Genomic DNA, 72,089 nt, shown 5'->3' on the forward strand with positions numbered 1-72,089 from the left:
TAAAACAGAAAAGTATATCAACACATATTTCCTATGGAGTAAGTAAAAACATAGGAATCCAAGTATCAATTTCTTGTTTACATCCATTTTCATCAAAGAAAGATTGTAGGACTGTTAACTAAAGAAATAATCTTATATTCACGGTGGCTAGCTATATCTTCTTCAACGGAACATCGACACTGCTACTTGCTCGACACAAAATGAAATAATAAATAAAACCAAATTCGCTTGTCAACCTTAATGTATTTCATTTATTTGTAACTGTTTACATCAATAAGATATGTGATATGGTATAATCATAAACTCTTGAAGTAAAGCTATATTGAAAGGTGAAGCCATTAAATAGTCCATGTATGTTCAGTCGTAATGTGTATAATAGTTTACAAATAGCTCTTTACACTGTCCAGAAGATTTCAAATAAGCTTAGACAACAACGACCCAACAATTCAACATTCAATGATAATCAATAGCAAATATCTGATGGAAAGTAAGTTTACACAAAAGTAAACAATTAAAAGAAAAATCATGTAGCTGATACAATTCGTAAAACAGAAGCCATGGAATTCATTCCATGGCTATAAGAATGAGTTGACATTGCCGATGTTTAGAAGCAAATGTCTGAATTCATTAGTGTAGAACTCTAGCTGCTGGTCAAAAACAGGAACATGGACTCCACCCTACATAAGTTTGTCACGAACTCAACGACATGTGTTTTATCCTCCCATCCGTTTGACGTCCAGGTTAAACTGTAAAACACTTATAAACTACATGATGGTCACTTTCTTATTAATGTTATGACATTCGTATTTTTTAAACCTCACAACTCCTTATTTGCGCTGACCATTGATGGTTATGTGCTAGACACTGACAGCAGGAACCCGTGTCTTTATTTTCAACAATTTGCTGACCTCTTGACGACACAGCGTTATAATTTGAGAACACACTAATAATTCCTATTGTATATTTGTAAAAGATGGTGACTGCAAAAAGGTAATGTTCTCATTATCTTCTTTGTTCTAATCATCTGATCATGCTATTGTCTTGTGTACTCCTGTTACAAACAGTTTACTGTGATCCAGATTAACATTTCACATATTTTAAGTCTTCAAAAGTGTCATATTTGTGTAGATCTAAAGCACACCTATCTGGCAATTGTATCATAAACATTCCTTGCTTGTCCAACTTTTGACGCTTCTAATTCGTCGTAATTGTTGTCATTCAGCGAATCTACAAGTTAAAAAGAGAAAGAGGTTATTTTTCAATTTCTTAATCAAAACATGCATTATGAAATAGAAACTTTTCTTTGGGTGCAATTGATTTATTTTCTCAGTTATAACCAATATAAGTATATGAATTCATATCAAAGATACATATCAACATGTACATATTAAAAAAAAAGATTCCAGGGTTTAGAAGACCGGGTTCATTCTCCTGTACAGTAACTGTCCACAAACACAGGAGTGCTTTCATAATCCATTGTCTTTCATTAAGATTTTATGCAATCTTGAACATTATTAATTATATTTATTGTCCTCTTTAAATAATCTTTCATGAATACATCACTTTTTGACTGCGAACAGTTTATGTCCCTTACTTTGATATTTCATTTCGTTGTCAGACTGTTCAGACTTTAAATTCTTCCTTTTTGTTCTGAAAGAAATATTTCATAGGAATTAATGAAGACATAACACTTAGTCATTATTATGGAAATCAACTATATTTAATTTGTTAGCATTTTTTTTTTATTCCAACCTAATTTATTTATCCATAGATGTTGGAAAATGATCACTATTATATTTACCAGTACAAGACATAGCTCTCATGCCCATATAGATATATATTAATGTGAAGGTATTTGAATGCAACACCAATTGATATTATTAATTATGCTAATTAAAGTATCTCCTTTTTAACTCATCATCATTATCGAATCCTAAAGGGATTAAAAGCAGTAGAATGTACATTATTCGACATACATTGTTTGGTTTAGTTTGGTTTATTTTGTTTAACGTCCTCCCGTGCGTGCGACATGTATGCGTGTGGTGAGTGCGCATGCGCATGTGTATTTTGGCAGGCTGCGGTATGTTCGTGTTAAGTCTCCTTGTGATAGGCCGAAACTTTTGCCGATTTATAATGCTACCTCACTGAAGCATACTGCCGAAGACACCCATCAGGACACACCACCCGGTCACATTATACTGAAAACGGACGAACCAGTCGTCCCACTCCAAATATGCTGAACGCTAAGCAGGAGTAACAACTACCATTTTAAAAGACTCTGTTATGTCTCGGCTAGGGGACACAAGCCCACAGCGGCGAACGCTCAGCTAAAGGCCAAAAGTGAGGCATTGTCAAGGGAGACATTAGGAAGAAGAAAGATGTTAAGAAAGAAGAGAAAAGATATGATCCCAAATTTAGTTGCCTGCCTACGATCATACAATGGAGGCAGCAGGTACAATTCTTACGCCCTACCTGCAGGGCAGACATTCTTTTCATTTACTCTTCAAATATATATTGTGTATTTTGCACAACAATGTTCAACGTTTGATAATACTGTTCATACCTCATACGATCTATCATTTGTCCTATGTTGAAACAGATAGAAATAAACAGCAATGTCCCCAGCAATGCAAAGCCTATCGACTTCTGAAACGAAATTGATTATATGACATTTTGATGACATATGTGTGCATAAACATTTATTAAGAAAACTTTAACTTCCTAATATTAAGAAACGGCACAATTTTGTATAGATATATGTATTTAAAAATCATTTTCTGTTTATGTACATGTATATTATCACAACGTTGTTTAAAGATAAACGATTTAAATTTTTTTTATCTGTATATGTATATTATCACAATTTTGCCTACCTGTATGTACTAACCTCATCGGTAGAATGACTATCGTTACTGTTTATCTGAGTTGCTTCTAAAACAAATAACATTATTTTTTCAACATCAACGTTTAAAGACATTTTGTTTTAATAATGAAATTGTCAGACTTTCACAAACTGTTACTAGGACTCATGACCATATCTCAGCTTAAACATATATCAATACTAGTTAGCGTTGCTTTGTTGTCAGTATATTATGCAGACACATATCTTATTATTTGGATAATTCAAAAGTGTCTTGGCTTTGTTTTGTTATTTTCTTCTTCTAAATTGGATATTTGATCTCGTGATATACTGATGTTCATATTTATGGTGGCATATTTCTGCCATCGAGTTGCCGACTTACGACTTAAATATGTCCACATATTTCTGAGTTGATGTCGACATCATAAAAAAGTATGCCGTCATAAACCGAAAAATATGTCGACTTAATAGTTTAGTTACCGAGATAATATTGTCGTGATAATTATCTAGGAATTGGCTGGCAGAAATATGCCACCGTGCGATAAAAGGCCGAGTTTCCGACTTCCTACATAATTATCACGGCGTTATTATCTCGGCAATTAAGTAAATAAGTCGACATATTTTTCGGTTTATGTCGACATATTTCTTTATGATGTTGACATCTTCTCGGAAATATGTCGACATCTTTATGTCGTAAGTCGGCAACTCGATGGCAGAAATATGCCACCATACATATTTCTAAATGAATATCACTAAGTATTTATTCACTGTTGTGTTAGAGAGACACTGAAATAGGGCTCGCTAGACTCTTTCTCTATCGAAAAAAATATATAATCCGCAACCATACAGTGATGATGAATAGAAAACAACAAAACTTATCTAAATTAGATGTCATCTTTATTGATCAATAAATATTTCCACATAAATAATTGGCATACCTTTGTCACAAGCCGAGCCTTTCCAGCCAACTTTACATCCCTCTACGATGCATTCCCCGGTGAATCTGTTACATCCGGGTACGGCACAATGACAGGTGTGATAGCAGTTATTGCCAAATGAGCTGATATTACAAGCTGATATAAAACGGAAAATATGAGAATATATATTAGCAAATACGTTCCCATTTAATGGATATCAAACTCGAGAAATTTAAAAAAAAACTTAAATCCCACGCTAATATTTGTTCTTTGTATTACATACACAATCGAACATTGATGGAATGACGACAAAACGTTTTGTATTAACATTATATTTTAATATCAGTCCATGCATATAATTTTTTTGTAAAATATCCACTATTTGTTCTTACTGATTTTGATACAGATTAAGATTTACCTATGTCACACCTTGAACCTTCCCATCCGACGTCACATCCGGGTACCTTACATTTTCCATTGTTGGCGTCACATCCAGAAGTAGCACAGTTGCAGTTATACTTACAGTCTTTACCATATTTACCAACGTCGCATGCTGTTATATACAAATCAATGAATAAGGTAGTCTGACTCTTAATTCTATAAATATATTGGATAAATACTTCTATGTTGTTATAAATACATTTATGTTGTTGTATGTCTTTAAAAAAACACTGTACCGACGTTACCGAGCGAAAGTACAAATGTAGTACAACATAAGACTTTCATATTATTAGATAATATGTTTTACCGCATACAAAATCATCAGTTAACTTAACGTTTCTGTTATCATACAGTTACGTCATAAATCTTTTCCATCTCCAAACAACGTAATTCACCTTAGTAATTTCTATCCTTCGCCTCATAACGTTAAACGAAAAAAATACAGCAATGAGCTTGTATCATTTTCCAGTTATCAGTATTTAATTAAATATACAACAACGTATATATCATACAAACAGGGACCAAGGTTATGGGTGATAATAGTAAACTGAAGGATACAGTATTACCTTTGTCACAACTCAATCCTTCCCATCCAGCCTAACATCCTGGCCTGGTACATTGTCCACTGAATCTGTCACAACCAGGAACAGCACAGTGGCATATTTGTTTACATTCCCTACCAAATTGTTTTTCTGGACAGGCTGAAACAAACATGGAATAGTTCGTTAGAAAAATGTCTATCATTAAAAATATGTCATATTAACGGGAAAATTAATGTTATCAAATCTCCATGCATAGTTTATTTTAACACTCTGTGTTTGTATACCCTTTGATAAAAGTAATAGTCATACTATTTCGTTTTTGTTCATTTGATTTAATGTCGCTCTACATGCTGATCCAATAAAATATAACCTATATCACAGGCCACTCCTGTCCATCCAGATTCACATCCTGTAATTGTACAACTCCCATTGAAGCGGTCACAGCCTGGCAGAGCACAGTGACATGTCTGTATACAGTTCTGACCAAATCTACCATCACCACACTCTAAAAGAAAAACAGTTTAATTACAGTAATTTCAGAATCAGTTTTCAACGGATTTTACATATTAGTACGAACACAGGAAAATTCAATAATTCACAATCAAAGATATTAGTATCGTTTTGTACATTTTAAAAATGGGCCCTGACTTTTTCTTTCACGAACCTATACTGTCTTGTGATAAACAAAAGAACTTAATTACATATTAATGATATAAAATCCGTTAGAAAGTATATAACAGAATGTCATATGATGATCAAAATCCCTTTAACAGCGTTCCTATACGTGTTTCCAAAGTAAAATGACCTCTGACGTTGAATTAGTTTCATTTTGACGTATATGACGAAACAATATTTATCCACGTTTTTACCAAAATAGATGGGTGTTTATTCAACTCCAATGACATGAAATAATCATTACAACTGTTAAATAGCGTTCAGTTTATACAACACTTAGAATAAACTCTATATTCGTTTTGATTGGTTGACACGGTGACCTTTGAGCGGGACACTTTTTTTATCACGTGGTTCAATGCGTTTTTATTAGCTAATGCTTGAAGGCCTCTGTATGAGGTGAGGTCCCGGAAATGATAACATACTAGAAGTAGTTTACATAGATTACAGTTATCTTTAGTCATTATTCAAAAATAGATATATATGTGTCTATCAGTTTATTGCTTTGGAAATAAAAAGTTCTCATGATTTGTAACCAATTGTAATATTTCCCCACATTTCCAAAATTGTTAGTTTTGCATACTGATTAGGGGCATTAACATTTTGTCATAATTTTTCACCCGATCTGTTATCGTCAAAAGAAAACACACTGGCACAAATCAAGTCGATTTGTCTCCAAAATAGCTCTTCATTTGTGGTAGAAACAGGTCACACCGACTCATAGTTGTTGTATATGGTATTTCTTTCACTCTAGATAGTCTCGAAACTCGTTGTGTAATCTCTATATATTTCATTTCGTTGCTCAGCAGAGCTTACCGACATAAAAAGTAAGCCGTTATTCTTGTTCAAAATTCAATAAAACTTGCGCAGAAAAAAAAACCCCAACAAAAACATAGATTTTTGCAAGGAGATTCTTCAAAAATCACAAGGAGAATCAGATAAGCTGTTCCGGAAGGTAAAAAAACAATGCTTCATTGACAATAACCGTAAATCTAGGTCAAATCAAGATTTATTGGGCCCAACCCCATATGTCCTAAGGGACAAGACCCAACGTTTGTACAAAATTGCTTCACATTCCCCTATGGATGCTTCAGAAAAAAAGGGACCAAATCTCCAATTGCCTCAGAAGAAGGATTAGAAAGAATTTCCTCGATTTTCCCAACTGGACCCTGCCCCTCCGGTCCCTTTGAGGCCAGACCCACCGTATATGCATAATTGGTTCCCCTTCACCCAAGGATACTTGGGACAAAATATGAAGAAAATGATTTCATTTTACAGAAGGAAAAGACTTTTCATGAATTATTGCTTTATTTCCCTTTTGAGCCCCAGTCTTTAGATCCCTGGGAACCAGACCACAAACTCGTTTATGACTAGCAATTTGTTTTAGGAAAAGTTGACGGAAGAGAGAGCTCCTGTTATAAGTGTAAGGAAGAGAGCTCCTGTTATAAGTGTAAGGAAGAGAGCTCCTGTTATAAGTGTACGGAAGAGAGCTTCTGTTATAAGTGTAAGGAAGAGAGCTTCTGTTATGAGTGTAAGGAAGAGAGCTTCTGTTATAAGTGTAAGGGAGAGAGCTCCTGTTATAAGTGTAAGGAAGAGAGCTTCTGTTATAAGTGTAAGGAAGAGAGCTTCTGTTATGAGTGTAAGGAAGAGAGCTTCTGTTATAAGTGTAAGGGAGAGAGATTTCCTGTTATAAGTGTAAGGAAGAGAGCTTCTGTTATGAGTGTAAGGAAGAGAGCTTCTGTTATAAGTGTACGGGAGAGAGACTCCTGTTATAAGTGCGACAACAAACTTATATACCCTTTTCTGAATATAATGCATTCAGTTCCAGTTCTGAACAGAATCAGATCATCTGGCCCTGAAAATTAGGTAATTAAGAATTTTACACCACCATATCAATTGAGTTTTCTTACTTGCAAAAACAGGACTGGGTAATTGATTTGTGCTTGTTCAGAATTTACAAAATTCATGATAATGCTGAGTTAGACATAGGAATTAGATATTTAATCGTCAGAATTATGGTAGCGTTCCTATGTCTGATTTCTATGATTGTCTATTCTTCAAACTAAGTCAATATTACCGGCATCGCAAGCATTCCCTTGCCATCCTTCTTTACATTCTGTTACAGTACAATGTCCAGTTTCTATGTTACATCCGGGTGTTGAACAGTGACACGTATGGGCACAGTCCGCTCCAAATGTGCCGGGTCCACACTCTTAGATAGGAAAAAGAAAGCAACTTAATACAATAAAATACAATTAAAGATCAAATTTAACAAATTGGATTTAAAACTTACTTCTTACTTCAAAACTTCCACTTTCTGCCGGTTGACTTCTTTTGAACAGAATCATTTTATATAACATTTCACCTGTAGAACAGGATTGTTCCATCCATCCACTCTGACATCCAGTGACGTCACAGATTCCGTTGTCCGGATCACATCCACCCACATCACAGTGACATGTTATATTACAGGCTGGTCCAAACATGTTAACTGGACATCCTATAAGAAAGAAAAAGTCAAACTATATTTCAATTTTGTCAGTTCATAACAACAAAATTATATTGAATTTATTTGCCGTTACATTTATTCATAGCTAAATGAAATAATATTTAATAATAAAGGATTAGTTTGTTTTATGAAAATTAGACATGCACGGCAGTATTTATTTACTGATCATCATTGTACGAGGTATTACATCAGATAAAATTATAGTGAACATTTATAATTACCATACACCTGAACCTCACATAATTCCACAATAGCCGATGTGCTCGAGTAGTACATATGAGATTTAGGTCCATTATCAGCTGGTCGTCTGTTATAGAATATGACGTATCGCCCGTCTACTGTACACGGACGTGATTGGTTAAATGAGGGGAGGACATCTGGGTCCCTTATATTGTCATGGTAACAAAGATGTCCTGTACTTGGTAGATTGTCCACAGCCGTTATATTGGAAACATAGAGATAAAACCCAGAAAGTCGGAAGGGATCTGAAATAGTATTATTTGAAGATAAAAGATATTGTATAATAATGTGAAATTGATAAAAGAAATGAGTTTCAATTGTACACATTATAATGGATCAGTAAGACTACATAACGTAAACATTGATTTAGTTCTTCTTCATAAGATACTGACATCGAATAAACATTGAAGACTACAGTGATATAAATATGTTTGTCTGTTGCTAAGTATAATATTACACCATGCATAACATATTATATATATTAGAGTATCAAGTTATACAAAATAATTTTGCAATTGTTTTATCCCCATTCATTATGCTAATGATCTAATCATGGTGGTCTCACTTGACGGACTATAAGAATATTTGAAAGTGTGATATCTGTAAGAAAGAGTCCGTAAATTCATTTTCAATGATAATAAGTATCCTCTCGTCATATTGATTAGTACTTAAACCATATTAACCAATGTTTGGGACTCAAGAATCTATTAATATTTTCAATTTTTCGTATTTTTTTTTTATCAAAACGACATTCACAACTTTTATATTATTTCTGAGGTCATAAATGCATCCTACATTAAATTCTTCAAAATCATTATTAAATTCGATTTGTTACTAAGATATATTATACTACTATACCAATGTAATTTATCTAATATTGTGTTTTTCTCACATTAAGCGCTTTAATCCGATGATGAACCGGCAAATTTGTTAAACTGAGCACGAAATGTAATGTTTGTCTATCCTATGTTTCTATGACAATTACTTACACAGCTCTCTGTATGTGACATTTATAGTCTTTATACGTGATATGTGTTCAAGGTCAACACGCCACCATGCATCACGTGGTGACCCTGTCGTGATAGTAGAACTACAGCTTCCTGTTCCATGCGGTTCTACGTCTTTCCCTATGACACCATCTACGACCTTGTTAGCACCCCATCCACCAAATTCAGAACTCTGTGATGCCGGCTTTCCTAATGCGATGTTGTCTATTCCAAAAGAAGGGAACTAAGCAATCAAATGTACATCAAATACTCATTGATATTGTTCTTGTTGATTAAAACCTTATAATAACCAGAATTTGAAATTATTTTATATATCGTTATATCTCAACAACAAAGCCGTCTCAAATTCAAACTACATGACTCTTGTCGTGACGTTGACAAGAAAAAAATCCATGTCAGTAGTAGCATCTAATGCAGCGAGATGTCGAGATGCGACTTCGTAAACGCATTAAATTATCTCGCTATGTCGTTTTATTATCTCGCTATATGGTATATTTATCTCGCTATGTTGACAAAATTATCTCGTTATGTGATGGCAGATCCATGCCAAGCTTTTTAAAGAATCTGGTATGTTTTGGCTAGGGGACACAACCCAAAGCCTTCCTCACAGGGGCGAACGCTCAACTCAAAGTCAAAAATCAGGCATTGTAAGCAAGACAGTAGGAAAAAGAAAGTTGTCAGGGAAGAAGAGGAAAGATCAGGTCCCAAATTAAGTCGCCTGTTCATCCGCGTACATCCTTCTTGGACTTTTTAAATATACAATATAATGCAGACGTTCCGGTAGTCATGATTATATAATGGATACCTCGGTATCATTTTTCTCCGCCAGGTTGCGTTCGTGATATTTTTATGTTCGTAGCAATCATCGATGTTGACAAAATTATCTCGTTATGTGATGGCAGATCCATGCCAAGCTTGAAGCAGAGCGATATATTATGATTGCACTAATTACAGTATTAATATACCTATTTCTATCAACATAATGTGGATTCGCTGATTCATCATTTCGCTAATCTGGTAAAATGTGGAATTTGGTTTGGTTTGGTTTATTATTGTTTACGTCCTATCAACAGCTAATGTCATTTAAGGACGCCCTCCCTTACGTGCGACTTGCATGTGTGGTGAGTGCGTATGTATGTTTTGGGAGGCTGTGGTATTTTCCCGTTTAGTTTCCTTGTGTAAGTCCTGAACTTTTGCCGATTTACAGAGCTACCTCACTGAAGCATACTGCCGAAGACATCCAGCAGGACACTCCATCCGGTCACATTATAATAACAACGGACGAACCAGTTCCACTCCAAAAATGCAAAAGTGCTAAGCAGGAACAGCAACTACCATTTTTAAAGAATCTGGTATGTTTTGGCTAGGGGACACAACCCAAAGCCTTCCTCACAGGGGCGAACGCTCAACTCAAAGTAAAAAATCAGGCATTGTAAGCAAGACAGTAGGAAAAAGAAAGTTGTCAGGGAAGAAGAGGAAAGATCAGATCCCAAATTAAGTCGCCTGTTCATGTAATGGGGAAAGCACGTGCAAGTCTTACGCCCTACCTGCATGGCAGGTAAAATGTGGAAATGAGATTTGAGTGCGCCTAGATTAACATATTTACAGTGGTATAATTGAATATGATGAATTAAAGTTGATCTAGACCTATCTTCCAGACTGAGTGCAGGTTTACAGATAAACGGACTGAAAGAACTGGCTGTACACAGTCAACGGATAGTCTCCAGCTAACACGTTTTCATTACTAGCCAGTATCAAGTAATATTAATGCTTTTATAGATACTTGCTATGACAACTATTGCCATACTAGAAAAAGTCTAAGAGCATCGCTTTTCTGAAAAGTAATGGATATGAGAACTTCACGCATAAGCATAATGATATCCAAGGGTAGTGAACGCCACTCTAATGTATACAGAATTTTAGCGGTACTGTAGCTAAAGCTGGAATATTCGTGTTCATTCAATATTAAAATGCATTACACTCTTCAATAAATTTCATAAGAAATGAGCTTGATAAACTTGTTGAATTAGTAATTACTATATCTATATGTTATAGTGAATAATATTTGATGTTGAATACAGTATAGTGGAGTGAATGGATATGGCAGCTCAAATAAAAAGATAGGGAGAGGGAGTGTCCACGTAGGTCTTGTCCTTTATAGATACTTCCACTCATAAGAGAAATATATACACCAGGAAAGGTGAGCCTAACATAGTGGTATGGAAAAAGGAACAAGAACAGGCTTATCAAGAACTGAAGCAAATACTGATGAAGGAACCAGTTCTGCACTTGCCAGAAAAGAACATTTGTGTTGAGGACTGATGCATCAAATTGTGGGTTAGGTGCAATTTTGCTGTAGGAATGGGATGTTGAAACATACCCTGTTGCATATGCAAGTAAGAAATTACAATTCTGTCAACAAACCTATTCTGTTGTGGAAAAAGAGTGTTTGGCAGTCATCTGGGGAATACAGAAGTTTTCACCTTATCTCTATGGCCGCACATTCGTACTCCAGACTGATCATCGGCCCTTAATATATATGAACAAGGCAAAGTTGGTCAATTCCAGAATTATGAGGTGGGCACTCTTTTTGCAGTCATACACGTTCAGAATTGAGGCAATTCCAGGACGTGAGAATGTTGGTACAGACTACTTGAGTCGTTTGTATGAAGCTTAGACAATCTGCAGTCTTTAGATGGTATATCAGGTAAGAATTAAGTCATTAGCGGACTTCAGACAGTAATTACCAGGTGCTTTTTAGATTTAAAAGGATAATTTTAATCTTAGGTTGGGGGTGTTGTCAGGATACTCCTTACTACAATGTGTACTATTGAGGTTACTCAACTGTGACAGGTCATATCATACACGTGTAGTACACGTGTTGTCACCCAGGTGAGTTTGCAAAACTGGTTTGGCAAGTATAGGGGACTATAGGGTGTCTCAGTCAACTCAGGTAACTCAGGTATAGGGGACTATAGGGTGTCTCAGTCAACCCAAGTAACTCAAGTATAGGGGACTATAGGGTGTCTCGGTCAACTCAGGTAACTCATGTATAGGGGACTATAGGGTGTCTCAGTCAACTCGGGTAACTCATGTATAGAGGACTATAGGGTGTCTCGGTCAACTCAGGTAACTCATGTATAGGGGACTATAGGGTGTCTCAGTCAACCCGGGTAACTCAAGTATAGGGGACTATGTGGTGTCTCTGTCAACTCAGGTAACTCATGTATAGAGGACTATAGGATGTCTCGGTCAACTCATGTATAGGGGACTATAGGGTGTCTCAGTCAACTCAGGTAACTCATGTATAGGGGACTATAGGGTGTCTCAGTCAACTCAGGTAACTGATGTATAGGGGACTATAGGGTGTCTCAGTCAACACAGGTAACTCATGTATAGGGGAATATAGGGTGTCTCAGTCAACCCGGGTAACTCAAGTATAGGGTACTATAGGGTGTCTCAGTCAACTCAGGTAACTCATGTATAGGGGACTATAGGGTGTCTCAGTCAACTCAGGTAACTCAGGTATAGAGGACTATAGGGTGTCTCAGTCAACTCAGGTAGCTCAGGTATATGGGACTATAGGGTGTCTCAGTCAACTCAGGTAACTCATGTATAGGGGACTATAGGGTGTCTCAGTCAACTCAGGTAACTCATGTATAGGGGACTATAGGGTGTCTCAGTCAACTCAGGTAACTCATGTATAGGGGACTATAGGGTGTCTCAGTCAACTGGGGTAACTCATGTATAGGGGATTATAGGGTGTCTCAGTCAACTCGGGTAACTCATGTATAGGGGACTATAGGGTGTCTCAGTCAACTCAGGTAACTCATGCTAAGCATGCTGTTTCAAGGTATTTTATAAGGAGCCCAAGGTAGGATGGGGTAGTATCAGACGTTCTGTCTTGACGAGGAAGGTTGTCTTGGGGCTCGCCTCTACAATGCAAGTGCTGGGAGGCTAGGGCTGTGTGCCTGAAAATCCAACTCATGTATTAGCTGGGTGTTAATGATGACTGTGTGCCTGTGTACATAATATGCCAAGCTTTTTTTAAGCGTTTTGATTTTGTAAACATCGCAAACAAGTCATATCGCCCCAAAACAACTTATGTCTCGCAGTGTGGACATCGTTGAAATTTCCAATTTCTTGGCATTTCCACATGTTATCGAAAAAAGAAAATCTAATGGCCCTAGTTGGATAATATATGCATCTAATAAAAACTTTAAAAGTTAAAATTCACACTTCCTGACCGCAGTAACTGCAGCCACGTGAAAAATCAATGAAAAGTTAACTATTTTCTATTAATTACGTTCTTGTTTATTTTCTTCTGTTATTGTGTTATTATTGTTATTTTGGAAGATATTTGACGACAGTAATCAGTCTTGGGACATATAGGTAAGATAATATAGAAACTTTTAAAAAATGTCATATTCCACAAGATGGCCGCTTAGCTCCCCCTTAATAAACATTTGAAAATCAGTGCGGAACCCGATTTACGGATAATCATCCGCGTACATCCTTCTTGGACTTTTTAAATAAACAATATAATGCAGACGTTCCGGTAGTCATGATTATATAATGGATACCTCGGTATCATTTTTCTCCGCCAGGTTGCGTTCGTGATATTTTTATGTTCGTAACAATCATCGATAAGGACAAATTCACATTGTACCTATCTCAGTAGCGATAATACCTATGTTGTCTAGTTTACGTGGCGCAATACTTCGGTTTAGCACACAAACAAAGTAAAATTGTACATATACATGTATAGATAAACCGTAGTTTCCGTACATGAAAGTTGGAAAGTATATTCATTGTATAGGATGCACGCGAACATGCGTGACTTTTCGTATGTTTTTGAATATTATAATATTTTCATATTTTCTGGCACATAATTTTTACTTGTGTTGACTGATAGATGTTTATACGATCTTTAAGCTTTGAAATCTCTAGTTTATATTACCAGAATTGAGATGAGAATATATTGGTTCGTTTTTGAAATTGAAAAGATCTGCCTTATTTTATTATCAGTTAAATTTACAATTACTGAAAGGTGTTTCTGAAAGGCTCACTCTAGAAAACGACATTATTTTAAAGCATGATGATAATGGACTGTTTTCGTAAGAGATTACCAATTGGACATTTCTTCAGTAAAGTTTAATATAATTCATTCAGATATTTTATTAAGACAAATGTATCTAGGGTATCTATTTTTCTGAATAGTGTACACGTGTTAAATAGTGGAAACTAATTATAGATGAGTAATGTTCTTAATGGCTTCAAAATGAAGAGAGTCTACATACAATGTATGGTTTGTCGGCTTGACCATGCATGAAAGTCTTTATTGTATGTCTATATTTCAAAATATCAATTAAAGCATGGGAAACAGTCGTCTTTTTCGTACAAAGGGTTTCAATAAAAAAAAACCCCTTGATTGATCAATCTGCAGATACCTCAAGCTATCTCATAGACACTCATGCAATACCCCCCCCCCCCCCCCCCCCCCTCCCCCCTCCCCCTTTTCGGTCGCGCGATGATATGTAAGGGGTTTCCTATACACGTATAAAGGTCACATTCCATTTGTGATATACACGAAGCTTAACTCCAGTTAGATATCAAATCTCTCTAAAACGTCATCTCAGTGGTCTGACACGAGCCATATATAACAAACACACAATCTATAAACTACACCCAGATATTACTGCTAATGCAAAATAAAACATTCTTGTTTTCTTTCTCTTGTTGGGGTATATATTACGGTCGAAATAACTAGATATTCAATGAAACATATTGTACTCAAATATTATTATCCTGTTGATAAAGACTGAATTACACTGATTTATATATGAATATATTCATTTTTTAAATGCTGATTACTTACATGACGAATAAACAAATTCAGGAAATACAGCGACACATCCTAAGATGATGAAATGCAGGATCCCGTGTTCCCCGTGTATGTAAAATTCCATGTTGAAGAAAAAACTAAACAAAGTGTCGCTCTCCTCTATGTTCACCCGCTTTGACACCAGGAAGTTCGTTGGAGGAGATAAAATCGATTGTGTACATATTAGATATGGTAGTATGTGTGTGTTCACTACACTTTATTATGGTGATACAACTTTTTATCTTAGACATTTGTGACAAGGTAGATGGTCCATTCTAAATGTATTAAAAACATCTAAGTAGATAAGGTATTACATAAGAGAAAGAAAAAAACCATCAGTACATGTGTGGGTATGTTTTGTTTATTAATCACATGCGAGACATAGTGATTAGTGTGAGAACTTGGTAGCTTGGTAAGTATCACGGACTTGTATATACTTCATTTCATACAGCTAAAATAACTTATACTGCGTATTTCTACAAAAGAGTTCAATGACACAAACTATATATACATAGTCATATTATGTAAGTTTTCCGGAATATATGCCGTCGCTGTTTTGTATATGAGGTACATATCTTATACTCAGTAGAATGACCCTCCCATTAACTTTCGGTACCATACTTTTATCTTGGTAATTTTCAACTACACACATGTATTAATCTTTCAGTCACATACCTTACCTCAGAGGTAGGCCCCTCCACATTCACTGTAAATATTATATATTTTATCAGAATTCAGCATTTCCCATCAACTCTAAGATAGTGCCTTCATCTCAGAAACAGACCTCCTCTGTAGCTACCGTAACTTAATCTCAGAAATAGCCCTTTTACATTTTAAGTTACCTTAATGACTTAACCTAAGCATCCTAAAATTACTAATGACCTTTATCTCATAAGAAGGTACGCCGATAAACTGTTAGTACCCTATCTTAACCTCATTACTAGGGTTCTTTTATACCTTTATCGAATGAGTGGGTTAGATGAGTAAGTGTTATTGTTATTTTAACCCTAGTAATATGGACCTACATGTACCATTAACTGACATAGCTTTATCGTGGGAGTAGGTAGATAATTTTACAATATGTGTACTTAAAGCTTTGCAGCACTTCATTAAATTTGCCTGAGATAAACGTAGTTTTCTTTATACTTTTAAAATATGTGGCAGCAAAATAAAACATAGTTTGGCCATGTTTTGGTGTTAGTTCTAAGATGAAGGGAATAACAAAACAAAAAATGTGAACCATAACTAAGTCGTTGGTGTCTCAAATAATACTGAAGCTATCAAAATTATATAATGATTGGTGATAAGCGATCAGAAAACATAACAATCCATATTACCTATTGTAACGTTTTGGATATAATTCTAAACTAGTTATAAGGCGAATGCCCTAGTGGAGTTAAGAAATACAATGTTTATAATTTTCGAGTCATATCTTTATATCACTCAATGCACAAAGTACAAATACCGTATGGACGTCAAGCAATATAACCACGTGGACGTTTATTTTGAGCTGTTAAGTAGGGTTAAATACAAAATAATACATTACAGTATCGTTTTGTCTGATCAGACGAATACAATTGGAATGATGGCATATTATCATGAGTGTCACATGTATAAATTGACTTATCTCCTTTGACCTAATAAGCCAAATATAACAATTCAGAGTCCGAAGCTAGAATGACCATCTACTTGTACCTGTAGAGCCTCCGATATTCCGATACATATCCATGATCTAATAAATGTATTGATACCGAAATCATAAGAAACAGTACACAGATCACACGAATATTAAAACAGAAAATCATATCAACACATATTTCCTATGGAGTAAGTAAAAACATAGGAATCCAAGTATCATTTTCTTGTTTACATCCATTTTCATCAAAGAAATAATCTTATATTCACGGTGGCTAGATATATCTTCTTCAACGGAACATTGACACTGCTACTTGCTCGACACAAAATGAAATAATAAATAAAACCAAATTGCTTGGCAACCTTAATGTATTTCATTTATTTGTAACTGTTTACATCAATAAGATATGTGATATGGCATAATCATAAACTCTTGAAGTAAAGCGATATTGAAAGTTGAAGCCATTAAATAGTCCATGTATGTTCAGTCGTAATGTGTATAATAGTTTACAAATAGTTCTTTACACAGTCCAGAAGATTTCAAATAAGCTTTAGACAACAACGACGCAACAATTCAACATTCAATGATAATCAATAGCAAATATCTGATGGAAAGTAAGTTTACACAAAAGTAAACAATTAAAAAGAAAATCATGTAGCTGATACAATTCGTAAAACAGAAGCCATGGAATTCATTTCAGGACTATTAGAATGAGTTGACATTGCCGATGTTTAGGAGCAAATACCTGAATTCATTAGTGTAGAAATCTAACTGCTGGTCAAAAACAGGAACATGGACTCCACCCTACATAAGTTTGTCACGAACTCAACGACATGTGTTTTATCCTCCCATCCGTTTGACGTCCAGGTAAAACTGTCAAACACTTAAAAACTACATGATGGTCACTTTCTTATTAATGTTATGACATTCTTATTTTTTAAACCTCACAACTCTTTATTTGCGTTGACCACTGATGGTATATGTGCTAGACACTGACAGCAGGAACCCGTGTCTTTATTTTCTGACAATTTGCTGACCTCTTGACGACACAGCGTTATAATTTGAAGACACACGAATAATTCATATTATATATATGTAAAAGATGGTGACTACAAAAATGTAATGTTACTCAGGAACTTCTTTGTTCTAATCAGCTGATCATGCTATTGTCTTGTGTACTCCTGTTACAAACAGTTTACTGTGATTAACATTTCATATCTTTTAAGACTTCAAAAGTGTCATATTTGTGTAGATCTAAATCACACCTATCTAGTTATTGTATCATAAACATTCCTTGCTTGTCCAACTTTTGACGCTTCTAATTCGTCGTAATTGTTGTCATTCAACGAATCTACAATTTAAACAGAGAAAGAGGTTATTTATTATTTTCTTAATCAAAACATGCATTAGGAAATAGAAACTTTTCTTTGGGTGCAATTGATTTATTTTTACAGTTATAACCAATATAAGTATATGTATTCATATCAAAGATACATATCTACATGTACATATTTAAAAAAAAAAAAAAGATTCGCAGGGTTGAGAAGACCGGGTTCAATCTCATGTACAGTAACTGTCCGCAAACACACGAGTGCTTTCATAATCCATTGTCTTTCATTAAGATTTTATACAATCTTCAACATTATTAATGATATGTATTTTTCTCTTTAGATAACCTTTCATAAATACATCACTTTTTGACTTCAAACAGTTTATGTCCCTTACTTTGATTTTTCATTACGTTGTCGGACTGTTCAGGCTTGAAATTTTTCCTTTTTGTTCTGAAAGAAATGTTTTATAGGAATTAATTAAGACATAGCACTTAGCCATTACTATGGAAATCAACTATATTTAATTTATTAGCATTTTTTTTTATTCTAAACTAATTTATTTATCCATAGATGTTGGAAAAAGATCACTATTGTATTTACCAGTACAAGACATAGCTTTCATGCTTACATAGATATATATTAATGTGAAGGTATTTGAATTCAACAACAATTTATATTATTAATCATACTAATCAAAGTATCACCTTTTCAATTCATCATCATTATCGAATCCTAAAAGGATTAAAAGCAGTAGAATGTACATTATTCGACATACATTGTTTGGTTTGGTTTGGTGTATTTCGTTTAACGTCATATTAACAGCTAAGGTCATTTAAGGACGGCTTCCCGTGCGTGCGACATGCATGCGTGTGGTGAGTGCGCATATGTGTTTTGGGAGGCTGCGGTATGTTCGTGTTAAGTCTCCTTGTGATAGGCCGGAACTTTTGCCGATTTATAGTGCTGCCTCACTGAAGCATACTGTCGAAGACACCTAGCAGGACACACCACCCGGTTACATTATACTGACAACGGACGAACCAGTCGTCCCACTCCAAATATGCTGAGCGCTAAGCAGGAGTAACAACTACCATTGTTAAAGACTCTGTTATGTCTCGGTTAGGGGACACAAGCCCACAGCGGCGAACGCTCAGCTAAAGGCCAAAAGTGAGGCATTGTCAAGGGAGACATTAGGAAGAAGAAAGTTGTTCAGAAAGAAGAGAAAAGGTAAGATCCCAAATTTAGTCGCCTCCTACGATCATGCAATGGATCATACAATTCTTACGCCCTTCCTGCAGGGCAGACATACATTGAATATACTCTTCAAATATATATTGTGTATTTTGCACAACAATTTTCAACGTTTGATGATACTGTTCATACCTCATACGATCTATCATTTGTCCTATGTTGAAACAGATAGAAATAAACAGCAATGTTCCCAGCAATGCAAAGCCAATCGATATCTGAAACGAAATTGATTATATGATTTTTTAAATTTTTTTATGACATAGGTGTGCATAAATGTTTATTATGGAAACTATAATTTCCTAATGTTAAGAAAATGCACAATGCTGTATATAGATAAATGCATTTCAAAACCATTTTCTGTATATGTATATTGCCACAACGTTGTTTAAAGATAAATACATTTAAAAACCATTATCTTTATATGTATATTATCACAATTTTGCCTACCTGTATTTACTCACCTCATCACTACATTGACTAACGTTACTGTTTATCTGAGCTGCATCTATAACATATAACAGTATTTTTTTCAACATAAACGTTTAAAGCGATTTTGTTTTGCAGCAATAATGAAATTGTCAGACTTTCACAAACTGTTACAAGGACTCATGACCATATCTCAACTTAAAACATATATCAATACTAGTTAGCGTTGCTTTGTTGTCAGTATATTATGCAGACACATATTTTATTATTTGAATCATTCAATAGTGTTTTTGTTTTGTTATTTTCTTCTTCTAATTTGGATATTTGATCTCGTGATATACCGATGCTCTTATTCCTAAATGCATAACGCCAAGTATTTATTTCCTGTTATGTTAGGGAGACACTGAAATATGGTTAGCTAAACTCTTTCTCTATTGAAAAAAAAATAGATATAATCCGCAACCATACAGTCATGGTGAATAGAAAAAACAAAACTCATCTTTATTAGATATCATCAAAAATATTTCAACATAAATAATAGGCATACCTTTGTCACAAGCCGAGCCTTTCCAGCCAACCTCACATCCCTCTACCATACATACCCCAGTGAATCTGTTACATCCTGGTACGATACAGTGACAGGTGTGATAACAGTTATTGCCAAATGAGCTGATATTACAAGCTGATATGCAATGGAAAATATGAGAACATGGATTAGCAATTACGTTTCAATTTAATGGATATCAAACTCAAGAAATGTACTTAAGTAAAAAACTTAAATCCTATGTTAATATTTGTCTTATGTATTACATACACATCAGAACATTGATAGAATGACAAAACGTTTTGAATTAACATTATGTTTTAACATCAGGCAATGCCTTTAAACTATCTGCTAGAGAGAATTAAACAATCTTTTGTAAAATATCCACTATTTTTTTTACTGATTTTTATACAGATAACGGTTTACCTATGTCACACCTTGAACCTTCCCATCCGACGTCACATCCGGGTATGTTACATTTTCCGTTGTTGGCATCACATCCAGAAGTAGCACAATTACAGGTATATTTACAATCTTTACCATATTTACCAACGTCGCAAGCTGTCATATAAATAATCAATGAATAAGGTAGTCTCACTCTTAACTCCATAAATATATTGGATAACTACTTTTATGTTGAAATAAATACATTTATATTGTTCTACTTTTTAAAAAGCACTGTACCGAGGTTATAAAACGAAAGCATCAATGCAGTCCAATATAAGAAATTCATATTAATAGATAATATGTATAACCGCGTACAAAATCACCATACCCTTAGTTAACTCAATGCTTATTTCTATCCTTCTCCTCATAACGTTAACAAAAAAACAAAAACAAAATAAAAACAAAATACAGCAATAAACTTGTAACATTTTCGAGTTATCAGTATTTAATGAAATATACTACAACGCATATATCATACAAACATGGACCATTGTTATGGGTGATAATTGTAAACTGAAGGATGCAGTATTACCTTTGTCACAACTCAATCCTTCCCATCCAGCCACACATCCTGGCCTGGTACATTGTCCACTGAATCTGTCACAACCAAGGACAGCACAGTGGCATATTTGTTTACAGTCCCTACCAAATTGTTTGTCTGGACAGGCTGAAACAAACATGGAATAGTTCGTTAGAAAAATGTCTAACATTATAAATATGTCATATTACCGGTAAAATGAAGAATGTAATTAAATCTTCATTCATGATTTTAACACTGTATCCGTGTAAACCCTTTGATAAGAGTAATGATTATCATATTTGTTTTATGTTCATTTGTTTAATGTCGCTCTACATGCTGATCCTATAAAATGTAACCTATATCACAGGCCACTCCTGTCCATCCAGGTTCACATCCTGTAAGTGTACAACTCCCATTGAAGCGGTCACAGCCTGGCAGAGCACAGTGACATGTCTGTATACAGTTCTGGCCAAATCTACCATCACCACACTCTAAAAGAAAAATAGTTTTATTACAGTCAGTTCAGAATCCATTTTCAACGGCATTACATATTACTAAGAAAGTACGAACACAGGAAAATACAATAATTCACCATCAAAGATATCCGTATCGTTTTGCACATTTTAAAAATGAGGTCCCTGACTTTTTTCTTTCACGAACATATAATGTTTTGTGATAAAACAAAAGTACCTGAAATACTTATTAATGAAACCAAATCCGTTAGAATTTATATAACAGGATGTCATATGATGACCAAAAACCACTCAGCAGCTTTCATATACGTGTTTCCAAAGTATAATGACCTCTGACGTTGAATTAGTTTCATTATGACGTATATGACGAAATAATATTTATCCACGTTTAACCAAAATAGATGGGTGTTTATTCAACTCTAATAATATGAAATAATCATTACAACTGTTAAATAGCGTTCAGTTTATACAACACTTGGAATAAACTCTATATGTTTTTTGATTGGTTGACACGGTGACCTTTGACCGGGACAATTTGAGTTGTTCTTGTTCAGAATTGACAAACATATTCATAATAATGCTGAGTTAGACATAGGAATTAGATATTTAATCGTCAGAATTCTGATAGCGTTCCTATGTCTGTTTTCTATGATTGTCTATTCTTCAAACTAAGTCAATATTACCGGCATCGCAAGAATTCCCTTGCCATCCTACTTTACATCCTATTACAGTACAATGTCCGGTTTTTCTGTTACATCCGGGTGTGAAACAATGACACGTACGAGCACAGTCCGCTCCAAATGTACCAGGTCTACACTCTGAGATAAGAAAACAAGTGAGATCAAAATAAAATACAATTAAAGATCAAATTTAACAAATTGGATTTAAACCTTACTTTTTACTTCAAAACTCCCATTTTCAGCCGGATTAACTTTCTTTTTATCAATACAGAATCATTTTTATATAACATTTTACCTTTAGAACAGGGTTGTCCCATCCATCCACTCTGACATCCAGTGACGTCACAGATTCCGTTGTCTGGATCACATCCACCAACATCACAGTGACATGTTGTATTACAGGTTGGTCCAAACATGTTAACTGGACATCCTATAAGAAAGAAAAAGTCAAACTATATTTCAATTTTTGTCAGTTCATAACAACAAAATCATATTGAATTTGTTTGCCGTTAAATTTATTTATAGCTAAATAAAATAATCTTCAAAAATAAAGGATAAGTGTGTTATATGAAAATGAGACTTGCACGGCAGTATGTAATTACTGATCACCATTGTACGAGGTATTACATCAGATAAAATTATAGTGAACATCTATAATTACCGTACACCTGAACCTCACATAATTCCACAGCAGCTGATGTGTTCGAGTAGTACCGTTGAGATTTAGGTTCATTATCAGCTGGACGTTTGTTATAGAATATGACGTATCGTCCGTCTACTGTACATGGACGTGATTGGTTGAATGAGGGGAAGATATCTGGGTCCATTATATTGTCATGGTAACAAAGATGTCCTGTACTTGGTAGATTGTCCACAGCGGTTATATTTGAAATATAGAGATAAAACCCAGAAAGTCGGAAGAGATCTGAAATAGTATTATTTGAAGATAAAAGATATTGTATAATAATGTGGAATTGATAAAAGAAATTAGTTTCAATTGTACATATTATAATGGATCAGTAAGACTTCATAACGTAAACCAATGATTTAGTTCTTCTTATAAGATACTGACATCGAATAAACATTGAAGACTACAGTGATATAAATATGTTTGTCTGTTGTTAAGTATAATGTTACACCATGCATAAAATATTATATATATTAGCGTATCAAGTTATACAAAATAATTTTGCAATTGTTTTATCTCCATGCATTGTGCTAAAGAGCTAATCATGGTGGTCTCACTTGACGGACTGTGTTTGGGACTCAAGAGAATATATTGATTAGTACATGTACTTAAACCGTATTAACCAATGTTTGGGACTCAAGAATCTATTAATATTTTCAATTTTTCGTATATATTTTATCAAAACGACACTGACAACTTTTATATTATTTCTGATGCCCTAAATGCATCCTACATTAAATTCTTCAAAATCAATATTACATTCGATTTGTTACTAAGATGTATTATACTAATATACCAATGTAATTTATTTAATATTGTGCGTTTCTCACATTAAGCGCTTCAATCCGATGATGAACCGGCAAATTTGTTAAACCAAGCACGAAATGTAATATCTGTCTATCGTATGTTTCTATGACAATTACTTACATTTCTCTCTGTATGTGACATTTATAGTCTTTATCCTTGATATGTGTTCAAGGTCAACACGCCACCATGCCTCACGTGACCCTGTCGGGTTAGTAGAACTACAGCTTCCTCCTCCATCTGGTTTTACGTCTTTCCCTATGATACCATCTACAGCCTTGTCAGCACCCCATCTACTCTCAACAGAACTCTGTGATGCCGGCTTTCCTAATGCGATGTTGTCTATTCCAGTAGAAGAGAACTAAGCAATCAATTATACATCAAATACCCATTGATATTTGTTTTGTTGATTAAAACCTAATAGTAACCAGAATTTGAAATTTCTTAAACTGTATATCGTTATATCACAACAACATGGCCGTCTCAAATTCAAACTACATTCATCATTAATGAAAGAAGATACATTCTATTAATTCTGCGTTCAATATTTTGTTTAATTGTTTTGTAATGTATCTTGTGTATCTTGTGATCGGTTTTTTACTCATGATAAGATGAATTTATATTGTACACATTCACAATAATATTAACACAGATATATCATTTCATCGGAAATTTAACATCATTAACATATATTAATATGCTTTAACTGTTCAATAATTCATGTTCTTCTGTATTTATTCACAGTACATGCATATGTTCGGTCATTAGCTGACATTCAGTAGATACTCTATATCTTATGAAACGCATGTTTATCCTACCATAGAATAGTGATTATTTCTTATATAGTCCGAGTACAATGACCTGTCGTGTTAAACTTTGATTATCATTTTGATTGCATACGAGTCGATAATCATATAAGGAAAAAAAGTGCCATGCCTAACTGTATATCTGCAAAAGTTTTTAAAAAATTTCCGTTCGCATTGACGAACTAGTCGTGCGGGCAAACGGGTAAGTTATTGAGGTTATTTTCTTTTTTTTAATTTTCTTTGCGTGTTATTTTATATGTGCATATATAGTTGCGTTCATATCTCTTTGTACTTTCTACATTTTATTTTGATTCATTTGTTTTTTTTTCAATTCCCCATTCACTTATCGCCGTCATCCGGTCGGTAACTTGAATACATGTATTCGAATATTTACATATCATACATCGTTCAACGAGGTACCCCAAAGACCGAGAGATATTTTGAAAAGCAATATATATTTGATAAGCTTAACAATCTGGTTTTATTTGATATATTTCCCCCCGATTTTACCTGTATGTATAGACACATTGAACGTGTGACACGGGGATCGGGCACTGTAAGATTAATTAAATTTTATCATTTAATAAGCCTATTCACTGTTCGCTGTACAATGTTGGTCACCCTAAATCACTGTTCGCTGTACTATGTTGCGTCATGTACTCGATTCAACGAAAAATCGATACACAGGTTGACATACCTAAGCACAAATAGGATGACCTACTTTGAATATTCCACGAAAAGGCCAACGCAACAAGTCATTCTTGTCGGACTATATCACTTTTCTAAAGGGAGTACTTCTTTGAGAAGTCAATACATTCCTGTATCGCACGCACGCACGCGAAGATGTGGTTGGGAAGATTGCAAAATGGACAATGCACGTCTTGGTGACTGCCATTTAACGACACGATGTTGAACCTCATTGTTTTACACGATTATCGTTGGTGTATATTCTTAACTGATACAAGCTAAGATGGCTCGTGTAATAATATGATAACGCCGCACGTGAAATGGGGCGCATGTTTATATGTATATTACAGCCTCTACTCGACTGGTCTCTTGATTTACCACTAAATGTTTGACAGAACTTATAGTCCGCTTGACCCCTGGAACATGGAACACGAGGTCACGATCCAATAGTATCGATCGCACCTCCTACTAAAAACATTCAACCAATATCACATGTATGCGTATAATGTGCTCACATACTGTTTTCGTCACAGTTAACACAACGTCCATTTTTTGTTGTGAAAATTGTCTTTCTTCTTTCTATCCGTAGCTATATAGAAATAATATTTTTAACAAACAAAAAAAAAAAAAAAAAAAAAAAGACAAAAAACAAAAAACAAAAAAAAACCTTAGAGCTTGGCATCCACACAAAGCATTGTGTCACAATAATTTCCAAATTAGAAATTGCCTTTTGTCCTAGAGATCGCCTTCCTCAGCTTTAGAACTCTATTTTATCTGTTAATTGGTTAAGTGTTATAACACCTAAGCTTTTCTGTACTTATGATAGTGATACTATTGTTTTAGCGTTTTACGAGCTTGAAGCAGAGCGATACATTATGATTGCACTAATTACAGTATTAATATACCTATTTCTATCAACATAATGTGGATTCGCTGATTCATCATTTCGCTAATTTGGTAAAATGCGGATTTTGGTTTGGTTTGGTTTGGTTTATTATTGTTTACGTGCTATCAACAACTAATGTCATTTTAGGACGCCCTCCCTTACCATTAGACTTGCGCAAGTTATATTGCCGTACTTAGTATTTTATAATAAAGGAAAAGTCCGACAGAAAAGTGCACATTTTCCCCATAACCTTACAATACGATATATAGTATATTTTGTTGCGGTAATAACCAGCCTATATAGTATTCCATCAACTGTAACTCTCGCAGTAGTGGGGGACTTTTCCCATACATTATCTAATGATATAAATAAGGAGAAATCTTCAAAGTGTCACATCTGAAATTAAATATATATAATGCCAAACTATACTATTTGTCAAAGTTTGACAGTATAGGCAAAGGTTTAAGAAAATATGGAACTTTCAATTAAAATGGCTAAAAATCGTTTAAAACTTCACAATATCGACCTTTGTCCGTTTTAAATGAAGAAAATAATCAGTACATGTGTGGCGAGTGCGTATGTGTGTTTTGGGAGGCTGCGGTATGATCCAGTCTCATTGTGTTAGTCCTGAACTTTTGCCGATTTACAGAGCTACCTCACTGAAGCATACTGCCGAAGACATCCAGCAGGACACTCCAGCCGGTCACATTATAATGACAACAGACGAACCAGTACCACTCCAAAAATGCAAAAGTGCTAAGCAGGAATAGCAACTACCATTTTTAAAGATTCTGGTATGTCCTGGCTAGGGGACACAACCCAATGCCTTCCTCACTGGGGCGAACTAAAAGTAAAAAGTAAGGCACTGTAAGCAAGACATTAGGAAGAAGAAAGTTGTCAAGAAAGACTATGAAATATAAGATCCCAAATTAAGTCGCCTGTTCATGCAATAGGGAAAACACGTGTAATTATTACGCTTAACCTGCACGGCAGGTCAACTGTGAAAATGTGTGAAGTTTTGAGTGCGCCTAAATTAACATATTTACAGTGTATAATTGAAAAGCGTCAGTTTACAGAGTACAGGTTTACAGATGAACGGACTGAAAGACGACTTTGTGTTTAGTACTCAATGACTCGGGATTGTAGAGCATCTATAAGTTCAGCTTTTACATCATTCCCTTACCTGGCCCTGATAAAAAATACATTTAACATCAAGCCATTTAAAGTATGTGTATGGTAATAACAAAACAATAAATTATCCTTGCTGACTTTGGCTGTTGAGGTATACCGTTTACAGTAACATGTATTCTTGCACTGGCTGTACACAGTCAACGGATGGTCTCCAGCTAACATGTTTTAATTACTAGACAGTATCAATTAATATTAATGCTTATTATATATACTTAATATACTAACTACTGCCATACTAGAAATTGTCTAAGAGCATCGCTTTTCGGAAAAGTAATAAATATGAGAACTTTACGCACAAGGAAAATGATACCCAAGGGAAGTGAACGTCACTCTGATGTATAAAGAATTTTAACAGTAGTGAAGCTAAAGATGGACCATCCTTTGCGAGGATGTCCAGCTAAAACACAAACTTTCATAAGAAATGAGCTAGACAAACTTGTTGAATAAGTAATTACTATACCTTTATGTTACAGTGAATGATATTTGATGTTGATTACAGTATAGTTGAGTCAATGGATATGGCAGCTCAAATAAAAAGATAAAGACTAGGGAGCGTCCACGTAGGTCTTATCCTTTAAAAATACTTACATTCATAAGGGAAATATGTACACCCCTGAGGGTTTTTAACATTTATTATTCCTGGCATCAGTTTTTAACTGTTTTATGAACACACTTTTATCACCTACTAGAAAAATGAAAAGTGAAAATATTGACATTAATACAAATTTAGTAGACTGAGAAAGTTACATTTTCAAGGTCGTTTAACAATCATATTGGAGAAAAAAAAACTTAACTTGTTCTTTTTTACATTAAATATACCCGTCACGATTGATTTTACTCAAACAGACTTGAGACTTCCCGGAAGGATATCAAAGCACTGAAAATACTGAAGCTTCCACGACAAACAAATGACATATTGTTTTGAAATAACGCCATTGTATTTGCCACATCCTAAAACCTTTATACAGTGGACTCTGTCTAAGCCAGAGTACATAGAAATAAGAGAAAATGAGCCTCAGGAACAAATCGTGTAACACTTGATCGTTGTTTGTATGGAAATCACTTTGTCTTATTCGTTTGCATTCATTTATGTTCACCTCACAGTCGTTTCAAAACAATAGCTTCATTGTAAACATTCTCCATACAAAGGTAAAAACATTTTATTTATACTATTTCAAGTTCATATTTTCTGGTACGTGCTGTAGAGAATTTCAATGGAAATCGTTTGTTAAGAAAGTTGTGACAGACATCAATACTTTGGAGCGAATCCATAATGGTCTCTAACATTGAAGTTTCCGTAAAGTACGCGGAAAATTTGTGAATTAATCAAACTCTCCTTGCAGGCCTTTAAAAAATACGTGATGTGTAAATTGTTCAAAAAGTTGCGAATAATGACATTATACAATGGAACAAATTGTAATTTTATTAACGTGGAAAAATACTTGCAATATGATAAACTAATAGAAGACAAAAAAATTCATTCCTGGTGGAAGGAAGGATATCATCTTGGACGACGGAGAATGGACAATGTAATGGCCGCTGTAAGTGACAAAGTTGCTGAGATGTTCACGGAACTGGACATAATTCTCCAGAGCAACACTACATATATGGTACTTATTATGTAAATTGTTGAAACTGTTAAAACGAAAACACTATGTAAGATCAAGCAAGAAGAAATAAAGAATGTCTGTATGTCTTTCTGTCTTTCGGTATATATATAATGATTTACACACAAATCTTAAAACCGCATTCTATTTTATCTGTATACAAACAGTATTTATTTCATAATGAAAAATAATTATATTCAAGACTAGGATTTGACAGAGTCCGGTTAAGACAGAGCCCAATGTATCCCAATTTTCAGCTTAATCGATAATATTTTCATTTATTCATCATTGATACAAAAGAAAACACCGTTAGAACCCCTACCCTCTGGGTCATGAAGGGTCTGAATTACTTTTCATACAAAAATAATATGTCCTTAATTAGTCCCTATCCATGATGTCGTTGATGACTTACAAAGATATTAATGTTGAGGGAATGACAGATGACGGACGCAGCATATATTCAGCAGTCAATCCGGTCAGGCGTGTCTAATATATTTTTGGTTAATAAGCATTTGATAATCGGTGCGGATACCGATTTACGGATAATCATCCGCAGAAACCCTTCTGGACTTAAATACAATATTATGCAGACTTTTCGGTTGTTATGATTATAGAATGGATACCTCGGTATGATTTTTCTCCGCCAGGTTTCGTTCGTGATATTTTTATGTTCGTAACAATCATCGATAAGGACAAATTTACATTGTTCCTATCTCAGTAGCGATAATACCTATGTTGTCTAGTTTACGTGGCGCAATACTTCAATTTAGCACACATACAACATAACATTGTACATATAATGTATAGATAAACCGTAGTTTCCGTACATGAAAGTTGGAAAGTATATATAGGGTGGAAGCAAACATGCATGACTTTTCGTATGTTTTTGAATATTATAATATGTTTTTTTACTTGTGTTGACTGATAGATGTTTATCACAGATTTTATGCTGTTGAATTCTCTAGCTTATATTACCAGAATTGAGATGAGAATACATTGATTCGTTTTTGAAATTGAAAAGATCTGCCTTACTTTATTATCAGTTAAATTTACAATTGCTGAAAGGTATTTTCTGAAAGGCTCACTCTAGAAAACGACATTATTTTAAAGCATGATTATACTGAACTGTTTTCGTAACAGATTACTGATTTGACATTTCTTCAGTAAGAAAGGAACGTTTAATATAATTCATTCAGAGATTATTTTAAGACAAATTTATCTAGGGTATCTATATTTCTAAACAGTATATGTGTGTATAATAGTGGAAACTAAATATAGATGAGTAATGTTCTTTCTGGCTTCATATGATTAGTCGGCTTGTCCAAGCATTAAAGTCTTTATTGTATGTCTATAGTTCGAAATATCAATTAAACAATGGAAAACAGTCGTCTTCTTCTTCTAAAGGTTTACAATAAAAACCTTGATTGATAAATCTCAGATCATCATAGACCCTCATGCTAGATCCCCCCCCCCTTTTCAGTGGCGCTATAATGTAAGGGGTTTCCTATACACGTATAAAGGTCACATTCCATTTGTGATATACACGAAGCTTAACTCCAGTTAAACATTAAATCTCTCTAAAATGTCATCTCAGTGGTCTGACACGAGCCGTATATAACAAACACACAATCTATAAACTACACCCAGATAATACTGCTAATGTACGACAATATGAAATAAAACATTCCTGTTTTCATTCTCTTGTTGGGGGTATATATTACGGTCGAAATAACTAGATATTCAATGAAACGTATTTTATTCAAACAATATTAGCCTGTTGATAAAGACTGAATTACACTGATTTATATATGAATATATTCATTTTGTAAATTTTGATTACTTACATGACGAATAAGCAAATTCAGGAAATACAGCGACACATCCTAAGATGATGAAATGCAGGATCCCGTGTTCCCCGTGTATGTAAAGTTCCATGTTGAAGAAGAAAACAAAAAAGTGTCGCTCTCCTCTATGTTCACCCGCTTTGACACCAGGAAGTTCGTTGGAGGAGATAAAAATCGATTGTGTACATATTAGATATGGTAGTATGTGTGTATTCACTACACTTTATTTTGGTGATACAACTGTATTATCTTAGACACTTGTGACAAGGTAGATAGTCCATACTGAATGTATTAAAAACATCTAAGTAGATAAGGTATTACATAAGAGAAAGAAAAAACCATCAGTACATGTGTGGGTATGTTTTGTTTATTAATCACATACGACACATGGTGGATAGTGTGAGAACTTGGTAACTTGTTAAGTATCACGGACTTGTATTTACTTCATTTCATACGGCTAAATACTTATACTGCGTATTTCTACAAAAGAGTTCAATGACACAAAATGTATATACATAGTCATATTCTGTAAGTTTTCCGGAATAAGACAATTAAATGTCAGGAAGACTCGGTCTATAAATGTATATCGTACAGATGTACAACATCTTATTATTAGCTGGGACAACCAGTGGCAGCGCCTTTATTGCCGTGGAAAACGGCGACTTAACCCAAGGAATAGTATCAAAAGGAGGGAGCCTGAAGTTGGTTCCGAGTTCCGTTTAAGAAAAACGGAACTGGGAACCAGTTCCGAGTTCCGTTTAATAAACACTGAAATACTATGAATTAGCTTTATTGATTAAGGTCCCAGTTCCGAGTTCCGTTTAACAAGTTCCGAGCTCCGTTTAAGGTAATGTTGGTATTTATAAGCTTTACGGGTTTTGGTCCCAGTTCCGAGTTCCGTTTAGGAAAAACTGAAATACTATGTATTAGCTTTATTGATTAAGGTCCCAGTTCCGAGTTCCGTTTAAGATAAACGGAACTCGGAACCAATTCCGAGTTCCGTTTAACAAGTTCCGTTTAAGGTAATGTTGGTATTTATAAGCTTTACGGGTTTTGGTCCCAGTTCCGAGTTCCGTTTAGGAAAAACTGAAATACAATGTATTAGCTTTATTGAGTAAGGTCCCAGTTCCGAGTTCCGTTTAAGAAAAACTGAAATATTATGTATTAGCTTTTTTTGATTTTGGTCCCAGTTCCGAGTTCCGTTTAAGTAAAACGGAACTGGGAACCAGTTCAGAGTTCCGTTTACTTAAACGGAACTCTGAACTGGTTCCTAGTTCCGTTTATCTTAAACGGAACTCGGAGCTGGGACCAAAATCAAAAAAAGCTAATACATAATATTTCAGTTTTTAAATATTATAATCTAAGATAAACGGAACTAGGAACCAGTTCAGAGTTCCGTTTAAGTAAACGGAACTCTGAACTGGTTCCCAGTTCCGTTTTACTTAAACGGAACTCGTAACTCGGAACCAACTTCAGGCTCCCTCAAAGGGAAGCACCTCTTCAAACAATGGTATATGCCATCACTGTTTTGTATATGAAGTACATATCTTATACTCAGTAGAATGGCTCTCTCATTAACTTTCGGTACCATACTATCATCTTGGTAATTTTCAACTATTAATCTTTCAGTCACATACCTTAGCTCAGAAGAAGGCCGCTGACATTAACTGTAAATATTATATATTATATCAGAACTCAGCATTTCCCATCAACTCTAAGATAGTACCTTCATCTCAGAAACAGACCTCCTCTGTAGGTACCGTAATTTAATTTAAAAAATAGCCCTCTTACATTAAAAATTACATATACACAATGTATACCTTAACCTTAGCCTCCCAAAATTACTAATAACCTTTATCTCATAAATATATTCGCTGATAAACTGTTAGTTCCCTATCTTAACCTTATGAGTAGGGCATTAACTAATAACTTTTATCGCAGGCGTGGGTTAGATGAGTACGTGTTGTTGTTATTTTAACCCTAGTCATATGGACCTACCAGAAGCTGATATATCTTTATCGCAGGAGTAGGTAGATAATCTTACAATATGTGTACTTAAAGCTTTGCAACATGTGATTAAATTTGCCTGAGATGAAAGTAGTTTTCTTTAAAACTTTGAAAGTATGTGGTAGCCAAAGACAACGTGTTTTGGTGGTATTTCTGAGATGAAGGGAATGACAAAAATGTAAACTATAATTCATTCCTTGGTGTCAAAATTATATAATGTTTGCTTATAAGCGACCAGGAAACATAACATGATATGTTAACCATTGTAACTTTTTTGTATATGATTTTAAATGCCACGTTGGATATAAGGCGAATGCGCTAGTGGAGATAGGTAATACTCTAATAATGTCTATCATATTCGAGTCACATTTTATAGAACTCAAGATACAAAGTACAAATACTGTATGTACGTTAAAAATATAGCCGCGTGGACGTTTATTTGATCTGTAATGAAGTTGGAAAAAATACAAACTAATACATATCGTTTTGTCTGATTAAATGAATGCAGTTGGAATGATGACATACAAAGAATGCTACATGTACAAATTGACTTGTCTCCCTTGACCTAATAAGCCTAAATAACAACTCGGAGTCCGAAGTTAGACTGATCATCTATTGTACCTGCAGAGCGTCCTATATTCTGATACATAACCATTATCTAATACAATGTAGATGTATTAATACCGGAATCATAAGTATGAAGGAGATAAACAGTACACTGATCACACGAATATTAAAATAGGAAATCATATCAAGAACACATATTTCCTAAAGAGTAAGTAAAACCATAGGAATCCAAGTATCAATTTGTTGTTTACATCCATTTTCATCAAAGAAAGATTGTAGGACTGTTAACTAAAGAAATAATCTTATATTCACGGTGGCTAGATATATCTTCTTCAACGGAACATTGACACTGCTACTTGCTCGACACAAAATGAAATAATAAATAAAACCAATTTGCTTGTCAACCTTAATGTATTTCATTTATTTGTAACTCTTTACATCAATAAAATATGTGATTTGGTATAATCATAAACCCTTGAAGTAAAGCGATATTGAAAGGTGAAGCCATTAAATAGTCCATGTATGTTCAGTCGTAATGTGTATAATAGTTTACAAATAGTTCTTTACACTGTCCAGAAGATTTCAAATAAGCTTTAAGCAACTACGACCCAACAATTTAACATTCAATGATAATCAATAGCAAATATCTGATGGAAAGTAAGTTTACACAAAAGTAAAGATACAATTCGTAAAACAAAAGCCATGGAATTAATTGCAGGACTATTAGAATGAGTTGACATTGCCGATGTTTAGGAGCAAATATCTGAATTCATTGGTGTAGAAATTTGACTGCTGGTCAAAAACCGAAACATGTACTCCACCCTACATACGTTTTTCACGAACTCAACGACGTGTGTTTTATCCTCACATCCGTTTGACGTCTAGGTAAAACTGTAAAACACTTATAAACTACATGATGGTCACTTTCTTATTAATGTTATGACCTTCTTATTTTTTAAACCTCACAACTCCTTATTTGCGTTGACCACTGATGATATATGTGCTAGACAGTGACAACAGGAACCCGTGTCTTTATTTTTAACAATTTGCTGACCTCTTGACGCACAGCGTTATAATTTGAGAACACACGAATAATTCCTATTGTATATTTGTAAAAGATGGTGACTGCAAAAAAGGTAATGTTCTCATTATCTTCTTTGTTCTAATCAGCTGATCATGCTATTGTCTTGTGTACTCCTGCTACAAACAGTTTACTCTGATCCAGATTAACATTCCACATCTTTTAAGTCTTCAAATGTGTCATATTTGTGTAGATCTAAATCACACCTATCTAGCTATTGTATCATAAACATTCCTTGCTTGTCCAACTTTTGACGCTTCTAATTCGTCGTAATTGTTGTCATTCAACGAATCTACAATTTAAACAGAGAAAGAGGTTATTTATTATTTTCTTAATCAAAACATGCATTAGGAAATAGAAACTTTTCTTTGGGTGCAATTGATTTATTTTTACAGTTATAACCAATATAAGTATATGTATTCATATCAAAGATACATATCTACATGTACATATTTAAAAAAAAAAAGATTCGCAGGGTTGAGAAGACCGGGTTCAATCTCATGTACAGTAAATGTCCACAAACACACGAGTGCTTTCATAATCCATTGTCTTTCATTAAGATTTTATACAATCTTCAACATTATTAATGATATGTATTTTTCTCTTTAGATAACCTTTCATAAATACATCACTTTTTGACTTCAAACAGTTTATGTCCCTTACTTTGATTTTTCATTACGTTGTCGGACTGTTCAGGCTTTAAATTTTTCCTTTTTGTTCTGAAAGAAATGTTTTATAGGAATTAATTAAGACATAACACTTAGCCATTACTATGGAAATCAACTATATTTAATTTATTAGCATTTTTTTTTATTCTAAACTAATTTATTTATCCATAGATGTTGGAAAAAGATCACTATTGTATTTACCAGTACAAGACATAGCTTTCATGCTTACATAGATATATATTAATGTGAAGGTATTTGAATTCAACAACAATTTATATTATTAATTATACTAATCAAAGTATCTCCTTTTCAATTCATCATCATTATCGAATCCTAAAAGGATTAAAAGCAGTAGAATGTACATTATTCGACATACATTGTTTGGTTTGGTTTGGTGTATTTTGTTTAACGTCCTATTAACAGCTAAGGTCATTTAAGGACGGCTTCCCGTGCGTGCGACATGCATGCGTGTGGTGAGTGCGCTTATGTGTTTTGGGAGGCTGCGGTATGTTCGTGTTAAGTCTCCTTGTGATAGGCCGGAACTTTTGCCGATTTATAGTGCTGCCTTACTGAAGCATACTGTCGAAGACACCTAGCAGGACACACCACCCGGTTACATTATACTGACAACGGACGAACCAGTCGTCCCACTCCAAATATGCTGAGCGCTAAGCAGGAGTAACAACTACCATTGTTAAAGACTCTGTTATGTCTCGGTTAGGGGACACAAGCCCACAGCGGCGAACGCTCAGCTAAAGGCCAAAAGTGAGGCATTGTCAAGGGAGACATTAGGAAGAAGAAAGTTGTTCAGAAAGAAGAGAAAAGGTAAGATCCCAAATTTAGTCGCCTCCTACGATCATGCAATGGATCATACAATTCTTACGCCCTTCCTGCAGGGCAGACATACATTGAATATACTCTTCAAATATATATTGTGTATTTTGCACAACAATTTTCAACGTTTGATTATACTGTTCATACCTCATACGATCTATCATTTGTCCTGTTGAAACAGATAGAAATAAACAGCAATGTTCCCAGCAATGCAAAGCCAATCGACATCTGAAACGAAATTGATTATATGATTTTTTGATTTTTTTTATGACATAGGTGTGCATAAATGTTTATTATGGAAACTATAATTTCCTAATGTTAAGAAAATGCACAATGTTGTATATAGATAAATGCATTTCAAAACCATTTTCTGTATATGTATATTGCCACAACGTTGTTTAAAGATAAATACATTTAAAAACCATTATCTTTATATGTATATTATCACAATTTTGCCTACCTGTATTTACTCACCTCATCAGTACATTGACTATCGTTACTGTTTATCTGAGCTGCATCTATAACATATAACAGTATTTTTTTCAACATAAACGTTTAAAGCGATTTTGTTTTGCAGCAATAATGAAATTGTCAGACTTTCACAAACTGTTACAAGGACTCATTACCATATCTCAACTTAAAACATATATCAATACTAGTTAGCGTTGCTTTGTTGTCAGTATATTATGCAGACACATATTTTATTATTTGAATCATTCAAAAGTGTCTTGGCTTTGTTTTGTTATTTTCTTCTTCTAAATTGGATATTTGATCTCGTGATATACCGATGCTCTTATTCCTAAATGCATAACGCCAAGTATTTATTTACTGTTGTGTTAGGGAGACACTGAAATATGGTTAGCTAAACTCTTTCTCTATTGAAAAAAAAATAGATATAATCCGCAACCATACAGTCATGGTGAATAGAAAAAACAAAACTCATCTTTATTAGATATCATCAAAAATATTTCAACATAAATAATAGGCATACCTTTGTCACAAGCCGAGCCTTTCCAGCCAACCTCACATCCCTCTACGATACATACCCCAGTGAATCTGTTACATCCTGGTACGATACAGTGACAGGTGTGATAACAGTTATTGCCAAATGAGCTGATATTACAAGCTGATATGCAATGGAAAATATGAGAACATGGATTAGCAATTACGTTTCAATTTAATGGATATCAAACTCAAGAAATGTACTTAAGTAAAAAACTTAAATCCTATGTTAATATTTGTCTTATGTATTACATACACATCAGAACATTGATAGAATGACAAAACGTTTTGAATTAACATTATGTTTTAACATCAGGCAATGCCTTTAAACTATCTGCTAGAGAGAATTAAACAATCTTTTGTAAAATATCCACTATTTTTTTACTGATTTTTATACAGATAACGGTTTACCTATGTCACACCTTGAACCTTCCCATCCGACGTCACATCCGGGTATGTTACATTTTCCGTTGTTGGCGTCACATCCAGAAGTAGCACAGTTACAGGTATATTTACAATCTTTACCATATTTACCAACGTCGCAAGCTGTCATATAAATAATCAATGAATAAGGTAGTCTCACTCTTAATTCTATAAATATATTGGATAAATACTTTTATGTTGAAATAAATACATTTATATTGTTCTACTTTTTAAAAAGCACTGTACCGAGGTTATAAAACGAAAGCATCAATGCAGTCCAATATAAGAAATTCATATTAATAGATAATATGTATAACCGCGTACAAAATCACCATACCCTTAGTTAACTCAATGCTTATTTCTATCCTTCTCCTCATAACGTTAACAAAAAAACAAATACAAAATAAAAACAAAATACAGCAATAAACTTGTAACATTTTCGAGTTATCAGTATTTAATGAAATATACTACAACGCATATATCATACAAACATGGACCATTGTTATGGGTGATAATTGTAAACTGAAGGATGCAGTATTACCTTTGTCACAACTCAATCCTTCCCATCCAGCCTCACATCCAGGCCTGGGACACTGTCCACTGAATCTGTCACAACCAAGAACAGCACAGTGGCATATTTGTTTACAGTCCCTACCAAATTGGTTGTCAGGACAGGCTGAAACAAACATGGAATAGTTCGTTAAAAAAGGTCTAACATTATAAATATGTCATATTACCGGGAAAATGAAGATTGTAATTACATCTTCATGCATGGTTTTAACACTCTATGCTTGTATACTCTTTGATAAGAGTAATACTTATCATATTTGTTTTATGTTCATTTGTTTAATGTCGCTCAACATGCTGATCCTATAAAATGTAACCTATATCACAAGCCACTCCTGTCCATCCAGGTTCACATCCTGTAAGTGTACAACTCCCATTGAAGCGGTCACAGCCTGGCAGAGCACAGTGACATGTCTGTATACAGTCCTGACCAAAGCAACCATCACCACACTCTAAAAGAAAAATAGTTTAATTACAGTCAGTTCAGAATCCATTTTCGGCATTACATATTACTAAGAAAGTACGAACACAGGAAAATACAATAATTCACCATCAAAGATATCCGTATCGTGTTGCACATTTTAAAAATGGGGTCCCTGACTTTTTTCTTTCACGAACATATAATGTTTTGTGATAAAACAAAAGTACCTGAAATACTTATTAATGAAACCAAATCCGTTAGAATTTATATAACAGGATGTCATATGATGACCAAAAACCACTCAGCAGCTTTCATATACGTGTTTCCAAAGTATAATGACCTCTGACGTTGAATTAGTTTCATTATGACGTATATGACGAAATAATATTTATCCACGTTTAACCAAAATAGATGGGTGTTTATTCAACTCTAATTACATGAAATAATCATTACAACTGTTAAATAGCGTTTAGTTTATACAACACTTGGAATAAACTCTATATGTTTTTTGATTGGTTGACATGTTGACCTTTGACCGGGACAATTTGAGTTGTTCTTGTTCAGAATTTACAAATATATTCATAATAATGCTGAGTTAGACACAGGAATTAGATATTTAATCGTCAGAATTCTGGTAGCGTTCCAATATCTGTTTTCTATGATTGTCTATTCTTCAAACTAAGTCAATATTACCGGCATCGCAAGCATTCCCTTGCCATCCTTCTTTACATCCTGGTACAGTACAATGTCCAGTTTCTCTGTTGCATCCGGGTGTTGAACAGTGACACGTATGGGCACAGTCCGTTCCAAATGTACCAGGTCCACACTCTTAGATAAGAAAAAGAAAACAAGAACAAAATACAATAAAATACAATTAAAGATGAAATTTAACAAACTGGATTTAAAACTTACTTCTTACTTACCGATTTCAGCCGGATTAACTTTTTTTGATCAATACAGAATCATTTTTATATCAAATTTCACCTGTAGAACAGGATTGTCCTATCCATCCACTCTGACATCCAGTGACGTCACAGATTCCGTTGTCCGGATCACATCCACCCACATCACAGTGACATGTTGTATTACAGGTTGGTCCAAACATGCTAACTGGACATCCTATAAGAAAGAGAAGTCAAACTATACTTCAATCTTTGTCAGTTCATAGCAACAAAATCATATTGAATTTGTTTGTCGTTAAATTCATTCATACATGAAGCTAAAAAAATAAAAATAATAAAGGATAAGTTTGTTTTATAAAAATAAGACATGCACGGCAGTATGTGATTACTGATAATCATTGTAGGAGGTATTACATCAGATAAAATTGTAGTGTACATCTATAATTACCGTACACCTGAACCTCACATAATTCCACAACAGCCGATGTTGTCGAGTAGTACCGATGAGATTTAGGTCCATTATCAGCCGGACGTCTGTTATAGAATATGACGTATCTCCCGTCTACTGTACACGGACGTGATTGGTTGAATGTAGGGAGGAGATCAGGATCCATTATATCATCATGGTAACAAAGATGTCCTGTACTTGCTAGATTGTCTACACCGGATATATTTAAAACATAGAGATAAAACCCAGAATGTCGCCAGGGATCTGAAATGGTATATTTTTGTAAATCGTAAATATTGTATAATACTGTAGAGAATTGATAAAAAAAATGACCAAGATTATACAATATATTAATCAGCATGTTGGACGACACAATGGAGATGTATTAATTCATTTTGTCAAAATCAACCAGCTTCAATTGTACATATTATAAAGGATTTAATAAATCTTTATAATATATATATATATAACATAGTAACACTAATGACGAAGGAAGACAACTTTTTTACTCATGCCCTGACCGGGCCTCGAACTCACGATCTACGGCACCAAATCGCCTAGCCAGAAATACCCGCAGCTTATACCGCTGTGCCACATCGGCGTTCTTTAAAAAGAACGTTTCAATGCCGCAGTGATGGTCGGTCCGATACCCTGACATAATCATTGTGGAAGTCGTCTATTAGATAATATGAATACCTGGATCGCAATGTATTACTTCTTTGCCCCATATATATATCTTATGGATACAATTCTTATCCATGTATGTAAATTCAAACAGTGTGGACAATGAGGCTTGTTAAATTTTCGAGACAATCCGCCCCTTTATCAAAACACAAAAAATACAAATACAATCACATAATATATATCAGAAGTACTGGAAATACAATAAAATACAATAAGAATAATGTTTTAGTAACTGGAGAAACAACAATGAACCCTTCGGCAAACGTGAGCCGAAGGCGGATACTAGCGTGACTGTATCATGTTCAACACTAGAACGATATTTTGAATTCCCCCCCACGTGAAAGTATATCGAAGAGTTCAAAGACGATTCGTCCCTAAATACTTACAGAATAGGTAAGTAACAAATGAATATTTATTAATCACTATCAATGAAATTTACTTGGAGTGCTATCAATTAGCTATTAAAATGTATAAATTTGGAGTTGAAAAAAAAAAATGAATTAGTGGACGACATTTCATTGATATCAGATTTCAGAATAAAAATGTTGCATTATCGTCTCTACAGTGATTGATTAAATATCGTGTACAAAGTCTGAAAAACTTTTGAAAAATATCTTTTAGATAATTATAATTATAGAGAGTGGTGTGAAAAAAACTACTACGAATATTTATCAAGACTGAGAATATAAGAAATACGAATGCCGAAGTGTCCCTACAGGACGCTACGGGAAACAGACGGTTCGGGCCAAATCGGACCAAGATGCTGTTGCATGATGGCGGGAGGCGACTAAATGTGAGTCAAAGAGCAACAATGAATTGATGCCCAAAAAAAGTACAGCTATTATGAAAATTTTAACAAATTGAATAATTAACTACATGAATTGTCAAATATAATGGTCACATGGAGAATACACCCAGAAGAGGTCCTTCAACGTTCGTTCATACCCCGAGGGTAGCAGGTTTGGAGATTGGTAATCCAGTATCTTTCTCTGGAACGATGTTTCGTTTCATTCCAGGTAGGACAGTGATCAATGGCGACCACCTGCTATATGTATATATATTTAAAAAGTATAAAAAAACACGACACAGCAGCTAGCGCTTTCGTCACGTCTAGGTGACTCTTCAGAATGTTTTATTTTTTTAAAATTGTCGACGTGACGTCATAAATGTATGACGTCACTATACATTCTAAGGGACATAACAATGAAGAGGAGATTTAAAGATTTGATGATAATAAAAAAATGTATTTAAAAAGAAAAAAAAAATATATATATATTATATACAATCGGCGGGGTTCGAACCCACAATAGAGGTGATATCGGAATCAAAAGACGATGTACCTTACCATATGAGCTAGCGAGGTTACAACAAATTTTTTTTGATATTGATAACATTTCAGTTGGTTGATAAATGGAGGGATTGTTCACGCAGGTCTTGTCCTTTCTATACACTTTAATCTTTAAGAGGTGTTTATCATTTAGTATCAGTATTTCCTTACATCAACTGTGTTCAGGACAACACTTTATATTTAAAAAAAAAGACAAATGCATCGAGTGAAAATATCGACATTTAAGAATATATGAACCTGAGAAATAGACGTGAGCCTATGGCAGACTGCTATTCCTGGTACTCATTATTAATGACCATGGCAACTGAATAGCATCCATTGTTTAGGAAAATAACACCGTTGTATTAACCATCCCTCAAAACCCTTATGCGGTCTAAACCATAGTCAGGAATTCATAATTTGGCCGGTTTGTATAGGGGTTCCAGATTATAAGAGTCTGATTTGAATCATTTTATGCCCAGTATCATTATAATAGTTATGTTATATATTTAATACCGTTTGCACACAATTCTTGAAACCGAACTTTATTTTACCTGTATACGAACAATGTTTAATTCCTAATGCAAAATTCTTAAAATATTACATTTAACACATCGTCATTAATCTATGGTCCCTGCACTCACGGACGAAGACCGGGGAACGATCGGTACACGTTTTTCGTTTCTCGATATATATTTCTTCGGGACTTACGACGAAGCAGAAGACTTATAACATTTGGTACATTAGGCTATGGTTTTCGTGACATAGACTGTCAGCTAAGTCTTATTGCATCACAGTCACTGGAACTATAAATAACGTCTGTACTCAGCGATGTCAGAGAGAATGACTTCGGAATCAAAGACTTTTGGTTCCCTAGTCCACTTCAAGGTCAGAGGGCCAGAATGATTCACCCAATTACATCTCCTCATGTCACAAAACTACCCTGATGGTCAGGAGGGGTCAGAAATCACTTTCCATACAAAATTCGTTGCCTTAGTTAACCAATATCCGTAAAGTCGATTTAAAAAAAAAAGTTGTTGAGGGATGATAACGGTTGACGGACACCAATTCACCAATTAATCGGGTCAAGCGAGCAAACTCAATTGTGTTGTTTCTGATTAATAAACAGTTAATGATTTGTGCGCGAACCGGTTTTACCGATCCCTCTTAACTAAAATGCAATATAATACATGTATCGACTTCCCGGTAGCCGTGATTATAGAATAGATACCTGACTTAGTACCATTTCACCCCGCCAGATTAAGGACATAATAGACCTCCGTGAAGTTGATTACTTATTCCTTATTCCTTATTCCATTACTTATTCGATTTCTCTTTACTAATTAACACTTTAAATTGTTCAAAACTAATTAATAAGCATTCCCAATGCACATTCTACCATTCCATTCCTTATCCTTACATTATTACTTGTTCAATTCCCCCATTACTTATTCGCTTCTCTCTCATTACTTTTTCGATTTTCTCATTACTTATTCGATTTCTCTTTACTAATTAACACTTTAAATGCTTCAAAACTAATTAATAAGCATTCCCAATGCACATTCCACCATTCCATTCCTTATCCATACATTATAACTTGTTCAATTCCCCCATTACTTATTCGATTCTCTCATTACTTATTCGATTTTCTCATTACTTATTCGATTTCTCTTTACTAATTAACACTTTAAATTGTTCAAAACTAATTAATAAGCATTTCCAATGCATATTCCACCATTCCATTCCTTATCCATACATTATTACTTGTTCAATTCCCCATTACTTATTCGATTCTCTCTCATTACTTTTTCGATTTTCTCATTACTTATTCGATTTCTCTTTACTAATTAACACTTTAAATGCTTCAAAACTAATTAATAAGTATTCCCAATGCACATTCCACCATTCCATTCCTTATCCATACATTATTACTTGTTCAATTCCCCCATTACTTATTCGATTCTCTCATTACTTATTCGATTTTCTCATTACTTATTCGATTTCTCTTTACTAATTAACACTTTAAATGGTTCAAAACTAATTAATAAGCATTCCCAATGCACATTCCACCATTCCATTCCTTATCCATACATTATAACTTGTTCAATTCCCCCATTACTTATTCGATTCTCTCATTACTTATTCGATTTTCTCATTACTTATTCGATTTCTCTTTACTAATTAACACTTTAAATGGTTCAAAACTAATTAATAAGCATTCCCAATGCACATTCCACCATTCCATTCCTTATCCATACATTATTACTTGTTCAATTCCCCCATTACTTATTCGATTCTCTCATTACTTATTCGATTTTCTCATTACTTATTCGATTTCTCTTTACTAATTAACACTTTAAATGGTTCAAAACTAATTATTTTAATATACTTTTCTTCTTTATTACAAAAAACAAACAATGAATTTGGATTTAAATGACCGCAGCCTCATGCATATATAATATGAAACGTATACAACCTCAGAATATGGCGAGAAGGCTTATCAATTTATGAATTTAGTACTGTATAGACAGTTCCGAGTGGCAGGATATGGCGGGCAGGCATATAATTATAATTTTTTGTGTCATATTATTTAATTCTGGTGGTATTAATTATACTAGACTGAGCTCTGGTCGGCCAATAGTCTTGCTATGGTTTACCCTGGGGGACTAACTCTTGCTACGGAGGTATCCTAGGAGTTTCTGGCAGGCCAGTGCTAAGTCTAATCATAATAATCCTGATCTTGTAATGCTTGCCATGTGATATCCTGAGAGCTAAAGGCAGGATTATGGTTTTCTTCAGCCTGGAGATGTCGGTTCCTCTTGCGAGAGGTGGTTTCGGTTTTTTTACAAGTGCAGGCAAAATCTGCTAGGTCAGAGGGCAAGGGGCTTTATGTCCGGGTACCTGTGGGTAGACATTTAGCATGGGTCCTTGCCTTTGCATGAACTTGTAATACTAAGTTTTGGCTGCGGCCATTGTCATACTAAATTCATAAATTGATAAGCCTGCTCGCCATATTCTGAGGTTGTATCCGTTTCATATTAAATGAGGCTGCGGTCATTTAAATCCAAATTCATTGTTTGTTTTTTGTTATAAAGAAGAAAAGTATACTAAAATAATACAGTTTAATTAAAAATATATAATTAAACAAATTTATTTTGGATTTCCGATCAATAGATTTGAGTAAAGGGCGAGTGTTAAGAATGAAATAATGACCTGGATATCGAAGATTAATTTATTGGCTGCTCAGTTATCTCTCTAGATGGTCTTGCCATTAGTCAGTATAGGGGGATATAAATTTGATAGCTGTCAGGGCACCGGTCTCGGTGGCCGTCTGTATATGTCAGATAAGGTTAACTGATGACCCCTCCGGGGTAAGGGAGGCACAACTTAGCTTCATGCCTATTGCATCTGATAAATGTTTAATTAATCATTTTTCATGTAAAGGTATATCGGGAGTATCCTGCATGCAGCTGATCAGTTCTCAGTAGATATCGTAGCACTTGACACGTTCATGAGCAGCACTCAATTTATTATTTCAATTTTAAAGTAAGGTTCCATATCTTATACATACATTAATACTTGTTCAATTTTCCCATTACATATTCGATTCTCTCATTAATGTGCATTGGGAATGCTTATTAATTAGTTTTGAAGCATTTAAAGTGTTAATTAGTAAAGAGAAATCGAATAAGTAATGAGAAAATCGAATAAGTAATGAGAGAGAATCGAATAAGTAATGGGGGAATTGAACAAGTAATAATGTATGGATTAGGAATGGAATGGTGGAATGTGCATTGGGAATGCCTATTAATTAGTTTTGAACCATCTTAAGTGTTAATTAGTAAAGAGAAATCGAATAAGTAATGAGAAAATCGAAAAAGTAATGAGAGAGGATCGAATCAGTAATGGGGGAATTGAACAATAAATAATGTATGGATTAGGAATGGAATGGTGGAATGTGCATTGGGAATGCTTATTAATCAGTTTTGAACCATCTTAAGCGTTAATTAGTAAAGAGAAATCGAATAAGTAATGAGAAAATCGAATAAGTAATGAGAGAATCGAATAAGTAATGGGGGAATTGAACAAGTAATAATGTATGGATTAGGAAGGGAATGGTGGAATGTGCATTGGGAATGCCTGTTAATTAGTTTTGAACCATCTTAACTGTTAATTAGTAAAGAGAAATCGAATAAGTAATGGAATAAGGAATAAGGAATAAGTAATCAACTTCACGGAGGTCATAATAGTTGTATTTTCGTACCGAAGACAAAGGAGAATAGAAAAACGACAGGCCAGGTTAAATGATTTATGCATTGCAGCAACCACGTTTCGTACTACTGTCTGACCTTATCTAGAATGTGGGTTACAGACACATGAGGTGATGTCTGTTGGGTATAACATTTCATAACCCATTGCACTTTGCCAATGATTTCAGAGCATAATGATAATGTATTGTTTCAAAAACAGATTATTGATTTGGCATTTTTTCGAGTACGATTATACGCCTTAATACCAATTCGAATGCTATTTATTGCGAGATAATATTGAGACAAATTTATTCAAGATATTTGAATTTCTAAAGCTATTACTTTGTAATGAAGCGGGTATGTTGTGTATAATAGACGTCCGTAGATTGAAATATAAATTAAACTTTTGGGACAATTTGTCCTCTTCTCTCCTTACGTTTTCCCATATATCTCGAATGATAAATCTCAGGAATATCATAGACACCAACGCAAAATTACAAAGGGTATCCTATACACGTATATAGGTTACATTCCATTTGAGATATACAGGAAGCTTAACTCTAGTTAAACATTAAATCTCAGAAGCCAGACACGAACCGTATATAGCATACACACCATTTATAAACTACACCCAGATATTACTTATAATGTACGACAATATGAAATAAAGCATTGTTGTTTTCATTTTCATACTAATGTATATATTAGGGTCGAAAACCCTACATGTCTTATTAATTGTATTGTATTCAATGTAAACATGAAATTCAATTGTTCAATACTGAACACTGGTTGTGTATAATTAAAGCTTGTTTCTATATGAATTTACATATTTCTTATTTTAGATAACTTACATGACGAATAAACGAATTCAGGAAATACAGCGACACATACTACGATAATGAACTGTAGGATCCCGTGTTCCTTCTTGATAGGTTTCATTTTGAAGAGAAAAACAAAAAAAAAAAAAACGCGTCGCACTCTCTATGTCAATCCGCTTTGACACCAACCAGGAAGTTCGTTGGAGAAGATAAAAATCGATTGTGTACATGCTTGCTATGGTAGTATGTGTGTATTCATTACACTGTATTATGGCGATACAACTTTATTATCTTAGACATTTGTGACACAGGTAGATGGTCCATACTGAATGTATTAAAATCATCTAAAATATAGATAAGGTATTACATAAGAGAAAGAGTAGGTATATTCTGTTCATCAATTTTTAATTGCTGAGACAGTTTATTTGCACACAAGAATACTGCGTGTACTTTGTATTCAATTAAAGTATCACGGACTTATATTTACTGTATTTCATATGTCTATAAAAAGGCTGATATTGTACATTTATATGATTAAGTTAAATGACCTATATTAAGGAATGTCATCTACATACCCGTAAATTGTGTGTGTGTTTTTTCCGGAATGTATACCTTCGTTGAGGTGGATTTGAGATACATATCTTAACCTTCAGTAGAAGTAGACCTTTTCTGGAGAAAACGTAACTTAATAAGAAAATACAAAGACACTCTCTCAAAAATGTCAGTGTTATAACTTAAATAAGAATAATATAATCTTTCACCCCTCTTGGGGGTGAGTAAGGAGATTCTCTTAACCTGGACAGGGATATCCGCAGATTTACAGGGTTAGATTTTCTTATCTCACCTTAGGGAAAAGACAAGCTACACGTACTGTTTGAACGTGCTCTTTTTCTCGATAGGGTGACGTCCCTTTGACCTGAGAGCCGGAACGTTTGAATGTTAAATATCAGTATTATTCACAAAAGAAATAAAAAAAAAAAGATTTTAATTATCAGAGTTACACTGCGTGTTTGGTGTCCTTTTTGACAAGCTAATCGGAACTATATTTTGTATGAAATCAACATCGTAAGGTGTAAAGCGTCTGCTGCAGCTTTATCACAACATCCATCCGCCGTCCACGTGTTGTTGTTTACATACGTTTGGATTTCGTTCACACTAGATTGGAAAGCATGATAAGAGAAAAATAATCATTTACCCCTTTTTGGGATGGGATAGGGGGATCTCAACCCTCTGCAAGTCTCGTGTTTGGGAAACTTAACAATCTCTCCCCGAGGGTTGAGATCCCCCTATCTCATCCCAAAAGGGGTGAAAGCTTCTATTAATCTCAACCTGAGGGGACGATTCTTAAGTTGCCAAAAACGAGGCTTGCCGAGTGTTTGGCAGCTTAAGTATCTTACCCTGAGGGATGAGATTCCCCTGTCTCACTTCCATGGGGATGAATGATTATGTTTCTCTTACGCTGTTTTCCCTCTTATGCATCTGATATTGACGTTACATCAATGCAAGGAGTGATTTGACGTGATGGAATTGTCTATCTGACGTCATTGTACTGTTGCCGTGAAGTCGTTGTATTGTTGACATGACGAAATAGAAGTGTTGAGAACGTGAAAAGAACACGTGTAGCTTGTCTTCTCTAGGGTGAGATAAGAAAATCTCACCCCGGTAAAACTGCGGATATCCCTGTCCAGGGTAAGAGCTCTCTCATATTAAATATCGGCATTATACATTTATTTCAGAAATAAGCCTCTCACTTGTATTGTCAGTAACACACTTTAACGTCAGAATTAGCCCTCTCACATTTAATGACAAGTATATACTTTAACGTCAGAAATAGCCCCCTCTCATTTAATGTCAATTATAAATTTTAACGTCAGAAATAGCTCTCTCACTTTTAATGTCAGTAACATACTTAAACGTCAGAGATAGCCCTCTCATATTCAACGTCAGTAATATACTTTAACGTCAGTGCTAGGCCTTTCTTATTTATCTGAGCAATACCAGGACAGTAACGGCTTTGGTTGTCATGGAATTAAGAATTGAAACAGCATATTAATTGTCGCATTGGAATAGGACGTTCTTGTTCTTGCCCAAATGTACACAGCAACTAAAATTTGGAAAAACCACAATACCGTAATGTCATCTGTGTAACCTGCTTGAAACCAGGATTCGGGCCACGTGCCAAATGCCCACCGTCCTTCAAAGTATGCCCCAAATCCATTACCCCTCCTGACCTAGCTATCATGCCAGTTAATAACTGTAAATCTGAATTGGTGATCAATAATGGACCCAAAACACAAACACACCGTTAAAAGAAGGAAAATAACACACTAAAAGTTTTGAATTTTCTCGTAGTGCATGTGTGATTCTTATATGATGATACGGTTTGGTTATCCCCATGGTTGCATTAATAAGGCGCCTACAAATAGGCATAGCTCTACAAGCAAAATGCTTCTTACAGGGACTGTATTTGATTTAACGTGGTGCAACCTTTGTTAAGCGAAAGTTAATTTTCTGGATTATTATCTGCAACTTTTTCCCAGGGGAACCCAGATACATATATGTATTATATCGATCTCTAAACCAAGAAAACATAGTAAACAGTAGACGACACCTAGTGCGATAGGAACGCCCAACTCACTACATAAAACCTGTTTAAAACCAGGAGACAATATGGTTCGAGTTGTTAACACCTCCAAGTAAAAAATCATCTAGATAATGTAGTAACTTCCTGTTGTCTTATTGGTTATGTACATTCTGCTCTATAACTTTAGGAATCCACTCAAAATTAGAACAGGAGAACAACCCAATGGTAAACACTTGTTGAAAAAAGAAATACATATCACAAGTTTTAAGCCTAGCAGATCAAAGTCACCTGGCCAGACTATGATTAACTTAAATACAGATTTGATACCGCCTTAGCCAATAAAGCCACTTTCCAAGCCTTTGCACCATTTGAACTGCTTCATCAAATTGTGTTTAAGACACTGAGCATGATTTTGGATCAATGAAGTCATAAACATAAGCATTTTGAGGGTACGACAAGTGATCAATTAGCCTAAATTACCCCGTGGTTTTCTTAGGTATGGCAACATTCCCAAATTACAAACGTTATACTTTAGATTGACCTGTAATTCTTCCTAAATCGATCCCCTCCTTAATATTTTCCAGAGCAGCATGATTATTTTCGCGAATAGATCTAAAATCATTTGCATGTGTTGATTCTCGAGGGCCAGTATAATAATAGAGTAGGGAACCATTTTACTCACTCTGAAGCTAAAACTCTGTTCGAATTATCCTAGGCTTCTAACGCAGACGGTTTTATTGGCGTTAGCCGTACGCTTTGCTTTTCTCTTTCCGTTAATTCTTTTGGTACCCTACTGTTATAATTCCTGTTTGGCACAAAACGAATTACAGTTCATTTGTGAGTGTCCACCATTACATTTCCTACAAACATGTTTGAAACGACATGGATTGTATTAGCATTTCCCTACGTCGTTGTATGTGTTACACACACCTCTTCTGAGAGTTTGAACCAGTAGCACTACATGCGTATGTGCTAGCATTTGAAATAACATTATTTTTATAACTACAGATCTAAATTCAGTTTAGCCTGTGACTGAGGGCAAATGGCTTGACCTAGTCTAAACTGCTCTTCATAGATTCTCAAACTCGCCCCTAGCACTGGCTACATCTCTATTAATTATCATGTACTGGATAAGTTTCAGTGTTTGTTTTATTTTTCTCCTTTTTTTCTTTTTAATTTCTGTACAGTAAATTAAATCCTGTTCTGAAGAATCAAAAGGTGCCCCCCCCCCCCCCCCCCCCCCCCCCCCCCCCGACATAAACCACCTGCCAGTCCTTCACATAGCGACATAATAGGCCTGCTACATCATAGATGTAGGTATACCGTTCCCAGCAGGTAGCGAGTCATCCCATCCAACGATATTCTTACTCACTCAATGCCGCCCTCCGAACAGACAAATTCATGTAATTTAGCGGCCTAACATAAACAGGACTTTAATCCAATTGTGGACTACCATTCTCAACAGGCGATGGGTCCTGTGCCAGTTCCACCGGGACATCGTCCGGTTTTGGCTGCGGCTCCGACTCCATTTTCGGTCCGTCTCCTGCTGAGGTTCCGGCTCCGGCTGGGCCCCAGGTCCGTTTTTGCTTTAGTTCGGAGACGTGCTTGCCTCTTCCTTTTTCGCTGCCCCATCGTTCTAGAGGGAGTCCCTGTAGACCTCTTCTTGGTAAACAATTTGTTGTGTACCGGCATAAGTGTTAGTTTACTTCCAATTTAGTAATGCAATCTTCCCAATAGACGTAGCACACACACAATGTTTCCAATACCACGGAATATATCCGAAATGAACACAATATTTCCAATCTAACAAAGTTTCAAATTGAGGCTCCAAATGCAGATATTCCAACAATATTTTAAAAAATCCAATACTAAACACAGGTTGTTAGAAGGGTACTGCATATGAACGTTTCAAGTGCTACGTGGTCTATTGAGAACTGATCAGCTACATGCAGGATACTCCCAATATCCTTTACATGACAAATGATTAACTAAACAATTATCAAATGGAAATAGGCATGAAGCAAAGTTGTGCATCCCTTACATCGGAGGGGTCATCAATTAACCTTATCAGACATATACAAACGGCCACCAAGCCAGGTGGCTTGACAGCTATAATATTTATATCTCCCTGCACTTGCCAATAGGAACACCGTCTATAATTGAAAAATAGCTGAAACAACCACTAAAATTACACTTGACCTCCGGGTCACTAATACACTCTTAACACTCGCCTTTACTCAAATATATTGACCTAAAATCTAAAAAAAACTATAAATATGTTTAACTATATCAAGGGTGTTTAGTGTAGAATGTCTGACAGAAGCAGGAACACCCACAAATACCTCGTCATTAGCTGGCTAATGCAGGTTTGAATGATGAAATCTTCCCTAATACGGGGGTTTTATTGGTCTTTTTTCATATCTTTGAAACTGCTGATCATTTGTAAATTGGAAATGATCTTTTTCCTAGGAATGTCTAGGATTGCCGTTTACAAATTCAAACAGATTTACAAAAACATGTCGTAGTGTAGTATCGAACTGTCATCTCAAAATTTGGGATATCTGTGAACACCCAATTTTTCCCGCACCATGTCAGCCATCGTCTAGATGGTTATACAATGTACAACCATATGCAATCCATGCATAGGCCAATACAACCGGCCTTTAACAATTCGCATATAACTTCAACTGCGAATGCAGAATTATTGATGTCAGACTTTGTATTTTCTTTTAAAGAAAATTTGGCATGGTTCACTTTCAAAGGGGCTTCTGTAATAATATTTTACTGTGTTCACAATAAAACTAAAGACCTTTAAAACATTTTTTTCCAACATCAAATCGCGATTTTACAGTCCTGAGATTTTGCTTGAACTCATTTTTTCTACCTCTAGTATACTTTATCCGTCACTCTCGTAGCCCGTGCCTGACATTGTGCGCCTCCTTATTTGTTGTTTCTTTAAACGTTATTGCTGAGAACGGATGTTGTTCACTGTTACTGCACTCGCTGATGGCATGGCTGATGACAAAGGGCAATTCATCGCGAAGTGACCAAGTAGTTTGCAATAGTAACACCCATGGTTTTGTTTTCCTGGCCCTGTAAGCCCATTGTCCTTGTTGTCCAAACGTTTTGCAAATGTCAAGGAAAAGTCATTAGGGACAAAAGTATCCGGCTAGCACGCTGATGAGTCAAAGGAAGACGAAATTTCGGTATGGTGTTCCTACCGCACTATCGTGTCCCAGAACTACGAGTATCAATTACTCGGCATGTATCAAGAAATAGATAATTAATGTTGCCATTAACGCATGTGTTGTTATAAATATATAGTAATTCGAAACAAAGCAGTTTCTGTATTAATATCTTGTTTGCTCCCATTTTGACCCACCTTTCCAGAAATATTGTGGGATTGTAACTTAAATTTGATAATCTACTGTTTTTTTTCACACAAGATGACTACTTCTGCTACAATCAATAGATCATTGGCAATATAATATCGTATGAAAAAGTATCAGGCCTGCGTGGTTGCAATATAAATAAAAACAGATTGCTGCTGACTGAAACGCTCTTTATTTTAAAGTAAAACGGTATTGAACGAAAGTTATAAGATTATATACTGGTACGTATACGGTCCGAACAATCAACCTAACATGATAAACATTAACAAGTTTATGATGAAAAGTAAGTTGTGTATTGCATAACCGACATTTAATTCGTTATCATACTTCATTATACAAGAGTTTAAGCTTTCCATCCATGCAGCTTACTAGTAAAATATAAAATATGATTAAACTAGGGTTACTATTTTTAGATGTACTGACATTGGCATTCCCATAACAAGATTTTAAACATAAAATGAAAAGTTTTATTAGAACAATCTGAAATGTAATTCTGCAGATTCTGCAAGGAACTGTATAGTTACATTTTTTACCTCAAAAGACCGAGTGTAATTGTTCAATATCTTGTGTGTCTTTTGCACCATCCGTTGAAAAACATTCAACGTGAACATGCCTTCTATAACAAGTCCTATTGTGCAGATGTAAACAATGGTGACCACAAAAAGGTGATGTTGATTGATTTATTTATAATCTTACACGTGTGACATTACACCTTAGTGCGGTCAAAGTTAACATACAGCATGTATCATTCATTGTATGTTGGAGTATGGAGGTTGTAATCAATTAGATGATCTTTATAGTACTATATTTGTGCCGCTCTAAAACACAACTATCTGGCTGTAGTATCATACATGTCCTGCGATTGTCCAACTTTTGATGCGTCTAATTCATCGTAAGGGTTGTTGCCATTCAGCGAATCTACAATTCAAAATGTGAAGTACATTTGTTTTTAAATTACAAATTAAAACAAACATCCAGTAACCAAAAAGGTTCGCGAATATGAATAATTGTTAAAACCTATTTCAACATTAATGATACATTATGTGTTTTCTATTATACATACTTTGATTTTGCATTTCGTTGTCAGATCGTTCAGTCTTTGACTTTCTTCTTTTTGCTCTGAAAACAATACTAAAATAATAATGACGATTTTGTTATGCTGATTGAGTATTAATTTATAAGCATTTTTTTCCCGGAGTAAAGATACCCAATACATTGTTTATTCTCATTGCGTATTGCTTTAAAAAAAATACAATTTACTGACAATAATGTTGTTAAAGTACTGCAATGTAAACACTATGAATTTAACATAATTTAATTATCATTAATGCAACAGATTGATATTTCTAATTAAAAACTGACCTTTGATGATGAATAATGAATCCTACGTTGAAAAATATAGAAATAAACAGAAACGTTCCGAGGAAAGCGATGCAAATCAAAGCGCCGGGCATCGGTATCTGAAATCAAATAAAATCATAACTATTTTCTATTTTATTGAAGACACTTGAAAACGTACAAGAATAATTAACAGGTATCCCAGTAAGGTAAGCGTCTTCGGTTTCACACACCCGTTCGTATGTACTAACCTCATCTGTAGATTGACTATCTTTATTAGTTGTCTGAACTGCTTCTACAATACAACAATCAATCATTGTGAATTTTTAATGAAATTAGCACACATCCACCAATGAAATGTATATATTTTTTGCAAATAAAAGGGATTTCCCAATCAGTCGTATCTTGTTTTGCTGATCAACATAGCAACATTAATCTAGCTTCGGGATAATGCACTAATCCTACCGACATAAAGGGGGGTTTACTTATCGTAGGATTAGGGAGATAATAAAGAATTATTTTAATTAACACATTTGGCTATTTATCTACTCATTCATAATGTACAGATATCCCAAATTAATCATTGTCTTCGTTGTTTAATATGTAAATCCTATTTAAATTTTAAGTATACCTTCATCACAAGCCGATCCTTCCCAGCCAACATCACAGCCTTCTACGATGCATACTCCGGTGAATCTGTTACATCCGGGTACGGCACAGTGACATTTGTGGTCACAGTCACCGCCAAATGAGCTGATATTGCAACCTTATTAAACATAAACACAAGATATAAACACCTTTCAAGATGAATTGAGATTAAGATACCGTAAAGTCGAAAGTGAATTAAACTATAACATACAACTGTTTAGCCAGTGATATTAAGAGTCTGAAGTGTTGATACACCGGAGGTGACCAAGAAAAACTCAAAACAGGCAAAAACTCTAAAAACCTAAAAGGGGAGGTGCAAAAGGCATATAGTGCAATATATTTTATTATTTTCATACTGAATTTCAGGTAAATATACTTATATAAACAAAAATGTACCAAAAAAGGGGCACACATGATAATTATTTACAGCAACTTGATTCCGAAACAATTAGAATATACAGAAGAAAACCTCCATCAAAAACTTTTATTTTATCTTTTGTTTCAGAATAATATCATTTGAAAACGAGCTGAACATGACCATCTAACTATACATTCTGGTAATATACAACCACATCTGCTTGCACCACATCTAGCAGAATGTACATAAACCTAATTATGATTTTGTCTTATATCGTCTTTGAAAATAAGTTAATACATAGCATTATTTGTGTGAAATCTCCGTAAACAAATTCAAAGTTTTCAATAAGTATTTACCTATATCGCAACCAGAACCTTCCCATCCGATGTCACATCCGGGTAAGTTACATCTTCCACTGTTGGCGTCACAACCAGACGTAGCACAGTTACATGTATACTTACAATCTTTACCATATTTACCAACGTCACAAGCTGTCATATACAAATCATTAATGTAATTTCAATATTGACACCATAAAAACACTGAATAAATACTTCTGAATTAAAAATATCAAATAAGTAATTCAAGCATAGTGTTAAATCATAAAATGCATTTATTCCAAACTATCCAATAAGTAAGGGTCATAGAATATGATGGACGATATACTTTTATTTTAAGAATGCAATATATAGAGGATATTGAATGGTTTCCCGTTTAATATAACATGTATTTCACGAGTATGGCAGTATTTTCACGAGTGCAAAGCGGGAAACGGGAAACCATTCAATTTTCTTTTTATTGCATTTTACATACTTAAAAAAATAAAATTGAAATCATAAAAAAATTAATAATGTTAAAAAGTGCAGTAATCAGTAATGACGTCATCTCTTTGTGACGTCACTCCACGTGAATTTGACGGTGACATTTTGAAAGGATTGATCAGCGCAATTTAAGCGTCTTCTGCTGTTATCGCATACTATGTGCATGAATAGCTAACGTCAAGTGAGTATTTTGTCAAAAACGAGTAAGAATATTTCAGAAATACAGTAAAATAACCAATTTATCTATCTCCGCTTCATTTGGAAAAATCGGCAAGTATCAAAGTGGGGAATACAAAAGTTTGCTCTGATTGGTCAAAAACGGAAATATTATATTTGCACTGCGAAACACATATTTTTACTGCAAAATCTTTCATTTTCACTGCTTATCGCTGCAGTGAATATACAAGTTTTATTAGTTTGATTTCTATATTTTACTGGCAAAAATGCAATAAAACCTTTTTCACAAGCCAGTCCTTCCCATCCAGCCACACATCCTGGCCTGGTACATTGTCCACTGAATCTGTCACAACCCGGAACAAAACAGTGGCATAATTGTTTACAGTCCTTACCAAAGTGTCCGGCTGTGCAGACTGGAAAGCAAAACCTGAGAGTCAAGTGATGGAAATGTGAATGCCTTCAATCAATAATGTGTATATTCGATACAGAGAACCCCTATTTCACTGTAGTAAGATACTGTCTTATAAATGAAAATACTAGATTTATTAAAGAGACAATAAATATGCCCAGTCATAACTCTACTTGATTGGAATTTAAAGATATTTGTTCAATGCATGAGATTCAGCTTCAGCACATTACATTCATAATGACATAAAATATTTTCTTTTAATGTCAATAATTCAAATTGCACTAAAGCATAATGAAGTGATTAGTGCAGTAATTAAAATAAGAGCATTTATGTTTGAAGACAGTGTTAAGCATGTATAGAGTTTGTTATTGATGAATATGGTGGCATATTTCTGCCATCGAGTTGCCGACTTACGACTTAAAGATGTCGTTATATTTCCAAGAAGATGTTGTTATTGTTAAAATTTTATAAAAATATATCGGATTCGAATAATCGCGGATATGCCCTTTTCCTTTGCTTCTGTTTTGCTATTAAAAAATAAGTTTTTATACTATAAGCCAATATTTGACAACAATTTTTTTTTAATTTTTAGATAATTGATTCTTTTAACTGTTCATCAAAATACATGTCGCTCTAGGTTTTGGTCAAAATAAAACGACCACAGAAAGTGTTAGAACTACAGTAAAGGTATGAATAACAAACCATTTGACAGTGTATTTATTATTATGGCTGAATTATTCAAGCATAAGTTTAATGAATTCGTACATAGTACATAACATTGACAGTTCATACTTCCATTGTTTGTTTCCATTCCATCCAATTTCTTACATAATTCGCAGGGTGATGCACACACATTACTATCTGTTACTGTTTGACGCTCGCTATGTGAGGAAAATAATCAAACGTGGGTCTGTACCATAGACAGGCATATCGCACCCCTCAGCTAAGAGTTGGCTGGCAAGCACGACGCGTTCCAGGCCCATGTAATATTCTATTAATTTATATCTGATCCAATAAAGTATTACCTTTATCACAAGCCAATCCTGTCCATCCCGGTTCACATCCTGCAAGTGTACATGTTCCACTGAAGCGGTCACACCCCGGTACAGTACAGTGACATGTGTGGTAACAGTTCTCGCCAAATTTGCCTGTTACACATTCTAGAATGTCAAGGGGGAAAAGTTCAGTTTGACAAACAACGTAATTAAATCTCCATTATCTAACAAGACTATCAACACTAAACAGAGATAATATCAAATATAGTTTGCGGCAATATTACCAGAATCACATGCATTTCCCTGCCATCCTGCCTCACATCCTGGCATTGTACAACTTCCAGTTGCACTTTTACACCCGGGTGTGGAACAATGACACTTGTGTGCACAGTCACCTCCAAACGTGCTAAGTTCGCAATCTACAATAAAAACGTATCATTTTATCAAACGAAAATCTGTATTATCTGCAAATTTGATTTCTAAAACGATAATGAGTATTACAATGATTTGGCCTTCAAAAATTAGGTTGAAACTGTATAATGAATGTTCTAGGATAGTATTATCAATATCACCGTTTACAAACACAATAGCGTTTGGATTTTCAAGGAATAACTAATTTTCTAAAATCATTCCCAAGCAGCTAACAATTCTTTCATTGATAATTAGTTACAATGCGCTATGTTGTTGAACAATGTTAGCTTTTGCACCATTTACAAAATCGATGATCATTTATTTAGTAATATCCAATACCCGCACCTCAAACTATTCCATAGCATCAAGGTTTTGGACTTAGACTCATTTTCCTTCGCACACTTAGTGCATCGAAAAACAATAACCTTTGGAACAAGTTGGTCCCATCCATCCATTCGAACACCCAGTGACGTCACATATTCCGTTGTCAGGATCACAGCCACCCACACCACAGTGACATATTGTACTACAGGTGGGTCCAAATCTATTTACAGGACATCCTATGATAGGAATAAATTAAAACTGAATTTCCATATTACATTTAATATTTGAGTAAATTTGCTATTATATATATTTATAAATCCAAATAACATGGAGAGCAGTAACTTTATGGTAATTAGACTTGCACAAAGTGCTATGTCATAAATGTTAATTGGTATGCTGTAATTATATATAATCAGATGAGGTGATAATGAACATTTACATACATGTATGTATAATTACCGTACACCTGCACCTCACATAATTCCACAACAGCCGATGTTGTCGAGTAGTACGGATGAGATTTAGGTCCATTATCAGCCGGACGTCTGTTATAGAATATGACGTATCGCCCGTCTACTGTACACGGACGTGATTGGTTAAACGAGGGGAGGAGATCAGGATCCATATTGTAGTCATGGTAACAAAGATGCCATGTACTTTGTAGATTGTCCACAGCGGTTGTATTGGAGACATAAAGATAAAACCCAGAAAGTCGAAATGGATCTGAAATATGTTAAAATAAGTACATATTCTGATGTATGTGTTTGAACGCTTCCAAAGTGTTTAAAAGGAACTGATCGTGCAGAGACTAGACAGATTGGCGAAGGCGGGTGATACTTGGTATTTTGTCATTATGAATAATATGCAAGTTAACTATTTAACTATTTCAGCAATATGTAATATCAAAGATTACTTGGAAGAATCCTTACACTGGTTGCATTGAAAAAAAACCATATTGATATCAACAAATTAATGTAAAAATAATTTTGTCTTGGTGACGACATGTGGTAACTAAATACCTTTGTTATTTTCATTTTATTTTAGGTTAAAGTGTAAGTTAGCAATTATCTATCACATCATTTAACTGCGCGTGGTGCTTTTGCAGTAGTTTGCAGTAGTAGTATTTATGCTATTCTATTCTTTTACCTCGAATACAAAATAATAAATAACGATGCAGGCTTTTAGTTGCATCTGACCTAACGGTTCAGTAATGATGCAACTAATTGTACAGAAACCTCAAAATACAATATCCATTTAGATGGCCGTTAAACTACATCATATCTATTTAACAGTGCTAACATTATTAATATTCAATAGCAGTTATATACGCGATCAGGTCAATATAATGCAAAGAAAAACATGTTACATACAACCGGGCGTTTTCGTTCAGACAACTATATGATCGCCTAAATTCGTAGTTTTCTATGGGATAAACTGGAAACTGTTGTGGAAATAACGTGTGTTCGCTTTGATAAACCGCTATAACAATCAATGTACAGTTTTGTTAATACAATGCGGCTTCCGGCTTGTTTATCGTTAAAATGATCACGTACAAATTTTTACGTATTACTGAAGAGTAAACTGAAATGTTTTTGCGAAGGAATATTATTTTCATCGCTTCATTTTCAACATATACGCATCAATAGTGAGTATTTAGATTTTGATGTTCTATAAGACATTTCATTTACCTGAAATCTCCTTTCCATAAAAAATCATCTTACTATAGAAGATTGAGTATGAAGATTGCCTACTGGATTTTTATCATATTACTTTCGGTTATAAATATGTATTCCCTTATTTTGTCTTTTGTTAGAAATTATGACTCTTTAGTGCCCGCCTTCGTTATTGTTTTATTTAGAGGGACTGACGAGATGATACTGCAGGGGTGCCCAGTTGTGTATCATGCAGCCTGCCATCCGTTTCTGTGGTGTTAATTCAAGGTGGCCATCTATTTTGCCCGACAAAAATGAAGCAGTCTAAGCTAAAGCTACTGTGTCCGCTGACATCCAAACTCGTCGTTAATCTAGTTTACAATGTTCTTAGCATGAACCAGTCAATTCTCGTACATTCCATTTTACTTCTTCATATATCAGCGACTTTATTCGTCACACATCCTAAAGTAGGAATGGAGCGTCCAACCATAACATAATGGATGTGTGACTTTCATAATAATAATACGATTAATGCAATCGGTCGCTTTACAGTTCTGTCACAAGACAATTTCGGTCCAAGAATAATTCAAATTGCTGTATAGATGACTTGACATCCATATATTCATGGTAATTGAATAGAGTGCAAAACCAATCGTATATACTGAAATGTTTACTGCAAAATGCTTAAAGGGCATGGTTGAGTGATCAATATCCGCCAGTAAGGTCCGACTTTAATAGCCATAAAATAATAACCCGCGAAAATTAATATTCGCGACTGATAATAATACTGAAAATATTTTAATTGGTGATTTTAATTGTGTTCTGGATAAGTCAAAAGATAGGAATTCAAACCAAAATATGGATGACATAGGTTGTAATGAATTAAACACATTGATTGCTACCTACAGCTTACAGGACATATGGCGAATACACAACCCAGTTACAGTTCAGTATACTTTTCAACGTGGACTATCAAAGTCACGAATTGACATGATTCTAACACATGAAAATATATCATCGTTATTGAGTAATATAAAAATTAAACATTGTCCTTATAGTGACCATAAGTCTATTTCAATGAAATTACTTTTATATGAGTCTGATAGAGGGCCGGGTTCATGGAAATTAAGTGAAAAGGTCATTAAAAGTGATATTTTTCAAAATTCATTAGAAGCTTGCTGGAAACATTGGATAAAAGAAATAGACATGTATGAAACTATTCTTGAATGGTGGGATATTACCAAAATAAAGATAAAAGAACTGGCAATGGAAGTTGGAAAGCAGATTAATATTAAAGTAAAGGAAATAACAAAAATTGAAGATCAACTAGATACACTTGTTAAGGCCAATTTTAATGATCCAGTAACCCTTAATACAATAGAAAAGTTGCAAACTAAAATCAAACAATACCATAATAATAGAGCAGATGCTGCAAAAGTCCGATCAAGAGTCCAAGATTACGAAGAAGGAGAAAAATCAATAAGGTATTTCTTTGGATTAGAAAAGAAAAATGCAGAAAATACACAATGGTTCAGAATAAAAAATGAGGAAGGACACTATGTATCTGGGATTGATAATATACTTTATGAACAAACAAAATTCTATAAAAAACTCTTCAGCTCAGAGGGGTGGGATAATGACAAAGCGGAACAGTTAACAGAACGTATAGAAAACAAACTAACAGAAGAAGAAAGCACTTTTATAGAAAGACCTATAGAACAGAAAGAAATCACTACAGCAATAAATGACTTAAAATTAAATAAATCTCCTGGAGAAGATGGTATAACAGCTGAATTTTACAAAACATACTGGTACTTAATAAAAGATGAAATTATAAAATTGTTTATGGAAATTTTCAGTAAAAATAAGTTAACAAACTCACAACATAATGGTATTATAAAACTACTTTATAAGAAAGGTGAGCGAGAAGATATTAAGAATTGGCGACCATTGACACTGTTGAATACTGATTATAAAATAATTGCAAAAATTTTAAGTAATAGATTGAAAACAGTACTACCAAAAATAATTCATACAGATCAAAAAAGATTTGTAGCAGGCCGAAACATTATGGATGCTAACAGACTTTTGCAAGATATAATTGATTATTGTGACATTGAAAACCAAGAAGGATCCATGATATTTTTAGACCAACAAAAAGCCTTTGACAGAATTGAATGGGGATGGGTAATGAAATGCTTACATGATTTTAAATTTGGCAATATTTTTTGTAATTGGATAAATATGCTGTTAGTTAACTCAAAAACATGTATACAAACAAATGGTTTTACCTCCTCTTACTTTGAAATTACAAGATCAGCCCGTCAAGGCTGCCCGATTTCACCGTTACTATATATACTACAGGCTGAACCACTTGCCTGTGCAATTAGATCAGACACAGAAATAAAGGGAATAAAACTACCATGGAATATTGAATCTAAATTAAACATGTTCGCCGATGACACACAACTCATGAACAAAACAGAAAAATCTATTGAGCAAACATTTAAATGGTTAAAACTATATGAACAAGCATCTGGGTCAAAAATAAATTACACTAAAACAGAAGGAATATACTTGGGGCCATGGAAAAACAAAGGAAAACTAGGAATCTCACTCTTAAGGGGAAAACACTTATAATAAAATCTTTCATAATATCCTTGATAGGGTTTGAAATAGAAGCCAGAGGCATTCCTGAGAAATACATTCAAGAAATAAACAAATTAATATGGGATTATATATGGGATGGGAAAGTAAATCTAGTAGAGAGGAAAGTCTGCTGTAACAGTAGAATAGATGGAGGTATAGGAATGATAAATTTAATGCAATTTATAGAAAATAAACAAGTAAAAACAATATACAAAATCCTACACACAAAGACTGAGGCTTGGAATGCTATTGGAAAATCCTATTTGAAAATATTGGACAATAAATATATGCAAAGTAACTTCTTAGCAAGCTGCTCAGACTTGAACGGATTAAACATTAACAATAAAATTCCTAAGTTTTATTACAATAATTTAAAAGCATGGGCAAATATGAAATCAAAAATAGTTCCAGAAGGAATCTCACAAATTTCATCACAGCCACTGTTTGGAAACAAAAACATACAGCTAAACAGACAACCATTATTTATACCATCCTTTTCAAAAAGTGGCATTAAAAAAATATCAGACTTATGGGATTGGGATAGGAATCAATTTATAAATAACCAACATTTATTAAGAAAACTTGTTGTTAGAACAAACTGGATTGCAGAAATAACAAAAATAAAGAAAGCTATACCTAAACAATATATTGAGATTATACAAGGACAAGAACCTGACAGAACAGCGGGTGCTAAAAAACAAAAAATATATGTTAACAATAAGTTAGAGATATGTGTCTTGAAAATAGATCATTTTAAAATTTTAAAACCACATGAACTAAAATTTTCAATTCTCCACAATATTTCAGATCCAATTGTAAGACCTAAATCAGAAATGAAATGGAATACTCATTTTCATAAGGAAATACCATGGGAGAAAGTATGGGAAAACTTCAAAAATACTGACATTGCAATAACTAGCAAGATAGAAGAACTTCATTGGAAAAGTATTCATAAAATTATATACACTGAAAGCAAATTAAATTTAATGAACAGATCTAATGGCTTATGTCACATGTGTAACACTGAAACTGAAACTCTAACTCACTTGTTTTTTCACTGTACATTTTCAAATCAGCTATTAGATATAATTCATGTTAACTTGTACAATAACCCTGTTCATGTCACAGCTAATCAAATATGGAATATTGACGAAGAGAAGATGATACTAGGAGATACAACTGATAACATCACAGCCACCATAGCTAACACAATTATCTTGACAACTAAATGGGTCATATGGAAGGCTAGAAACATTAAAAAATTTCAAAACAAAACAACGTCTCCACAATCGGCTTATATAATTCTGAAGAAATTATTGAAAGAACATATCACTTTACATTAAAATTACCCTCGACGCTAAAAAGAGATGTTTGATATCAAAATATCGAACACTATTACAAAAAATTTGATCTGTTTACTTACAAACAACGTGCTACGACAAACCGGAAGTAAATATTGAGTATTGTATAAAGGCCAAAATAGTCGAATACCAAAATTTGGGCTAACCACTGGATAGTTTTTTTTTATAATATACCGATTATAGTAGACCAAAGTAGTAGAAGAAAAAATGTGTGTTAGTATAGATTTTAAGTGATATTGTGTGTATATAATTTAGATTGAACGAAAATGTATCAGAGTGTACAGTACACGTATGTAAAATATGAAAAGAATGTGTGAGGGGATAGGATCTCTGATGAGTGAGAGATAGGATGTCTGATGAGTGAAAGCCCTCCTGCGTGAGGACATTTGTTTATATATATATACATGCTTGTTGAATAAAATTGATTTTGAAAAAAAAAAAAAAAAATACTCGCGACGCGAGCTAGGTCGGACTGTTACAGTAAGGAGATAATAGCTCCGGGACAGGTAGGGTTTTAAATGGCAGAAGAAGCAAATACGATAGCATGTATTAGCTATTTGTAGCTCCCGTAGTCCTACGTTTACAAATTGGCATTTAGGTCCACAAATGTACAAACGCAAGAATAATGCGTTCTTTTTATACCAATTCTTTATTTTTTTGAGAAAAATAAATGTTGATAATAACATGTTAAATACACAATGTATGTGTATTTGCAAGCAAGACCTGACAATTTGAAAACTAGATTTTGTGTAAGAACATGCTCTTTTTATATAAACATCTCCAATCAGTATAAAATAAGTCGCCATAAATAGTAATAGGGAGTTTTGTGCAAAGTAATTAAGATTGATTGACAATATTGCTATGTAATTTTGAAAAGAAAAACGAGCATGGGGGAAATCGGTTTTACAATGCAATATTGTGAAGTGAACTGAAGTAAACTGTGTATACATGGTTTCATTAGTACACGGGGATTGACGCTTACACTAATAACCAACTAAAGTGAAATGTCCACGTTCAAAATGGCCGCCATGTTCCATGATGGCCTTATAACCTTGAATATTTTTTCAACTACTGAATCAATTTTCTGACAAGATTGCTATTTGATACATTTATGTTGGTTTACACAGTAAACCACTAACCTGGAATCATATATGGCTTCCTCGTCCTAAAATCTTATTGGCAATGTCAGTGTTGATCATCGTAGTTCTAATTGTCCAAGTCGACCATATTTTTGATACCTAGAATATGATGGTTGGAAACGAAATCTATATCACTTAAGGTTTGTCTTAAACCTTGTTAATTCTGGATGCAAGTTGGCTTACTGGTTTCCAAATGCATGAAGTATCCTTAATAATATATGATTCTGGCAACGTAGGCACAAACCATCATGGTTCCCTGCTCAGTCCGATTTGACAAAGGCAATACTAATCCTTTATGGGTAAAATGGTGTCGAAGTTGTCATGTCTGATTCAAACATTGTACTTTGCACTCCGCTTATGCCCCGAGTGGATCTACCATCGTGCAATGTCCCATGAGTGCGATATATCCTAATTTCAGCCACCATCATGACTGAGGTGCTCACTGATGAAGCCAGTTGCCAGTGGTATTTGGTATGTGCCACAGGATATTGTCCAAAGGCACTCTATGTCTTTGGACATACACAAGATGTTGTAAACACTAAGGCGCTCTTTCATTTGGTCCGCCAGCGCCACATCCTTTGCGTCTTGTTCTGGTGTTCATATATGGGTCCTAAGACTTTATTCAGACAGGCTCTTACTGTTCTGACGAGTGCGTCGATGACATCAATGAAATAGTTGGAGGAAAGTTGTGTTTTGAAAAACAGCCATTGCTTGAAGCTACCGTTATAAGACTCCACTACCCATCTGGATTTAGAAATGAATCTATCACTGTTAGCTTGCAGGTCGTCATGTACAGCCTACCTAGGTTTTAGATAAGATGGAATCTTTGTTGTCAAACCATGTGATTCTGAATCCTGCAAAACATCCCTAAACACTCGATCAACAACGCCATCGTCATCTTTTCTAGGAAAACGTCATACTATATCAAGAATGTAACCATTAGGCAAGGCTATGCTCGTGAATTTCAAATATCTCCGCTTATTCCGACCACAGTAGGAGATTATCTTGAGCTTGTGATAAGAACTCAGAAATAAAGATATACTTACCCCCAAGTATGACAGTCGTTAGCTTGCCAGAAAACAATACTTCCGAGAACACTGTGTTTTGCTCTAAAATGTTTTCTCTTGTAAAAGGTCCAAGGAACAATTGAGCAATGTCTAATGTTTTTACTATGAAATGAAATGTTTTAGATCTAGTGGAAACTGACGTGTTAAAACAATTTGAACAACATTTCGTATATGTCCGTATCATATCCGATATGTTAGTTTTCACTTTTTCCCAAAACAGCAATGCATCCGCGTTGTTTGAACTGTAAATGCTAGTGTCAATCGAGGACGAACCAGGTGAACGAGTTTGTAGAAACTGTTTTTGTCCAGCCTGTTCAGCCTTTACAATCTGCATTATCCAGAGAAAACTACATTAATATCATATGCATTATCTCTAAAAGATCATTAATGATTTCCTTTGATCTGGAAGAAAGCCAAGAAGTCAATATTTCTCCTTCATCGGAGAGAATTGGAATAAATACGTTAGAATTAATGACACCACAGTTTGTGATGAAAGGTTGGTGGAGGTTTTGCTTTCTTGAGCAAAATGATCAGGTTTTGATTGAAATTCTTCATACACAGTGTGCATTTGACGTGGGAAAACTGACCACAATATAGATCTTCTAAGTATGATAATGAGATGTTCCGCCAGTAATCATCATCAACATCAACGTTTTGATCTATAGGTTGCGGCTTTCGTTTCTGATAATTCTTGAAGCATTTCGCACACATGCCAATCCCTTGATCATCAGTTAAGTTATTGTCATCTGCTTTTAAAACATCAAGCAACCAATTGTGCTAGGGAAGTCTTGTTTCTAGAAGATTTCTTGGTTTCTCCTGAAGACAACTTTACAACCCGCATCTGTCTCTCATTGTGATAATGATACTGTATTATGTGTCTAAAGCTCCCTCAGATGCGCAGATAAGCTATTTATTTGTCAAAAAAAAAAAAAAAATGTTACAAAATTTGTTTAGTCATTATCGGTTATGTGATATATCGTATATAACGTCCTAATTATAATTAACAGCGATGGTCAATTAAGGAAGTTGCCTACATATCGGTATTACTTGTATGTTACGAGTTGCTATTTATTAGGAAAGACACATTTATGCTTAACAGTTTTAGTGTTACAGGATGGTCTGGTATGTTCACTAATTCACTATCGTTGTCATTGAGGTAACACATTTCAAAGCCAAAAATCAACACTTGCACAAATGGCAAAGTTTTGATATTTGGGCAGGATTATGGAAAGTTATAAAATTCTTTATACGCCAATTTTGAATGGACTGAATATATGTCATTTAAAATGTCATTTGCTCACAAACAAAAATGACGTTTTTCCACAAAATGCCTAAAAAATAGATATCATCGGCAGTATACTTACTGTTTTATTATTTTGGTATTTAGTTTTAGATTCGAACTTATTTTTTATCCGTTTTGTGACAATTTTCGTTCTTAGTTTAGTAATTAGTTAATGAGTCAAGTGCTTCATCGAAATATTTGGGTTAAATGTATAATTGAGTGGTCTCCAAGTATGAAAACACTCTTTAGGTCGACCCCTATGGGAAATTAATAATGCTGGAAACCCCATCTTCAACAGCTATACAGAATGATGAAGTATTTCATGAAAAACACATCAAATGGAATACCGTGAGGATGAAATAGCGATAATTTTAGCTTAAGTGTTTTCTTTCTCTTGGCCGTCATGTTCCTGTTTTCATTCGAGGTCGAGTTTATATCATATGATATACTGATTACAAATTTTCGGTAATAATGAATAAACACAAACATATATATAATGAAGTAAAAAGATATATTTGGGCTGTCACCTCAGTACTTACAAGATGTCCCAAATCATTGTATTAACAACAAAAACAGTAACCATTTTATCTGAGTCAAGCAGGACTGTTTAAGCTGCCTCTATTCAAACCTAACAATTAACAATTCTGCTTTGGTGTACAGTGTATACATTCAATAACATATAAACTAGTCATCTATTTACGGTAGAATCACATTAACTTTACAGATATGGCGGATGTGCATATATTAGTGCATGGCGAATGCCTGTCATTAAATGCAATGTGATATATGAATGAATTTCAGTTGAGTTAACTAAGAAGGAGTTATCGCCCATTCACTGTATCATTAAACATGAAATTGATATCAAAATAACACCATTTCTGAAACCACCTTTTGAGAGAATCCAATTGACGTGTACCAACTCTATTTGAATTTATTGCGCTAAATTTACTAACCTCTTAATTTGAGTATACCCTCCCGGATATGCAATCAAGAAATTATCAGACCCTTACCTTTATGCTTGATTTAGATGAACAAACACGGTAACATAATCACCAAGTGTGATAATACCATACTGTTATACATATAAACGACGACATTTTCCCAATTCAAACCCTTAAACACTCGTACACCACACATATGCATCTCAAACAAAGGGAAGGACGTCCATAAATGACTATAGCTGTTGATTCAGGATCGCATGACAACAGAAACAAGTCGTCCAAGAGAGGTTCAAAGTTTCTCCTCCCATGAATAACCTTAATCTGCCAGAAAACCTAGCAAAGATACGAGCAAAACAAAACTGACGATGTTGACAATGGAACATTCAATAATTTTACGATTTCGTTGTTTATATACTTTGATTAGGTCGTGTGCTTCACGAAATATTAAATATAAAATCCAAACGTTCTGACAATGCTCGAATAGAGGAGAGGTTGTCAGGGACGGATAAGAAAGTTAATGAAATACATTGATCAAATGTCATGTTCAAGACATTCTGGTGTGTACAATATATTAATATCTAGGCATACAAGAAATAAGAATTATGTAAATTTTCATGCCTATGTAACTTCTTTGTCACAATAGATTACGTGATTATCAGCCGGCTTCAATGCTTTCATACTTTGAAGAAAAAGTACCACTCACATTGTTCTCTGTATGTTGCATTTATAGACTTTATTCTTGACATTTGTTGAAGGTCAACACGCCACCATGCCTCACGTAGCCCTGTTGGTTTAGTAGAACTACAACTTCCTTCTCCAGGTTGCCCAACGTCTTTTCCTATCACACCATCTACGGCCTTGTCAGCACTCCAATCGGCATAAACAGTACTCTGTGAAGCCTGCTTCCCTATTGCAATATTATCTATCAGAATGTAAAGAAATTAATTACACATCAATCTCCTTATTTCTATTCTAGACCTTACAGTTCAGTATTAGTCATTTTAATCGTTCCATGTAACAAGCATTCTTTGCAGGAAGTAAAGACCATAATATTGTAATATTGCATGTATTTCACTGTCATATATGTTATAAAGATGTCATTTACGTATTACTATAAATGTTTTTCATTTGTGTCTGAGGACACTTTTGGCATGTTTGTATGTATGTTTGGTATAACATATTTTATATTCGGTGAATATATCGCATAGAAATATTAGATATTATCCAAACTTCTATTATAAATGACAATACATGAGTATGTCTCTGGAATGACACTCATTGGATGCGAAAGATAAGTAACAGTATACGGCCATAAGCTGACGTTATCGGATTTAAAACTAATTACAGTTTGATTTTCCATACTTAAAATACTACATCTAAAAAAGTGTGATGTTATGTTGAAATCGATAACAAGACAGGTAAAGGATGAATTTGATTTCTAGCACCTCAGGTTTTCAGTCAGTTAACAAGTTAGTATCTGATAGAAGATTCATATACATAGCTATATTTCGAAATGCACAAGTCTTATCGATAAGTGTTTTAAATGTCCTACTCCTGGCCTACATGGTTTGTATTTTAAAGCCAAATGATTACATTGTTTATTCAATAGCTTATCACAACAGGTAGCGGAGACCTTTCAAGGTCCTACAAATTCACCTGTAAATGTAACGATGATATGTTATTTTTGAACCCGGGACACTACAGTAATGGTCCGGACATGGCCTAGAGACCTATAAATCAAACTCCTCATCATCAGCCATTAACCTCGATATCTTAACAACGTTATAATAATGAACAATTTACTACTAAGCTGTATCATTAACCCTTTCAATTTTAAAATTGTTAATATTCTACTTCTCGATAGTAGCATCGCTGCTTCCCCAAAGATTGTTGCTGTGGCATAACACGGGGTTCACCAAGATTTGAATTGTGGGTGTCGTCGATGAAGACTCTCACATTTTTAGAGTAACTTGTCTTATTTATTGTGCATTTTGTCATAGCAAATAATTGTTAGCAAGAACTACCATTTCTTATACAATCACGTCATGTTGTTATTATATACAGGTGTTAAAAAAACTCATTTGCCTATTTAATGAGATAATGACGCAGCAAAAAAAAGTATTTTCTTTTGTCATGCACAATTACATGTACAAATCATGTGATGTTAAATTAAACACGGATATTCCTATACATATGCTTGCTTTATATTACTGTTAAGTTTGTACATAGAACATTAGTGTAAAACCATGCTATATCCATTATTACCAGTTTGTATATGTGGTGGTCAATTTGAGCTTTAGGAATTACTTACATGATGAATAAACAAACTGAGGGAAAACAGCAAGGCCTCCTATGATGAACTGTAATATCCTCCGTTCCTTTCTATGGGATTTCATGTCGACGATTACACATTCTCGTCCATGAGCACCCGTGTCGACACCAGGAAGTTCATAATCGATTAGAGATAAGAAATAGATGTGTGTCAAATAAACTAAAAATTGAGCATTGAGTCAACGAAAAATTAATTTAAAAATAAAATAGCTCTTATTGCTTATTGCTACTAAGTTGGGTCAAAATTAAATTGAGTGGTTTATAGATGGACGATCTTAAAATGCACGTCTAGGCCCGATATAGTCCTTGTTACCGTTTCTCAACGCATACGCAACTTTACGGGTTTCCGTAGGATTTACGTGCACGTAGCTACGTGTACGTAAATTTTATAGGTGGTGTTTCACAAAGCCGTACGTAACTTTTCACAGCTACGTACAAATAATGTACATGTTCATGTGAACGTAACTTATACAGGAAGTTGCAAAACAGATATTAGTGGAACTTTTCATTGCAGACGACAAGTGTTAACAAATCGCTGTCAGTGGTACGTTGACCAGTCCAGCTCGGGGGAATCGATCATGAGAAGACCGAATTTCAATGATGTCTAACCCTCGTTTATTTAGCCGTGGCTAACATAGATACGATACAATGCAAATTTAGTTCATTGGTAACGGTTGAAAAGAATGCAGAAATTTGGCAACAAATTCCGGACAGGTAAGCATAAGCGTACATGTATAAATTAAAATGCAACACACGAACACAACAAATTGACAATATGCTATAGTCTATACAATGTACAACAAATTTATGTTGTGTAAATATCTAAAAAAAAACTCAATCTCAATTTCTTACTCAAATAACATTGGAAAATATTTAGCCTATTGTTTTCAGTAGATATCATGAAAATATCATGAAAATGAAATTTGCTATACCTATTTCCTCTTCAAAGGGTTTGGTTTGTATGTTTTTGTTTAATATCCTATTAACAGCCAGGGTAATTTAAGGACGTGCCAGGTTTTGAAGGTGGAGGAAAGCCGGAGAAACCGGAGAAAAACCACCGGCCTACGGTCAGTACCTGGCAACTGCCCAACGTAGGTTTCGAACTCGCAACCCAGAGGTGGAGGGCTAGTGATAAAGTGTCGGGACACCTTAATCGCTCGGACACCGCGGCCCCGTTTTCAAAGGGTAAGTATATGGGGTTTACATACTTTCGTTCAAGATTAAATGGTTTAAGCTTGTTTCAGTTCTTTTTAGTATTAAAGGATATCAATTTAAGTGATTTAGTTTGTATATATTCAGAACACGGTTGACTGTAGGACTG

At 34.5% G+C, this 72,089-nt stretch overlaps 2 protein-coding genes across 5 annotated transcripts; both read right to left on the bottom strand.

The window, feature by feature from the left end:
- Positions 1–233: 233 nt before the first annotated feature.
- LOC117325581 (tyrosine-protein kinase receptor Tie-1-like) lies at positions 234–15,208 on the bottom strand. 4 transcript variants are annotated; one of them, XM_033881915.1, is made up of 13 exons: positions 15,067–15,208; positions 9,171–9,392; positions 8,163–8,426; positions 7,798–7,932; positions 7,510–7,644; positions 5,131–5,265; positions 4,785–4,919; positions 4,196–4,330; positions 3,799–3,933; positions 2,888–2,931; positions 2,564–2,646; positions 1,595–1,650; positions 234–1,227 (listed from the first exon to the last, which is right to left on the bottom strand). In XM_033881915.1, the coding sequence occupies exons 1-7, from the start codon at positions 15,155–15,157 to the stop codon at positions 4,816–4,818; spliced, it is 1,086 nt and encodes a 361-aa protein (XP_033737806.1). In that variant the 5' UTR covers positions 15,158–15,208; the 3' UTR covers positions 234–1,227; positions 1,595–1,650; positions 2,564–2,646; positions 2,888–2,931; positions 3,799–3,933; positions 4,196–4,330; positions 4,785–4,815. The 4 variants fall into 4 exon arrangements, with proteins under 4 accessions (XP_033737806.1, XP_033737805.1, XP_033737807.1 ...); XM_033881914.1 differs by having other exon boundaries at positions 4,196–4,919; XM_033881916.1 differs by having other exon boundaries at positions 2,874–2,931; positions 4,196–4,919.
- Positions 15,209–18,398: 3,190 nt separating this feature from the next.
- On the bottom strand, positions 18,399–58,022 carry LOC117326459 (multiple epidermal growth factor-like domains protein 10). The gene is made up of 20 exons (XM_033883207.1): positions 57,896–58,022; positions 57,642–57,776; positions 56,486–56,620; positions 55,566–55,700; positions 54,835–54,969; positions 54,455–54,498; positions 54,228–54,325; positions 53,929–53,984; positions 53,696–53,783; positions 52,396–52,488; positions 50,927–51,135; positions 39,445–39,579; positions 39,154–39,288; positions 38,357–38,491; positions 38,014–38,148; positions 37,461–37,595; positions 37,039–37,173; positions 36,522–36,565; positions 19,420–19,502; positions 18,399–18,489 (listed from the first exon to the last, which is right to left on the bottom strand). The coding sequence occupies exons 1-20, from the start codon at positions 57,939–57,941 to the stop codon at positions 18,399–18,401; spliced, it is 2,202 nt and encodes a 733-aa protein (XP_033739098.1). The 5' UTR covers positions 57,942–58,022.
- Between the last annotated feature and the right edge of the window lie 14,067 nt (positions 58,023–72,089).

This window comes from Pecten maximus, chromosome 4 (assembly GCF_902652985.1).
Source record: "Pecten maximus chromosome 4, xPecMax1.1, whole genome shotgun sequence".
In the NCBI taxonomy this organism is placed as follows: domain Eukaryota; kingdom Metazoa; phylum Mollusca; class Bivalvia; order Pectinida; family Pectinidae; genus Pecten; species Pecten maximus.

Excerpts from the sequence above, each read along its gene's own strand:
- LOC117326459 (XM_033883207.1), bottom strand. The coding sequence starts at position 57,941 with ATGCCAGGATGTGAGGCAGGATGGCAGGGAAATGCATGTGATTCTG. Across the intron at positions 51,136-52,395 it reads AAGGAGGCGCACAATGTCAG|AAGAGGTCTACAGGGACTCC; the intron begins GCACGGGCTACG and ends TTGTTTACCAAG. Across the intron at positions 38,149-38,356 it reads AGGAGTGGCTTGTGATATAG|CCTGTCCTGACAACCAATTT; the intron begins GTTACATTTTAT and ends TGTTTGTTTCAG.
- LOC117325581 (XM_033881915.1), bottom strand. The coding sequence starts at position 15,157 with ATGGAATTTTACATACACGGGGAACACGGGATCCTGCATTTCATCATC. Across the intron at positions 8,427-9,170 it reads TGTCACATACAGAGAGCTGT|ATCCCTTCCGACTTTCTGGG; the intron begins GTAAGTAATTGT and ends ATACTATTTCAG. Across the intron at positions 4,920-5,130 it reads AGGAGTGGCCTGTGATATAG|CCTGTCCAGAAAAACAATTT; the intron begins GTTATATTTTAT and ends TGTTTGTTTCAG.